Source organism: Homalodisca vitripennis, chromosome 1, assembly GCF_021130785.1.
Source record: "Homalodisca vitripennis isolate AUS2020 chromosome 1, UT_GWSS_2.1, whole genome shotgun sequence".
NCBI classification, from domain to species: Eukaryota; Metazoa; Arthropoda; class Insecta; order Hemiptera; family Cicadellidae; genus Homalodisca; species Homalodisca vitripennis.
Genome location: NC_060207.1, coordinates 102,654,412 through 102,713,980, shown reverse-complemented (window position 1 = coordinate 102,713,980; position 59,569 = coordinate 102,654,412). Strand labels below are relative to the sequence as shown.

The 59,569-nt window shown below is 33.6% G+C and overlaps 1 protein-coding gene across 1 annotated transcript; it reads right to left on the bottom strand.

Annotated features, from left to right (window-relative positions):
• Window positions 1-14,782: 14,782 nt before the first annotated feature.
• LOC124368142 (XK-related protein 5-like) lies at window positions 14,783-52,570 on the bottom strand. Its single transcript, XM_046825420.1, is given in 9 exon segments — window positions 14,783-16,883; window positions 24,833-25,035; window positions 27,799-28,091; window positions 29,356-29,551; window positions 35,838-35,950; window positions 38,630-38,896; window positions 48,586-48,840; window positions 51,486-51,845; window positions 51,847-52,570. Coding segments are annotated over 9 exon segments (2,073 nt in total). The 5' UTR covers window positions 52,117-52,570; the 3' UTR covers window positions 14,783-16,767.
• Between the last annotated feature and the right edge of the window lie 6,999 nt (window positions 52,571-59,569).

The following is a 59,569-nucleotide window of genomic DNA, read 5'->3' as shown; positions in this document are numbered from 1 at the left end:
AGTCATTAGTTCTTCCTCGAAGAAAATTAATTCTAAAGAATATGTTGTACTCTTAAAGAACATTATTTTGTAAAGCAAAAATGTACGAGTACTTGCGGATTTTATTTGTCAAAAAATGAATGTGTTTTGACACATTCACATTATGATGTGATTTTTTTAATATACTTGCAGGTATTGAATCGTATCCAAGAGCGAAATTTCCTCTCAAACTGGATACGTAACGTATAACCTCTTGTAACAGTGCGTAAGTTAAAGGTCGAATGAAGCCTACAAGATCTGTCTTCGAAAAAAATTGTTATATTTGAGCGATTAGAGTTCGCCTTGTTCTGACCCACATTAGTAAAGAATTTATTAAAATTCGTTAGCTACTTCAAGCTGAATTTTGTGATTGAATAATTTGGTATTTAGCAAATATTTATTTAGGGAAGAAACTTTGTTAACCCCTCTACCACTCAATTTAATTAAAACCCCCTAAAACATATTTAAATCCCCATTAGCTTGGTCGAATTTATTACAAAAATAATATTTTTTAGTTGCTTTAAATTTCTGCTTAAAATGTTCCTGCAATTGACATAACGGATTTTAAGCTCCACATTAAATGGTTGCTTTTTCACTAATTTACATAATTTATCTCTTTGTCTTATAGCACTTATAGCATAAACTAAATCTGAAGTAATCCATGGTTTTAGCTTTTGGTTGACCTCGTTTTAAATTTATTCGATTGTCTATTGAAATTGTAATAATATTCTGAAGTTGTAATGTAAAAACATTTGACATTAGTGCTGTTAAAAGTTGATTGCCAATTAGCATTTAAAAGGTTATCATATGGTAACACATGGTCGATATAGGTGCGATGTGCAGGGTCGATCTGAGTGGAGGCGTTCTGTGTAGTAGTGTGCGTAATATTATTTTAATGACTCAGCCTGGGTATTATGAAAAGTGTTGGTAACTTAATCGATTAAATGTTAAAAATGTGTTGTTATTTATAAAAATAAATTATTTTCAAACAATGCAATGTGTCTGTTTGATGTTTAGTAATTTATTTAAACATTTGTAGTGAAATAATCTTATGATAAATCAAAGGCATATTAATCAACCAAGTCCATTGCTCTTAAGTATTAACGTTTAAAATATTTAGTAATGCATATAGTAACATACAGTTAATTTTTGTTAATAATTTCTATTAGTAATATATATTTAAATTTACTAGATTCCTGAAACAATACATTTATTGTTATATATCTTTCCATTCACTGTAAAATATGTTGTTTCTTCCTCTATCCGAACACATTTTTTCAAGCAGATCCTTTCGTTCACTTGGTCATTACAACCAGTCGTTCATTCGTTCATTTTGTTCAGTCAACACGACGATGACCGGTAAAACACGCTCTAGCGGGAAGGCTTAGTAACTCTGTACTGACCGGTTCAACTGAACGGGTCGCAGCAGTGAACGATACCGAATGAGCCGGATTAGTCAGCTGATTTTATTAGATTGAAATAGAGTTAGCGCCGAGCAGTGGTGGGGATGCTTGGAGGGGCGGTGGAGGGATATTTACCCCACCCTGCGTGAACTCAAATCAACCAAGGTTTTTTTGTTAGCGGTTTACCTATAGTAATGTACACTCTTATGAAACCAGAGGCAGGGATAATTACCGCACTGCGAGACACAGGACAGTAGTTCCTTCACAGGCAGGCGCTCAATTTGTCAACAGACTGCCAAATTCCATTAAAAGTGCAAATATGCCCAAGGCATTTAAAACTCGTCTGAAATTAGTATTAATCCGTGCTGCATTTTATAATACAGACGAGGTTTTAACACACGATTGGGAGACCGCTGAATTGGCTGGCTGACACTGCGGCTAGAGTGGACAAATTCGAATGAACGAGATTAAGAATGGAAACTATTGTATGTATGAATGAGTCTAATTGTTGTGAATGAATGGTAAATTTTAGTTAACATATAAAACTGATAATTGCAATACATTTTTGTACCTTGTTTACGCAATACAATATTTTTTATTATTATTAAGTACATTTACTATTGCATTAAATGGTCAGAAAGGGTTTATTGTTAACAGCGTGTTTAAATATTTCTTGAAATTTTCTTTATTGTAACACTATTTTCTTGTTAATTATAAAATCAAATATTCGAAATGTAGTTTTTTATGTTTTAACTTATAGATTAATTTTTTCTTTCAACAATGAAGTGCATCTTCTATAAATTAACAATTTGTTTCAGTATTTGCATTTAGATTAAGCTATCTGTTTCTCGCAATAAATGGAGTACTACTTACATTTGTATCCGATAGTTATACACGAACACAATTAATTACTCACTGATTCAGAACGTAGCAAAGTCTAACATTACTTTATCTGTCTTCAGTGCTTCTGAGTAAGCATCATACTCATTACGTGCGTTGGTAATTATTGCCAAAAAAGGAATATAGAACGTACTCTAATCCCAATAAATACTCGTATTTAACTGATCATAATGACACATCGTTTCTGTTATTAATCTTATAGGCATAAGGTAACTAATGTTTATAATGTTCCTAATTCTAAAACTAAAACTCATTTACGTATGTTTTCCTTAATCTAGAGCAAGTTTAAAATAACAAGGATCTTTATAATATAGATGTTTTGATTGGTGTTAAGGTCAAATTTGCGCCTCCATGTAAAAAAACATGACATTGTTAAGTGAAGAAGTGCCAAAGGAACAGACATTCCAAGTCACAGTAATAGTATCCATTATGGTAACTGAAGTTTGCTCTAACAATGGACTACTTTGAAGTAGTATTGTGTGATGGACCATCCCGCAAATTATAAAGGTTGTACTATTTATAAAGCTATAAAAGGAAATTCATTCCTCATCGAGAAAAATCCCATAAAACGAGTTGTCTCACGACTGGATCAACATTGCTCCTCATTACACGGCTGGGTTATATATTAGAGGCCCCAAAATATTCACGTGCATAAACAAGTTGTGATTTGTCTTAACCAGACTATTCATTCGGCCATTCAACAGTTGAGACACTTATAACAATGCAGGAAAGATAGGTTGGTGTTTATTTAACCGGTTAACAACAGTCATTTCGAAACAGAGATGAATCAGTTTATAAAATGTTGGTAACAACTACGGTACCATAAAAATGAAAACAGGATTTTCCATTTATCTACAATCTGCTCACTCACCTATTATTTTAATAATACGTTCTTCTGTAGTCTTAAAAGAAACACCCCCGACTCTTAGGAACATATTCATTAAACGAAACATGTTTTGAGACATTTTATACCAAAACAAAAACAAAATACTTACCTAAAACACCAATAGATATTAATAACTCACTTGAGTCCTTCATTTTATCTCTTCAGGAAGCACCTTGAAAATCAACATTCTTTATTCTACACAAATCAGTAAAAAATAGAATTTACTTTGTACTTATTTGGAATAAAGTGGCAGAACGTTCAAGAAATATTTTCACCTAATCCTTTTCAAGGCAGCTAATACTCTTTATGGGAGGTTTCTAAAAATATAAAGTGGCTAACAGCCCTACTACAAGTTTAAAACTGGATGGCTTTCGATCCAAAACCAATGAAGAAAAGGCTGTAGTTTTACTAAATATTTTCGTGTTACATTCAAACGCATCGGCCATAAGTAATGATATTTTTGAATATCTCAATTCTCCAACTCAATTATATCTACCGATAGATAGTTTTAAGCCATTTGTAGTAAAGAATGTTATACTTAAAGAATTAAGTCCAAATAAAGGTTATGACGATAACATGTATGATTCTCAATGCAATTTATAGAAAAGGTTACATATTGATAACAATGGTATTAATTTAATTTTGAAATAGGAATACTAGCCTTCTGAATGGAAAATGCCAAATATATTTGTGATACGAAAATATGGCAAGCCTGCTCATGGAGGCTGACCAATTAGTTCTCTTCCCATGATGTCTAAAACCTTTTAAAAGCTTTTACTAAAACGGCTAAAATCTGTGTTAATTGAAGATGGCCTTCTCCAACAACAACACTTTCTCTTCCAACAACGTTCCATTCAACGCTATAGAATAGTGGATATGATGTCAAGGCTTTATTTTCATGATAAAATCTGAAATCGCGTTCAAAATAGTGGAAGTGAGAAACCCTTGGAATCCTATTACAATTAAGCCTTATACTGTAAAAAGCTTGAGCTTTCAGAAACAATAAAAGTTGTTGAGACAGTGAATTATGTTGAGTTTCACGCTCTGAAACACAGTCAAGCATTTTCTTTCAGAAATCGTGAAAGTTATTATCCCGACATTTTTCTAACGTTGTAATGTACATTGGCTATTTAGAGGTAAAGTTCTACAAAGATTTAAAAACTATGTTAAGCTATAACAAACCAATCTTTAAGATGATCACTGGATTTGGTAGCTTGAATTTGTAGTAGATCCTTCCTCTCGTTTATTTTTTTATTTATTTATTTTTTTATTGAAACTTCAAAGAGAGAGAAATTTATATTATTCTCCTGTATACAGCTGAAAGATCACGCATGACAATATAGTATATCAATGACAGTCAACATGTAAGGAGCAAAGGTTAAGTCAATCTTAATGTTATCTTCATCATTTACTGGACGAGTGAAGTCTTGCAAATGTCTTTCCAATTCTATATAGTTTGTTTTATTTTTCTCTTCTTTTTCTTGTACTTTCCCTCTAACATTTACACGTCTTTCTTTGCTCCCTGGAACTCATCTGTTATATAGATTTTCTTATTTACCCTTGTTATGAAATGGATTATCAGTTTGAACTAAACTGAAATGGTTCTATTCAACTTAACCGTTTGAGCGCCAAGTGCCGATATACGGGCAAGTGGTACTTTTTGATTTATTAATCGCGTAACAAACTAAATACTATCAATGTTAGTATCAAATAAGAGATTTTGAATGTAGTTGTATGAATATATATTTTACACGCAGTACTGAAGCTGGTTTTATATTAACAAATAAGTGAGAAGTGCGTAATTCAGAAGGTAGTGGCAGCGCTCAGGGCTGATGGTGCCCCGCGTTATATGGTCTTTGTCTAAGGTAACTTCGCGCTATTTTGCTAATATTTTTTAACTGATAAGGTTATAGGAAACTGTCGTGAGTTGTGTCCTTTTCATTCGTGAGTTATAGGAAACATGAGTGCTCCCAATAAAAGAAAACTTTGTCAGTCTCCTGCAGGTGAGGATACTTTAGTAAGTGGCTTACGTGAAAGCTATGCTCCTTTTATTGATATCAGTGATGATAGCTTTCAAGATGACACTAGCAGCATTAGTTCATCTGTGGATACTTGTGACAGTGATAGTGTTGACGATACAGACGCTGATCCGGACTTTAAGCCGTACCCGCCAACATCTGGACAACGGCCATCTAGGCCCAATGGCAATCTCCACCTCCCCCAACTCCTAATTTATATGAATCATCATCGGATTATGATGCGCCAAAAAACCAAAATACTAAAAGTGGTCCAAGACTAAGAATGAGAGGTGGTCGTGGTCCTGTTAGAGAAAGAGGTGGGGGCAGACGTTGGCCCGACTTCGAACCAGAGAGTAGTAGTTGGGATGAGCTAGCGGAAGAAATTGATCGTGGGTTCGACCATCAATTTACTTTTTAAGAATAACCTGGCTCTAAACATTGCCTTCCGATGAATTGCAGGCCGATAGATTACATAAATATGTTTTTACCGCAACATGTATTGCATCATTTGTAACAGAGACTAACCGCTATCCGACTCAGTTTTTGTTGGCAAATCAATTATCTCCTCAAAATCGGATGAAGAGTTGGTTAAGTGTCCCCGTAGATGAAATGAAAGGGATTTTGGCTCTCATTATAAACATGGAAATAGCCTAATGTTAGAAGTTACTGGGCTAAAAATGCGGCACACTCTACACCTTGGTTTCGAAAATTTTTCAGCAGAAACCGATTCAAAATTATTTTGAAATACTTTCGAGTTGTTTTCGGGATCACATTGGCCAAAATTGGTGAACCAGACTATGACTCCTGCAGTAGGTTAAAACTCGTCATTGAACACACCAACCGACTTTTCAAGTTAGATTATACTCCTTATCAAAAATTGCCCGTAGACAAGTCATTAGTTGGCACAAAAAGTACAGCTGTTACTCAGTATCTGCTCAAGAAAAAAAATTGTGGGTATTGTGTGACGCAGTTACACACTATTGTCTGTTTTTTCAAAGGGGCACAATACACTACTAACTATAAACGGAGAGAGATTGAACGTAATGGCCTGAGCTATTTACGTGGTAGTAAAACTGCTGCAAATGGTGAACCTTCTAAACAAAGGTTCACCAAAAATTTCACTGGCCCGAGGTTTATATTCAAAACTGACGTGCATGACTGGTACCATTCGGAAAAATAGAAAGCGAGTAAGGAAACGTATCTCAGTAGTGTATTTTGGTTTCTTCTAAAAGCTTGGCAAGAACGGTTCAGTTCACACGCATGAGACAGGGGAGAGTAATAATAAAAAGAAAGCCAGTAAATAGTTCATGGATACAACATGGGTATGAGTGGTATATACGGTACCGACCAGATGTTATATACGTACTTGGACGAAAGACGTAATATGAAAACATGTAAAAAGGTAAATTTCAACATTTATGGTCGTATGGTACCTATTCAATGCCAATATCTTATACAAGTTGAATACTACAGAAATGTACTAAGTAGGTTTGAATTTACAGTTTCAATTGTCGAGACTTTGGTGCTCTTGTGGCTGATAACAAAGAACAATGTAGTGGCTGAAATGGATGACGCTAATAGACCAAGGACACGTGGTATGCAAAAATGTCCCGATGGAAAAGAAAAAAGATGTAACGTGTGTAATGGCCACAACAATCCCAAAGAACAAGGAATATGTGTCTGAATTATCAAGCCTGTGTTTACTCTGAATGTTTCATGAAACACAAGTGCCCATAAAGAAAAAAAACTTCAAAAAACTGTAAATATTTAAATAAGCTTTTTCATCGTCTTAATCGTTTGTGCGTTTTCTTATATCTTATTTCATGATTCAATGTTTCATTTTACTTGATAGACAAAAATTTGGTTTCACCATAGCAAATATGCCTTATTCTTAGATCGATATCAAATAGCATAATATAAGTTAGAAATGGTTGTAACTGTTTTGAAACGTCGTTATATAGCTACAAATACAAACATTTAGTAGTAAAATATAAATGTTAAACTAAAAAAAAAACAGCAAAAGTAATCAACATATTGAATACCACTTTTAGATTGGTTAGATTACTATCGATAATAGCAATAAAATAAAACTCGTTTATGTCTATTTACACAATAGTTATAGAATTTCTAGTAAAAGTCTGCAAAAACACAGATTTGGCTCGGCTATATTCGTATATACCAGACGTAATCGCGACGTCCGTATCGGGTTCGCTCCGCGCTAACTACCAAAGGGCGCCCAAAGGGTTAAAACAAAGCTACATTTAGATAAATGGATTTACAGAAAGTTAACAATAAACATAAATATTGAGAATTGATAAACAGCTATTTTAAGACAGAAAATATATAATATAATACTACAAAGTATTTCAGTAAATTTCATGTTTTTTTCACCATAATTTTTATTGCTTCTCTACGCCTCTTGTCTAAGTCTCTTTTAAGATTTTCTGTGTGACTTAAATTAATTGGCCAATTTCTTCAAACCTTAAAAAGGACAATACCATGCAAATTTTAAAAATGTAAGGTTTTTTAATATCCATGTTAGGTATGACTTACAATTAAATTTAGTTAATTTGGATAATTTTGGGTTTTGAAGTTAATTTTGCTTGATAATAAGATTTGATTATGTATTTTGTTTGTTTTGTTTTTGTATTTTTTACAATATTCATGTATGCCTAAAACCAGGACATTTAAAAATTAATACTATACAGGAACCTATACAAATTTCAGTATATCTAAAAAAAATGGTATTGCAATTATAAGCTATCATTTAATTTAGGCTTCTCAAATTTTCCTAACAAAGTAGGCTTGAAAGTTATCTGAAACAATACACACCTTTAAGAGGGCGCATTACACCTCGACGGTCGTAAGTTTAGTCCCATACGTCCAATGTTAATTTAAAAACGTCGTCCTGACCTTATTTTTAATCGGATTCGTATGAATTTTGTATCATTTTACTCGTTAGAGCACTGTATAGGGGATCCAGTGATTACTTTTCCAAAATACAAGACTGAAAATTTATTAAATGCAATTTTGTAGTTGAGTTTTAATGAATTTTATTTATAATTATGTAATTAAAAAATCGAAATTTTGATCACTGGATTCACTTGATACATACATTAGCTTCAGGTACTTCTTGTTTTGTCAAATTATCTCGTTTTGGTGCGTCAGGAGTATGTTTTAAATTTTTAATTGATTGTTACTGATCGGAGCGGTGCCTGGGAGCCTAGGTTGAAACTACTTGAGAAAACCACCAATTTATTTACGGCGCTAAAATTAAAATGTATGAATGTTATCTTTTTTAAAATACATTGCATCAACTATGTTTCACTATATTTAGATATTGATATATTCGATAATAATCATAAATACGTCGTGTGGCTTTTGAAAATATTCAATACATTATAATTATATTAAAGTTGAAGTAACCACGAAGTGAAGAGCTTGAAAACAGTGTCGTCGAGGTCGAATAATTAACGATAAGAGGTTGAAGTGTAGTACTCCGCACTCAGTTGCTTTATACACGAGAGGAGCTCGGTAGGTACGCACACATGTTGGGGTCGACAACCATGAGGCGCGGAGCGGCGGCGGTCAGGGTTCTCGCAAAACCACACCCGCCCGCTACTCTGTCACTTTGCTTGAATTACTCATTCTGAACTCTATGATGGTTTAGCACAGGTGTGTTCGTGCTATCACGACAGTCCTAGAGTATTGTTCAAGGACGAACGGTTGCCAGTTGAAAATCACATTGTGGAGAGAGTGTTCTGTGTATACTCATATGTTATTTAGTCTTTGCAAACTGTACAATTAACTTTTTAACTATTTAAATATGGGAAACAAAAGAAATCAATCACAGCGTAAATTAAATACACGGACATAATCTTGTAGAATGAAACGTTTTAAACAAATTTGGACTAGTACAAGCAAAAATAAATAATAATAATAATACTCTTGATAATACCTCAGTTTATGAAAGCTGTGTGTTACAGTAAAAGGTTGTAGGATTATAGATGTCCAATATTTTTTTAAGTGAATTGAAAAAACTATCAGAACATGGAACGAACTTTGGATGTACTTTTTTGAACCTGACTTTGCAAAAAGAAGTACTAATTTTCTCAAATACTGGTCTCAAATCAGGATTTATTTTTTAATTTCATATGTGTAATTTAGAAAAGGCTATCTGGAGTGAATACAAAATACACTGTACAAAGCTTAGAGAAATAGCAACTTCAAGTATTCGACACCCAAACAATGATTTTGACAGAGGAGCCCATGTTGCTGTGAGAAACGTTCTTGGTAGTAGGTTGATGAGGTGTAGGATTGCCGTAACCAAAGCGGTCTCACACAGAAGAGAACAAAATTGTGAAATAACAGAAAAAATTAAATTCCTAAGAAAGGACAAAGTCAATGGACCAAGCCATGTATTTGGCGAACATTGAAATTATGAGCCGTATTGTTGTATCGGAATATTAAAAGAAAGAGAAATAAATCATGTACCTGAGAAGAAATCTGAACGTGACTGTAACAGATAGAGCAAACGACAGAAAGTACTGCAGATATCTGTGTCCACTTCATCAAATGACAAGGATTACGGGTAAAATGCTCAAAAACCGGGCTATTGATCATGAAGTGTACATGATAAAGGTTGAAGAATTTATTATAAAAATCAGAAAAATGAAGATAAAATTAAGGCATTGGAGAGTAATGAGTGGCTAGAAGAAAGAAGAGCCAGACATACTGTTTCAAACTTTGGACTTGTGTGCAGAAGGAAATCTCACGCAAGGTGTACACCAGAAGTGAAACAACTTTTGTACACTAATGTTGACTGTGCGTCAACAAAGCATGGTCAAAAGTACGAGCCTAGAGCAATTGTTGACCTTGAAAAGATTGCTGTATTGAAGATTGAGAATGATTCCCCGATGGATTGGTTGGAGATGAAGGTGCTGTGGAGGTAAAGTGTCCAGCCTCAGCAAGCCACCTCTAGCCAGATGTTATTGTAAAAAAAAGGGTGTAGTTGGGTCTTTCTGGAAACAAAGAGATAATGGTCCAACCATAAAGACATATCACCCGTATTACTACCAAAGTTCAAGGACAGCTTCATATTAAGAGAAGGAAATTTTGTATGTTTATTTTGTGGACTCCTCTGAGTATCAAAGTAGACAAAATCAAGAGAGACGATATATTCTGGGAGGAAGAGATGGTACTAATAATACCATAATAATAATGAAATAATAGATCCACGACACAGGTGAAATATTCCAATAAGAGAATCTTTGCAAACTATTACAGCTCAACAGGCACATCTGAATGATACATGAATAATAGTATATAACCAAATAATTTAAGGTTTAGGATATCAAAAACGTAAAACATTTAATCTTCTGCTGTAGAATTAGTATCAAAAGGATGCTTAAGATGTTGAATGCTCATAATTTTATTCTGTCCGTTCATATTGTTTCGTTTTAAGTTATTATAATAGTTTGGTTGTAGATGCTTGTAATGAATTGTGCAATTATTGAATAATGTTGTTTTTTTATCCTGGATAAATGTACTGGCATATGAGTTAACTGTTTTGTTTCTTTATAGTTTCTTTTTATATTTATTTCATATAATTTTGTAAATAGTAGGAGTTTAAAATTAGATTATATGTTGAATATTGATTATTCTATTCGTTCTTGTTGTTTTATATTAAATAGATTTAATAGGGTCCGCTAGTTGATATTTGTAATGAATTTATATTCATTGAATAATGTTATTTTTTTTATCTAAGCATATGGGTAACTGTGTTTTGTTTCATTTTATTATATCATATGATAATGGTGTGAATATTATTACTTTGGAATTAAGTTATACATATTATTTATTATTAATATATAGTATATTTATACTTTTATATTATGTTATCATAAAAAAACATTTATACTTTCTTCTTTTATTAATTGAAATGTAAATGTGGATATGTACTATTGTTACAAATATTATTTGAAGAAATTACACCGTTTAGACACAATCTGGTTTTATTGAAGCGATGCCTTCTGATAGAAACTCGATGAGGAAGCAGGATTCCATTCTCAAGTCTGGCTAGACCCGACCAAGGGTGTTTGTTGATATTGCTGCCTCATCACATTTGGAACAAAGGGACATTGGCAGGAGCCCTTCCGTATCCTGTTCTTTAAAACAATATACTGTGTTTAGCTTTTGTCTCCTATATGTAGTTCCAATGTTCGCCGCACCTATAGAGCGGGTCAGTCGACAACGAAATCTTTGCTGGATGGAGTGCCCCCTTAAGTTTCCTGGAGAAAATAAATTTATGGAGAATTATAATGATATTAATAAAAAATATGCAGCTTAAGCTATACTTATTTATCTAGTGTATATTTTATGAACCACAGTGATGGAATAATATTTTGTCATTAGCATGGGTTTTAAAATCCATGCTACTGGCAGTTTTAAAATCCATACTACAGACAAAACTGTTGATTTACTGTTTTGAGGCTCAGGAATAGAAACTGATATTTTGTGTAAGTTTTTATACACAATTAAGTGCCAATATAAAAATAGTTCTGTATTATAACTTAATTAGAAATACATCCATACTACTCACTGATAATAAGTATGCTTACCTATTATTGTAGAAAAACTATTCTTCAACCCACAATAAGCTACATCAACAAAGCTGTTTTTCTCACTAAAAATGTAGAGTGGAAAGTCCATGTTAAAAGTCAGTACAAATATTTGATCATCACAGGCTGTTGCATTGTGGTAACTGCTCTAACTTACCAGAAACAAGCGGTTCTAGTTTCCGTCATCTACCACGTGGTGCCAAATTGAAATCCATCAATATTATATTATTGTTCTACTAAACCGTTATCAATTCTGCTGATAGGTGTGTTGGACAAGCTAGGTAGCCGCTTAAATAAATAAATAAATTTTATTTCTCTTAATAAAAAACATGGCAATATATACATATATACATTTGAGAAATTAAACTGGCCACTTTAACAAATTGTGTGGCTATGTGAAGGAAACAAGATTTTTCCGGACATTTGCCATCGTTCAGTGAAACAAGAAATCAGTAACACTACGTTTCGAGATCTGCAATCTGATCTCTTCTTCAGGTGAATAACTAACCTAATAAATCATTACGAACTAGATTAAAATAAAAGGGAACATTAAACATATAAAGGCAGTCACAATATGGTTTTAAGAAGTTCATCTAGCATGAACCAATAATAACAAAAGGGCCCATTCCTGTCCCCCCCTTCCTTTTTATTTCCGCCATCTTGTTTTTGTCTGCTGTGACGATTGCCATTGGCTAGTGCCCTCTGGTCAGTCGTACATGGTTAGTAGACGAATGCAGACGTATTGTGACCTGTATTCTGTAGGTCAGTTTTAATGATTAGTGTTGTGTATAGTTTTTAATTAAGTGCATGTTTTTAGAGTTAGTGAAGTTGACAAACAACATGGTGGTTGTGATTCCTGACAGGCATGCCACAACGCTTTGGTATGATTTGTTTATTTTAACCTAATTTGTAATTATGTATTAGGTTAGTTCTTTACCTGAAGAAGAGATCAGATTGCAGATCTCGAAACGTAGTGTTACTGATTTCTTGTTTCACTGAACGATGGCAAATGTCCAGAAAAATCCTGTTTCCTTCACAATCCTTCCATCATCAAAAATAACCTTCAAACAAAGAATTGTGTGACTAGTGTTGTGAATTGTGTGTAGTAAAAAAACATAAATTACAAAAAAAAAAAAGAATCATTACAGTCTAGCATTATTTGAAAGTCATTGTATCCACCTGCTGTAACACCTGATGGTAAATAATTCTCTTTAAAAAGTATAATATATAATTTAAAGTATAGAAACAAAGTAAAGTACATAGTTGTGAAAAAATGTAAAGAATATATTTATATGTATAGCATAAAAATATAAACTGCTATACTAAGAAGTTTGTGAGGCTTTTTAAGGCGGCAGTAAGAAGAAATATTGCAAATATGTGTATAGATTACTGTACTTCCAACAGTTTAAAATAAGATAAAATGGGATTGTGTTACTTTGAAACTTTAATTAGTACAAACATTTGTCACCGTAAAAAATAAGTAACATGTTAAGTTAACTACTCTCTATAAGACAGTATTAATACTGTGGATGGAAGTGGCATTGAACGAATTGCCGCCTCATTGCTATAACACCCCCCTCCCTTTTACTTGTTAAACCTTTACTCATGTCAGTGGATCATCTGCTCATGAGTGTAGTTTTAATGTTTTTTTTTGTCAACACTGTTTAGTTTTTACTACCAGTATTTAAAATAGGTTAATGAATAGGGCTTGGGCCTTATACACAGCCAAGTATACCTATGAAGATTTAAGTGAAATCGTGTCATCTTTAACTAATATGAAAGTGCAAAAATTAAATAATAGATCAATTGAATGTGAACTCTTGGATATAACATCATTCCTATTTAACTACAAGAGTATTGTTTTTATTTATATTTGGAATAAAACAGTAACATAAAATATTGTGTTGTATCAGATTATAGACATTACTCTCAAATGGTCTATTGATTTTAATTACGCTTTCATTCATTGCCATACAATATACTATCTATCAGTAAGATAAGAGAACTGCAGCCAATAATTTGTGTAAAACAAACTTATGGTTTACAATATATTAAATAATATTTGAACAGTTATGGCAATGTAAATAAATAGCGTTAAAACTGATAATAACGCATCATTTAATTTATGTTCTAGTTGTGTTCATTATGTTCTCCATGTTTATTTGTTTAATTTTTTACATTTAGGTTTAGTTGATTATTTTATTTATAGTTAAGATTTTTGTATTAATTTAGTAGTGTATTTCACGAAGTAGTAATTACTGTACTGTTTGTAAAGCTGCTAGTTTTCTGTTAATTTTATGATATTTATTACTCCAAACAGGCTTTGCCTTGGAGTTTTTTCTCTTTATTTCTCATAGTGATATATAGTGTAATAGTAGTTGTAGTTGCATATGTATGTATTGTTTATGTGTAAGTAAATGTAATGTTTTTTTGGTTAGTCTGTACAATTTAAAAAAAATCGTATCTGTAATGTTTATTTGTGAGAAATAAAGTTTCTTTCTTTCTTTCTAGTTTTATAATGAAAACAAGGTAAGACGAAGATTGAAATATTAATTTATTTCTCTCAGCTGATACTTTGACATTAAGAGTGTAAAATTATCAGTCAATAAAAAACTAGGTACCTGGACAAATACTTCTTTCGGTGTAGTACCCAACTAACATACCATAGCCAAAGAACAAATGAACCATGGATAAGTCAACATATGTCAGTTAACATCAAAGTTTTGTCTCTTTGAATGAAGTACACTATAAAAGAGTTTTTAACTACTCTTTAGATTACAATTCTGTACTTTCAAGGGAGCCAGAGAGTGAATGTTCCCAGCTTGGTTTGGAACTAAAATCTTCAAATAAAACTTTAAACACTCATTCTCTGTGATTTCTTCCCCATGGAATGGCAGATTAAATCAATCATGAAAGGGAGATATATATATATATGTATTATTTATACATTAAAAAATATTCTGTTTATTTATTATTTGCAATTAAGATACAGACTCTTTACAAAACTGCAAAAAATACACTTCTACAAATTTTTACAAAAATACAAAAGTAGTTACTTTACTTAAATCTACCTAAAAAAACTACTCATATAAGAAAGTATCAAAATATAATTCTTTTAAAATATCACAGAATGTAATTTAATAATTTATTGATATAATATATTCTAATAATGCTAGCTGTTCGCTAATCATCAGTCATGAAGGCCTCAAAAAGGCACTTAGTAATTAAAAAATAATATTGCAATGACTAAATAAAAGCACATTATCTTTCAATTATTGTTAGCTGTTTAATGTTGTTTAACTAATTGTGAATGTTTGTTTCTCAAATGGTATCTCAGTCAGAAATAAAAACGATCAATGAGTAAATAAAACTCGGCCAGGATGGTACTATTGATTATTACAAATCCTCAATAAGTTCTCCCCTGTATTTTTATCTTACAATCTGATTGTTTAAATAGAACTTGAAGTGTTAAATTAGTCTCAAATGAATGAAAAAGCACTCTATTGATATTAAAGTTCAGGAGTTTTTTTAGAGCTCCTAGGTCCTACGTTTTACCATTTTATTATTGGGAACTAAATATTCTAAAATGCCAGTTTAGCAATCTCAAGTCGATTTCTCTAAGCCACTCTCGATAAAGAAAGAATTAAATAGTAAATCATTCAATCTGTAACTCATTACAGATAAAAATGTCATGTTCTTTACAACAATTAATCTTAAAATGCAATTTTGAAAATAATGGATTTTTGGTGTTGTTGTTTTAGTATTTTGATATTACTAAAACAAGTGGGTCTAACTTAGAGGTGGGCTCTAAGATTTTCTGTTTGATTTTGTTCCTAGCAATGACTTGACATTTTGTTGAAGTTAGTCATAGGTAGAGGAGGAAGGCGTTAAAATGTATACACTTTATTCTTATGTGTTCTTATTTCTACACTTGAAAAATTACCTTGTAACTTTGACTTATGCCCAATAGTGAAGTTCAAGTTCAACACTGTTTGGAGCCAGTTTGGTTTAAACTAGATATTCAAGGAAATTTCACTAAATAATGGAACAGATTTTCAGTACCACAGGAATAATTTGAATCGTGGTTACATTGAAAAAGTTGTCAGGAAATAGAAAAATAAACCTGACAACTGTTTAAAAACTATCTTTTTGACATGTTACATATTACTAGCATATTATCCTAAAGTAACCATATGGCAAATGTCCAACTGCAGTTAGCAACTTGAAATTCTCTTTATAATTTTAATGATAAAATATTTTAATATATAATACCCTACAGAGCTGAAACCAAATATTTTTCATAGACAATTTTATTTAATAATAGTGTTGGAATACATAATCTAAAATATCAATACGTGATATCACTTATTGTCTTTTTTAATAATTTTTATGCAACAGCAAAAATTTGGACAAAAATACTTTTAAATGGCAAGTTAGTGTGATTCATGTAAATGAATGTACATTTTTTATTTAAATCCTCATTAAAATTATCCCTTTTTCCAAAATACTTCAGGAAAAACATAAAAACGTGGAAGTTTAATACAACAAAATTTCGAAACTATTGTACAGGCTGAATTAAAAAAAAATTGATGAGTATGATTAAAACATGACTTATTACGATTTAAGGTAAAAACATAAAAGATTGTACAAAGTTTAAAATAAAATTGTAAATAAATAACATCAAAAACTCATTCTAAAATGAATGATTTCAAATTATATTGTAAAATTAAAAACACTAAAATAAATATAAGTTACAAGTATGGTTACAAAATAATCACATAACTACACAATCAACAAGATTAGTTTTTAAGTAAATATTATACTTAAAATAAGAATAAATAGTCAATACTGTACAAAATATTACAATTATAGGCACAATTTAACAACAAAACTACATTTTTATGAATAGGAACAGGAGGTGGTCATAGTTTAGTTTCGTGTTTACGTCGATAGAGGGGTTGAGCGAGGCGTATAGGCCTAGGTTGCGAGGCTGTATGTGACGACTCTGAATCATTGTCGTCTGCTGAGTCCACATCCCCTACAAAACACCAAACATTAAATCACTACAAGATATTAATTGAACAACAGTATTAATTTAGACAAATTGAACAACAGTATTAATTTAGACAATTTACAAGTATATGGAAATGATAACTATTTAAAATCATAATTACTAGCCAATTTTAACCTTGACCTAAAGTTTCTTTTTGATGAATTTAGCTTACTTAATTTTTAGCATTATGCAGCTGGTGTCATGACTATCATTTAAGTTTTCAGTTTAATCGTGACAAAACAATTGTGTTCGTCCAGTGAGAACTAGAACATGTAGTTTAGTAAATGTTGACTTTTTCAATGTCTCAGATGGTCATAAGAAAGAAGCTCCTTCATCATTTAAAGGATAGAAGGAATTCTTTACCCTAAATATTCAGTACAGACGTGGTGTGTTTACTCGTCTATTATCTCTCATATAATAGTTGTTTATCTATGTCCATCTGTTCAGTGTAAACTTAAATTATAGTGTGAGCCTTTATTTGGCAGTTTTACAAGGAGTTTCGGTAGTTTCCCTGCACTCTTTGAATAAATTTTATACAAAGAGTGATAACATAACCTGGATACCTTTAGGCATTAAAAAAAAGAGACAAATAAACAAAATTTCAAAACAAACTTCTAATCCATTATTTCTACAAAATTTTAAAACTATAGAAAAATATTTAGATGTATTTGTAATAAAGCTAACAAACTAGTAGTACGGTGTTATTAACCTAAAAAAAGGCCTAACCTTGACATCCAAAGTAAAAGTTTTATTCCAACTCCAAATTGTTCTATATAACCCTCTTATTGTTTGGTAAAAAGTTACACCATTTTGAGCGTCGGGTTTGGGGGGGAGGGGGAGAAAAAGTAGGAAATTTAGTAGTTTTTTTAGTTTTTTGGAAATTGGTTGAAAACTAAGCTGTTTAGCACAAAGAGTGTTATATACAAAAATATTCTACATGAAATTTTAAACAAAAAATGTCCTATGCATATTCCTTGTAAAATTTACGGTTCATGAGTTGCAGACGGTGTAAAAATAAAAATTATATAATTTTTAGGTTTTTTTCCAAATAAAGCTATATAGAAATAAGTAAATGATTTAATTAAAGAGTAATAACATACAACAGTATTATAGTCAAAAAGAGGCTAAGAGGCACCATAGAAGGTTGAAAAAGTAAAAATAATTGTTAGGAGAAACGTGGTAGTACAAGCAGGCGTGGCCGCCATCATAGTGACCTTGGACCGCGGGCCGCAACCAATGGCGGTTCTGTCTTCTGCACCTGTTGTCTGCCCCCTCCATTCCACCCCTCCCTCACGCACTGTCACAGATCGATCGATATTCTTCTTCAGTCGTCTTAGGAGACAAGTTGAGTACGTTTGTGCGTGGTACTTCTAGTGCAGTTTTGCTGTAAATTTTTTATGGTTGGTGTTTATAGTAACGTGCGAATTATGTGAAAATCACTTGAGATAGTGTGTTAGTTATGGCGGAGTGTGTGTTAAAACCTTGTAAGGACAAGGGTGGTGAACTAATTACTCTGACTAGAAAGGCGGTGGACAAAATAATTCAGTGCAGTGAAATACGTAAAGATGGCGTCAAAGCCAAGTTCCTGCAGAATGATTCGCTTCAAGTACATAGTAAGTGTCGACAAACCTATATATTACGTCCAAAACCACCTGAAATGGAAAAAGAACCTCCAGCAAAGATACCACGTGAATCATTTGATTTTAAAGCCTTATGTTTTCTTTGTAGTCGCAAGTGTGTAGATGTATCTAAATGCAGGAATCCTGCTCAAGAAAAGTGGAGTTTAGTGCAGAAACTTGAACTGATTGAAAGCATCAGAACGGAAGCAAATAACAGGCATGACAAGTGGGGAGATGAGGTAAGTGTGAGGCTCTCTCAGGTCATAGATCTCGTAAGTTCTGATGGGAGGTACCACTGGCATTGTTATCAGACATTTCAAAAGCCAGGATCATCACGGCCCGAAAAAGGAGTAGCAACCAGTAAAGGTGGGTCTAGTGCTGATGCCAAAAGAGAAAACGCTTTTGAAAAGCTATGTGATTATTTGGAGGAAAACAATGAATGTCAATACGACTTTGAAGAACTACCAAATATATTCCTTCGTCTGAGCCCTGAAGTTGAGCCATATACTGTCACACATTTCAAAAGAAAACTTATCCAGCGTTATGGTAATAGTTTAAAGTTTGCAGTTTTACCAGGAAAAAGAAGTGTGATTTGTTTTTCTGGAGCATCAACTAATATTTTATCAGACAACTGGTATAAAATATTTTAGCATTGTAGACATTTTAGAAAACCAGCTTAGGCGTTCAAATGAATCTGGACGAACACAAAAACTGTGGATCCAGTTCATAGAAATGGTTGAAATCGTTCGAATGTTTATAAGAGCAGAGAGGAGTGGGGATTTTCTCCTTCACCTTCATTGTGTCCATCAAATGCTTCCCATTTTCCATGCATCTGGTCACTTTAACTACGCTAAATCTGCACACGTTTACCTACAAGACTCGCTGGAACTTCTCAACACATTGCACCAAGAAAACGATTTATTTGTTAATTGTGGTTATTTCACCATCCGACGAACTGAAAAGTTTTGGTCTGGAGTATGGAGTGATATGACCATAGAACAGGTTGTGATGAGGTCCTTAAAAAGCATTGGTGGATTGACTGGAGGTAGAGGAATCACAGCGACAACTATTGCCACTTGGATCAATTCCATGCCGACTTGTTTTTGGGGTGTGCGAAGCAATGGAAGAGTTTGCAGGTGTTCACAGCCTCTCTTCAGAGCAGCACGTGGAGCTACGAGATGCAAGGCAAAAAAGAAACAGTAAGGACTTGCAAACCTTCATTTCTTGGATTGAAGAACATAATCCGTTCTCTAAATCACCTGAACTCTCTTCCTTGTCAACAGGGGTTATAGGTGATGAAACTGTAAACTGCGATAAAGCATTTGAAATAGGAGCCATATCCATCAAAGCTATTGAAAACAAAACATTTAAAGAAATACACATGAAAAGAAAGTTTGCTGTCAAGTCTCTAGCCTCTATAACGAAGTTGGTGAAAATTAACAACGACATGGTATGTGTAAATCCTAACACTCTCTTACATCGGATGGTGTGAACAGTAAGGAGTGATGAGAGATTAGAGAAAATTTTTCAGTTTGAACTCTGTGCATATCCTCCATCACTGTTTGACGAATCTGGCTTGATGAGGAAGGGAAAAAAATCATTAATGGTGACGGTTTTGGTTTCAGATTCAAAAGAATCATCAAACATCGATGACCCAGTGAAAGTGTCCTATATAATTGACGGAGGCCACCTCCTACATCGTGTTGTCTGGCAACAGCCTGCTACATTTAAACAGATTTGCGAGCAATATAGTGATTACGTATGTACTCATTATGGAAAAGCGACTGTTGTTTTTGATGGTTACGAACGAAGTAACACAAAGGATCAAGAACACCTACGAATATCACGTTCCAACATTGTGGTCAAAGTAGAAGACTCAATCCATGTCAACATAAATCAAAATGAATTTTTAGCTAGTGCTAAAAACAAGATGGGTCTAATAACCCTCCTTTCATCGCACTTGCAACAATGTGGTTGCACAGTTCTTCAAGCATCGGGTGATGCTGACCTATTAGTAGTCTTAACAGCTATTGATGAAGCGAAGAAAGATGTTCAAACGTGTGTTATTGGTGATGACACGGACTTATTAGTACTGTTGACTGTCCACGCACCTTCAGGGAATAAACTGAAAATGGTCGTACCTAAAAAAGGAAATCACCAGGAAAAAGAGTACATTATTTCTGACATTCAGCAAGGCATTGGGGATATGAAAGATGTACTTCTGGTTACATACGCCTTCACAGGATGTGACACTGTGTCTGCTGTCTATAAGAAGGGAAAAATTGCACCTTATAGGAAAGTTCAAGCCAACAACGTTCTTCGTGAAAAACTTCTGGTCTTCAACAACCCCAAAGCCGACCCCAGTGCAGTGGCTGATGCAGGAAATTACTTCCTACTTGCAATGTTTGGAGCCAAGAACACTGAAGATCTAGATTGTCTCCGCTACCAGTCCTACTTGAAAGCGATTGCAAAGCAGCCTATACATGCATTACTGAAGTTGGATGCACTACCCCCCACTTCAGGAGCGTCCAGACAGCATTCATTTAGGACCTACCACCAGGTACAACAGTGGCTGAATGAAGATAAGGATCCACTCGAGTGGGGTTGGAAGAAGATTGGCGACCACCTGACACCAATTACAACAGCACGTCCTGCAGCCCCCCAGGAATTACTGTCCCTTATAATGTGTACTTGCAAAGATGAATGCGTTCATAATTGTGAATACAGAAGGAGTGGTCTAAACTGCACTAGCATATGCAGCAATTGCTCAGGCCCAGCATGTGATAACATGGACAATAATAACATCTTAGACGACGAGCTAGAGGAGGAGGATAATGTGCTGGAGGATGAGTAAAGTTAATAAAGACATTGAACATTCCAAATTTGAAAGATATTTATGCTTAAGAAGTGAATTTATGTTGCAATGTTCGTAGAAAGTTCAGGGTGGGTTTCTCCGTACCACAGGTTTATATGGCCTAGGCCTGTGGAAGCCTCTTTTCCCTTAAAAAAGAGTGCCCCTTGATAAGGTGGTGAGGTTGTCGTTCCTTCAAGGGCTTATCACTAACATACCACCGGCCACTGAAATAGCAACACTCTTTTACGAAACTTATTTTTTAAAAAAATTATCAAAATTACGAAAAAGTTAACATTTACACCGTCTGTAACTCTTGAACCGTACAATTTAGAGTGATTATGAAAAGGACCATTCTTATTTAAAATTTAATGTAGAACATTTTTGTATATAACAATGTTTAGGATAAACCGCTTAGTTTTTGAAATATTTACGAAAAAACTAAAAAAACTAGTGATTTTTCAAATTCCCCCCCTCACCCCCAAACCCGACGCTCAAAATGGTGTAACTTTTTACCATAGAATAAGGGGACTATGTAGAGCAATTTGGTGTTGGAGGAAAACTTTTACTTTGGAGGTTGAGGTTTAGGTCTAATTACACCGTACTATAGTTAATACTATAGTTAATTGTAAGTTTATTGAATCCTCAGAATTAAAGTAAGGCAGCATGGTCAATTTTTAAATCTGAACTAGGTAGCCATAAGCTAACAGAAACATTCTCTTAACTTAATTGTAATAATGACATAATATTTCTGAATATTTTAATAACAATAACAAGTTCGTCAATAGTTCTAGAAAGATTAATCTGAACCCAGATGTAAAACAATCACTGAAGTATTTGTCTACTTTAAAAATTCTAACCCCAGTCCAATTTAACATGAAAGCTGTTTTAGTTATGAATATAAATACATACATTTATATATTTTATTATTATTATGACTGTTTTATAATTTAATAACATTATACATGTTTAAATGTATAACATCATACTTCATTAATTAAACATTGGACTTTGACGATGGTTCATGACTAATAGTACTATTAAATTCTATTTTTATACCTTGCCAATGACACCTGGTCTTCCAGCTGTGCTGGATTAAAAGAATGTATATTATGTAAACTGTGACAATAAAGAATTTGAATTGAATCAATAATTGAAGAAGTGAGGGAAGAAATTTAAATTTAAAAAACATCAATTAAGTATTAACTGCATATTTGCTTAAATATTGCTTTTTTAGTACTGTATTGTGATACAATTGGAAATAGTATTTATTTGTGAGAGTATATAAAATCTATAACTTGCAGTTTTCAGGCTCTTGCAAAACTTGACCAGCCATGTACAAAGTCTGGCCGTAAATATATTAATCAGTAAAGTGAAGTTAATTATTGTTATATATTAACGTTTTATTGGTATTGCAATATCATTGACTGATTATAATTTATATTGCAAGTTTGAAGAATTTAAGTTTTATAAATATATATATATATATATATATATATATATATATATATATATAAAGGATAGAAGGAATTCTTTACCCTAAATATACAGTACAGACGTGGTGTGTTTACTGGTCTATTATCTCTCATATAATAGTTGTTTATCTATGTCCATCTGTTCAGTGTAAACTTAAATTATAGTGTGAGCCTGTATTTGGCAGTTTTACAAGGAGTTTCGGTAGTTTCCCTGCAATATATATAATATATATATATATATATATATATATATATATATATATGGTTTTCACTTATTTTTTAGAAGATTCAAAATTTTATTTTGTCATTTCAAAAATTTATTTTTGTTCATGTAGACTTATAAATAATACCAGTATTTGTAACATTCTTGGGAAGTTTGATGATACAATTTTTACTGAGTTAAATTGGTTTGATTTTTAAATGTTTCTGAAATGTTGATTCAATTAGTAATGTTTCACAAACATATGTGAGTTTTGAATAAAAAAAAAAAAAAAAAAAAAAAAAAAAAAAAAAAAAAAAAAAAAAAAAAAAAACGTATAGTTTCATCAATTTTTTATTTTATTTGAACTATTTCCCAGTGTTTTTGGATCTAATAATTAAGCAGAGTGATATTGGTTGTTTACAGCTCTGGATGAATATTTCATTTAGGCCATTGAAATAATAGATCAGGTAGATTACTGCTTTTGGAACAGTTTATGCAATGGATAAAAAAAACTTACAATAAGTGATGTTGAAAAAGGAAAAATATTATATAAATTCAACTAGTTAAAATGGTTAATGTTAATGGTTTATCATTTTTAGAAAAAACAAAAATATTTTGACATAGTTACTTCCAACAAATGTAATGTATTGACTATGGGAGGTTGGTACAGATGAGGCCAGCCATGCATGCACAATTTAGAATTAATTGCTTAGATGTTATTTAACATAAAAACCTGAGTGCAGTAAACATAGGTCTTGCCTTTTTTTTGTCAATGAGTGATTCCGTGAAATGTTTTAGTCAATTTTACGAGTTTCTTGAGTTAGTGCAAATAATGATAGTACAGTAGAACTCAAATTATCCGGATTAATGGGGACCAGACTCGATCCAGATAATAGGATTTTTTTTAAAAAAGGACTGTTTTCAGGAAAAAAACATAAACAAAACATATAAGAGAACATTTAAATCTAATATCAATGACAATGTTTACATTACTTAATATTGACAAACATACTACAATGAACTTTCATATTCATTCTCTTGGACAGATATAAAGTTTACAAGGGAGGGTTTATTTTTTTTAGTGTCCGATATTGTTGATGTTCCCATTTTCACACCTCGGCTAAATGTTAACCGGAGACACCCTTGTCCAACAGTTAGATCATTTTAAATTTTATCGGCCAACAATTAATAGCACTACACGTTTCCTCTTCTTAACTCATCATAGTACTGCACATGATAATAATTAAAACACCAAGGAACACTAAAAACTCAACATATCAATTCACCCTACTGCAGGTTGAAGAAGCAGTGGCCTATTAATTGCTCACTATTAATAGACTGTAGTGACAGTAGCAGAGTCATCACTCCCCCTCCACCCATGCACTCCGCTATTGCTACACTATGTTCGCAGTTAGATGGGTCAACTATTGAACGTGATTCCTTCATATTCATTGCTCGCAAGATGTCCCTTTAAAACCCAATTTAAAAATGTTTGGCATAATTGGTGATCAGGATAATTGGAGTTCTACTGTACACCTTAAAAGGCCAACACCATCAGGTCACTGACAGGCAAAAATAAGCTCATTAATTACATTTGACATAACAAATCACTGATGGCAGATTTGAATTTGGATCACTCGATGGCTCAACGACCATTTAAAAAGTAAGAAGAAACATGGATCTTGTTAGCAAAATTCTACTGAAGAATTTGGTTATAGTGTCTTCCGCAACACCACTTTTTTCTTTAATCAAATGGTTACGCATAGCTCACAATTGTCAAAACTTACCATCACTAGAGTTGGTGGAGGCGACAAAATGCTCAGACCGAAGAGCCTTGCGTGCACGTGCACGTCTGTAATACTTGAACTGTGTGGGCAGCGTGTACGAACGTGGCAGCGACACTTGTGAGTCCAGGTCTGAGGAGACCCGATATGTCTTGTACATCAGCACCAACATCTGCTGGTTGGTCTCGCTGTCCTCCTGACAAAACCTGTGACACAATTGATAGTACATTTAATATTAATAAGTATCTGTTAATTTTGTAATTAATAAATTAAGATTATTTTATCTACAAAACAAAATTTAAATGGCAGAAAACCACCTACACATAAAATTCTATCTTAGGAAAATTTCAACTTTGATTATGTATAAAACGAATTGACAAAATTGGTTGTCTCAAAAATGTTACATGTTGTCTCTATAGTAGTATGTACTAAAAATTGTACTTCATTTCTTCCACATCATCTATAAATTTCTGAAAGTAATAGTTAAAGAAAATGTGTGTGAAATCCTAACATATAAGCGCGCATTTTGCCACCAGCTGTAAGGCAATCCTTCTGCAGAATCTGCTACGTTACTAAACAATATTAATTTGATGTATTGTTCCTTTAGTTATAACCGTTTGTCTAAACACATATTGGATTAATTTAAAAATATCATAGAACTACTTTTGCGTAGTTTTGGTTAGTCTCAATAATAGAGTTTAGTGGCTTTTTTCTGTTTCTTTTATAGAGTACAGATAATTAATTATAAATATAATTTCTTCCTGATTCACTGTGAATATTACTTGTATACATGTTTTTAACCATCTTCCAGGGAATCACCACGAATCGCCATGGCGGGGAGCATGGCACTAACTTCCAATTGTCACAGATCGCCATCAACTGCTTTATCATTTCTAACTGCTTTGTGTTGCCATCATACAGCTACTTATAGAATATCTATCGGGGTACTGTTGTCTTTGTTCATTACATGTTTTTATTTTCTAATGGTTCTATCAAGGAATAATATATGAAACATTTTATTAATTTCTTCATTAACATTGATTTAACCATTTTCATCAAAATTCTTTACAACTTCTTTTGATATTTTATAGAATTACTAGACCGGTTTGTAACTTCCTGCAGCTACTGTTTTACTGACATACTGTTGTGATTATTTAACAGTTTTTAGTACAAAATATGTAGTTTTATTTTAATTTGACTATACAAACAAACATTTCTTGTACAAATGAGTATTCATTTAGATTTAGTTTACCTTATAAGCTTAATAATATTTCAAATACCACCAAATTAAAGAGAATTTAATAACATTTACAATGATGTATAAGACTATATAGAGTGTATATATATTGAAAATTTTACCATTTTGCTTCCTGTAATTCATTTCTTAAATTACCTAATTTGATTACTGTGTTATAGTTTTAAAGAACAGCTGTTTAATAATGCTCATTGTTGAAAACAGCTGTTTGATTGAAGAATATTGCTTGTGCTATAAAAACATAACCTAACCTCCTCCGTTACAGTTTTACTGATATTAAAGTTCAAGAAATGGCTTTTAATGTTGAACAAAAAGTGATATGTTGTGCGTAGGCTATTGCTTTTGGCAACATTACAGAAGCAATTAAACAATTTCAGGTTGCCTACCCAGGATTTCAACCATCTAGCAATCCAACGATAACTACGTGAAAAAATCTTTTGTTAGAAACTGTAGAAAGTGTAAAAAAGTACTCTAGAGGATCAAATGAGGAAAGAGAAGTACTAGTATGCGCATCAATGTTCCGAGGTATAGGTAAACCGGTAATCACTAAGGAAGGTTGAACTTGAAAGTGGTGTTCCACAGTCTTCAATACAGAGAATAATTCAGAAAAACAAAATTAAATTTTACAAAAGTCACCTAGTCCATAATCTTGCCTCATTTTATGGTTCCAGAAATGGATCAAGCAATCTTCCAACAAGATAATGCTCCTCCTCATTTCGCAAATCCATGGCCATTGGATTGGTTGTGGAAGTGATTTTTTAGATTGGCCACCCCAATCCCCAGATATAACTGCTTGTGATTTCTTTATATGGGGTTACTTAAAGTTTATACTCAGCTTCTATAATGATGAGGGATTAAAACAATCAATTGAAGTGGGAACTTCTCCGAGTACCGCATAATTTCTTTGTAAGAGCTTACGATTCATTTGTTAAGCAGTGACGCTGAACATGGATTACAGTTCGAATAATTAAGGACTGTAATTGAAGGTTTTTTAATAGGCAATGTTCGAATTTTCTGAATGAAATGCTTTATTTCTCTAGAATATGACAATAATTTTACAAAACCAAAAATACTGTTTTTAAAGTATAGTTTTTAAAAATCCCATTTTGTTTCAACAATTGCTAGAGAGCTGAAATGTTCACAGAATATTTTTAAAACCTATTTAATGAATTGTGTAGAGTTTGAAAATGTTTGGTGCATAAATGGGCAAGTAATTTAAAATCAAACGTTTAAACCTCTTCGTGGGACACCCGGTATATGTATGTAGATAATATATTTATGTAGTACAATATAGAGTTATTAAAATAATAAAAACACAAAAGTAACTTTTATTACAAAAAAATTGTGATAAAATTTGGTGACGGAGCTGCCCAATCAATTCAGCCTGGTAGTGCCTGAGGTGTGTTACGGTAATTTGACCGGGAGAGGATTACGTTTTGTAATAATAAAAAAATGTTTCATTTGAAAAAATTAACATTACATTTTCCTTTTTACATTTTGTTTTAGTAAATTAAATTTAAAACCAAATTTTTAAAAATCACTTTTTGGGGCAATGTTACAGTAAAAGAAAAGCCCACCAGTCAAAGGGTTAAAAAATTGTGATCTAATTTAAAAAATACTGTTTATGCCAAATACTATGTTTTATGTTGGGTAGGAAATACAAACAATTATAATAAACTTTGTTGCCCAACTAAACTGATTGGTAGAAAATTACCTGTAAATTGGATCTGTCTCTGAGGGAGCCCACTCATAACTATCAAGATAGTGGGGGGCGAGTAGTATTTCAGGTGTATTAGGGCGAGGGCGGGGAGGCTGTTTGTCTCGGGGTGGTGGTGGAGGAGGGGGCTCTGGTCCTACACTAGCAGGGCTTGGATGCAGCTTTCCCTGCTTTATCTCCTCTTCAATCACTCTCAGTTCTGCCAACTGTTTCTGTTTCTTCTCTTGCAATTTCTGTTGGATGTTCACCCTGGAGCCGACACTGCTGCCTTCATTCTCACTCGATCCCCCCTGAAAGCAGGTATTCTCATAACTAAAACTAAAATTTGCAAAAAAGGTACTATGAAAATGCAGATTTTGTACAAGAACGGCTCAGCAAATTGTATGTTTTGGCCAACAGAAATGTGTAGGAATAAAAAAATTATCAGCCTAACAAAGAGCTATAATTTTGCTTAGAGTGTTTTCTTGGTAAAAACAGACCTTTCCTAAGATAATACCCAAAATAAAACTTATCTTTTTGGTGACCATTTTTAATTTTGGACATATTACCAAGGTACTATTGATGGTTATTTTTGAGATATCATTAAACTGGATCTACCATGCATCCTCTTATTAGTCACAGCCAAAATTTTTTTAAAATGATTTTTCTGCAATATATTTTTGCTATATATAACACTACAGTTGGTAGCATTGGCAAGGTTACCTTCAATTAGTACATTATTTGAGTTGTTTTCATTCAGATGTAATAGAATTCTAATTAGATTGCCAAACATTATTACTTTATGTGCAAATTTAGTAATTTGTAGACATTAGGTTATTTGCCATATTTATTGCTTATTGTTTTATTTTATAATACAATTTCGGTGATTCTACCACTAATTTGAAATATATATTTCACTGAATCTAGTAGAGTACTTAGGCACATGATGTTCTCTTACTCTACAGCAGTGAAACTTGGAATGGTACTGATGAAACATTACAGGTAATGTGCAGCTGTACTGTTGTATATATTCACATATAAAAATATTTGTCACTGAACTCAATCCAAGAAATTATGGTTGTATTACAATTATTCACCCTTACTGCCTAGTTTAAGTTTGTTCTGGAAACAGTTTAGTCATAAATGAAATGAAATGAAATTAAATGAAATAACCAAACAACAAACATGTAGCCTACTTATTTCAAAATCATCATTTTATATTTCAAAAAGTCATATATGATATTAGTATGTGATATTAACATGATCCTTTTCTAAAATCTAAAGGGTTTAACTTGTTTTATAAAACTATTTATGTAAAATGTACTAGAATTTATATATTATTTTGAAGGCAACTAATTACTAAATAAAAGATCTTCATAAAACTCATTTTTTTCAGTTATCTAAAACAAAATGAAAGTAAGGACTAACTACAAATAGTGCTGTTATTACATAAAAATTCTGATTTTAATCAACTTAAATTAAAAAAAGACCCAATGGTCTAAACTTTGTTAATAGAAATAAATGGGTTTCTATTCAATATGGAGAAAGAGAGTGAAGAAGACAGCAAAATGTAACCTGATGACTGTGTCTAGTGGGGAGGGGACGGCACCAGAAAGGGAGGGGGTTGTGGTTCTCCCCCACAGAGGGTGGTGGTACAAATGACGTTGGTTTCTTCTTCTTGCGCTTGGTCATGGCTGCTGTGTAGGGATTGGTAAAGCGACAGTTGAACACACCAGGAATACCTCCATGATGGTGGCCTGCACAATGATATCTGCCAAAAAGATCAATACATTAACATTTCAAAATATACCAGCAATCTACTGGAACAACTCATCTATATGAATCCGTTCTCTGATACAAATAAACTAAGTTTAAATACAAGTATAGTAGCATAATCAAGCACTCTTCAGATCAGCAACAAATCAAAAAATGCATAAAAATAATTTGTTACTATCGTAACATTTATAGCAAATAAATAATTGATAATTAAATATAAATAATAAAAGCAAATAAAGCTTTAGGTCCTTAAGTAATTTTGTATTATATTTTATTCATTTTTTCTTTGCTTCAAAGGATTCACCTTTTAACCCTTCCCACGTCGTAGACGGATATATCAGAATGGCAGATTTTGACCAAAATGCAAATACAGCTATATGTGTGTGATATTATAGATTATGTCTCTTGGAAAGTTTTTTAGTTCACTAAAGGCCTCCGAAATGCCCAGTGCACACTCCGTGTTTAGCACGGTTGCCAAGGAAGTATTTATAAACGACCTTCACTCAGCGGTAGGGGGACGGAAGCTAATTCTGCGTCTCCTACAGAGCCATAACCAAACATATCCGTGGCTTGTATTACTGCTTTCTCGGTTGTCATGACTGCGCGTGAGCACGCACATCTAATACGTATCTTATTATTCTGCATTGTGTGGTAGTGTTGTGATATGTTTGAAATATTTATCTTGTGTTAAACTTTTCAGTTTAGTAACATTTTACAATGAAGTTGAAATTTATTTGAAATAAACAGTTTTTTTAATAGATATTTGTTATTTTTATCAATAAATATGCTAATTTTAAGTAAAATGCCCTGTTTTATACTTTTTTGTTTATACTTTTTATAATTTAGTTATAATAAAAATTAGCTTTAAAAAGAAACAAAATTTTTTAATTGACTTGGCATTATAGGAAAGTTAATGGAATTAGTGGCTTGCGAAGGGTTAAATTTATTAAAATTTTTGAAGATTGCAGTAAGATTTACCTCCCATTGATATCTGAGATAAGTTTATCACCACTGAAAGAGAGATTGTTCTATGAGTTACCAAAACAAATAACAATTAAAAATTAGTAAGGAAAAAACAGAGCCTTGAGTAACCAAGCTTTAATCTTAATTATTCTCTTACTTTTTTATGTGCATCATCAGGGTGGACACTCAAAAAGTCTTTTCAAATTCCCGGTTTTTCCGGTCGAAACTTTCTGATTATCTAGTCTATTTTCAAACCAAATAGGCACCTGTAGTACTGTATTTAACCCTTATGCCAAATGCAACAATGACGTTTTATCGTCACTAGCATTTACAAGAAATGCCACAAAGCTGCTGTGCTCTAGCATTTCGTCACTAGCGATACGTGAGAAATTCGGTGACGATTTATCACTATCACCTAATTTAAGTTCCTCGGTTTTTATCTCTGTGTCTTCGATGTGTCAACATAACATTGTGTATACCTAATAACTTTCCTTTCTGTGATGTTTAGAAAATACATGTATCCAATTCGGAAATACAAAGATAACAAATAAATACCAACACAGCGCTACCGTGGGACAGACTGCAGCCCAGTATTACGGGTCAGAGGTCTAGCAGTGAAAAAACTTTCGGTGCAAGACAATGATTTAGCCGGTACACAAGGTAGGTTCAGTACAATCAACAAATAAACCAAATACTTTCATCAGAACTCTACTTAATTAATTTATCTTTTGTGGGGGAGGGCGAAGCCTAAGAATACGTTACTTCAAAAGAATGTTCAGAGATGCAGGAAAATGAATATATTTAAAATTCCAAGTCACTTTTCCTTTTTGTCATAGAAATGGTAGGTTATAAAATGAGCTTCCAGAATATATTTAATTTATGTAAAAATGTATGTATGTATATTTATAGAGAATATATTTATTTACAATTACGTAAAGTACAATGTACGGATAAAATACAAATTAGCAATTGTCTGTTTACGACCGAGGAGCTGAAGTACGCGCATACAACCAGCCGACACGCTAGTATTGAAAAATATACACACAAAAAAAAAACAAATTTTAACTGTAATATTATTTATAAATTACGTTATTCTGTTGTTATATATTTCTAAATAGTTTTATACACAAAGAACTTCAAAAACATGTTTCACCAATCGGTAATTTGAGTACTGCTGATCGATTTTGTCCATGAATAGACAGTGCAGACTGTCAGATTACAGTCAAGGACTATGAAACAACAAGACAAAGATCCTCATGCACGTTGGACTATCTGGTTTGAACAGTTTGAATCGCCCGAACGAACGATCGTCAAGTGTGCGTAGAGGTCGTTCCTGTAAATAGTTGACCGGAGAACTGACGGGATTTCTAGCCGTCGTCCAACTAATGCCGGTCTGAAGACGAAAACTGATGAGCGTTGCTGATTCAATCGGCTGGCTGTCTGCCATCTCAGACCCCACTTCGGCGACTGAATAATACCTAAGTACAAAAAACCCTGTTTGTATCACGGTTACAACAGCTCTGCTGCGTTACCGCTTAAAGCGTACCACTCATTTAGTGTGGAAGTCAGAAGCGATCGGTCGGCAGATTTTAATTGTCCAATGCATTGTTATGTTTTTGGGGAAGGGGGCGGAGGCTTGCCACAGCAAGGAGTAGAACTAACCAAGATAAACTCACTACACTAGTGGAGGTAACATTAGATCAACCGGCATCAGATGTAGCTCACGAACATATGTCGATCTTCATTTACAATTTCACGAGCCACGTCACGTGAAATACGATGTTTCGTGATTAATCAGTTCTTGATTCAAAGACGCTTTCAAATTATGTCTTGGTTTCATAAGTTTTTAAAGATGGAAAGATTATTTTTGAAATTTTCCCAGTTCTCAGAAAAATTCCCAGCTTATTCCCAGTCCGTTAAATTCCCGGCTTTCCCGGTCAGGTGGCCACCCTGATCATTTCTACGTATCATTTATAAAAGACCTTAGCCATAACCCTCTTAGTGATAGAAGCCGCTCTAGCGACGTTCATTTGTTTAATATGAATGATAGAGGTCGATGCGTCAACGTTCAAACATGCCTTAGAATTCGTCATCGCTGCCCGGCTATCTTCGGTTAAATTCGGCCGTTATTTACTGCATTGTGTACAGACACGTCTCCTCTTTCCTCTAGATCTGTCTCCAGATGAATTGTTAAAAGAATTAACAAATAGCTGGTATTTGTTACGACGTTGTGTTTTACTCGCGGCCGCTAACCTATGAGTTGTGTCGGCGTGTTTTATCGGTGTTATTTAGTTTATTCCGATCGTAATACGTTCGAAATGGCGGATGATTTACGTTCACAAGATATTAGAAATGTTTTAGAAGAACAAATGAGTGATGTGAGTGACAGTGATATCAGTGCAGACAATTCTCCCGATGATTATAATTCAAATCCTGGTGCAGGCCATTCCCTCCAACACTTACCAGGAAGACAAGAGCGGCTATGTATTGTATGCGCCATACGTCCGATCTAAAAAAGCTTTACGATATGAAGCTGAAACAACTCAGAAAAGATGCAAATGCTAAGCTCATTCAAGAAGCAGAAAATAAAGCGATTTGGAAATCTATAAATTTAGAAAGGACCCAGAAAGATTCAGGACACAAAACACAAAGGCTCAGAATTGATGGTACAGTTGTTACAGAATCCGAAGCGCTTGCAAATCATTTCAATGAGTATTTTTCTACAATAGCTGACAAAACATTGAATGAAAAGCAAACAGGACATCTATACAAAGTGCATGTACAACCCCCTGATGTAGAGTTTCCACTGACCGTTTTATCCCCAACTAGTAAAAGAGATGAGTGAGATTATTCGACAGCTAAAACCAAAAAGATCTGCTGGGCTTGATGAGATCTCCTCACAAATATTGAAAAACTGCAGTGACGAGCTAGTAGCTCCGTTAGTCCATATCACAAACTTATCCTTCAGGCTCGGTGAATTTCCAAGCAAGTTGAAAGTTTCCAGAGTGGTTCCTCTGCATAAAAAGGGTCCTAAAGAAGATGTCGGCAATTTCAGGCCTATATCCCTAATCTCAACTTTCTCAAAAGTTATTGAGAAGATAGTCCTCATGCGAATGTTTGATCACACGTCTCGAAATCACCTTCAAACCGATCGACAACATGGATTTTTAAGGAGGAGGTCGACTTTAACTGCACTGACGGACATGGTTGAGCATATCATCGATAAAATTGAAGAAAGGGATACGGTCACTGGCATCTTTCTTGACATGACCAAGGCATTCGACTGCCTTGGCCATGATCTGATTCTGGAGAAGCTTAGTTTATTGGGCTTCAAGAACACTGCGCTGAGATGGATTTCCAACTATCTTCAAGGTAGAGAGCAGTTGGTGGAGCTGGACGATGTGCGGAATAATTGCAAGTCGAAAATCAGATCCGATCTTCTCCCGATGTCACGGGGAGTGCCCCAGGGATCGGTCCTTGGACCGGTTCTTTTCATCCTCTTTACTAACGACCTTCCAGGATTTCTCAACAACCATTGCTACACAGTCATGTACGCAGACGACTCTGTTCTCTTGACATCTGGAAGCTCAGCAGAATCTCTTGAGATCGATTCATTGGTGGCGCTTGGTTACGCGGAAGATTACTGCAGCAGCAACGACTTAATTTTTAATGAGTCAAAAACTAAGCAGCTTACCTTTGGAAGCATAAAGGATGAAATTGCTCCACTACCAGATCTGCTTGCTGTGAATAACACAAAACATCTTGGAGTTGTGCTGGATGATCGTCTCTCCTGCCAAAACCATTTAGACCATCTCTGTCGAAAGCTTAGCAGTTCTCTTTTTGCATTGAGAAGAGTCAAGTCTACAAGCACTCAAGACGCTGTACTGGTGGCTTATCACGCCCTATTTGAAAGTCATCTGAGATATGGAGTTGCTGTTTGGGGGTCTGCTGCCCACACTCATCTGGAGCGAGTATTGATAATACAGAAGAAAGCTATGAAGATCATGTTTGGTGTGGGATGGCGTGATAGCTGTAGAGAAGTATTCAGAGCACATAATCTGTTAACGGTTATTAGTCTCTACATAGTCGAATCCATTGTTCTGGCCTCTACCAAAGCTTTGAAACGCAATGAGCAAGTCCACCAATATGAAACCAGAAATGGGTTAAACTATAACCTTCCTGCTCATCGCCTGACTCTGTATGAACGTAAGCCATCATACGCCGGGGCGAGATTTTTCAACAATCTTCCTCAAGAACTGAAGGATGACAACCCAATGACTCTGAAGAAGAAACTAGTTAGCTGGTTCTCGAAGAGGCCGTTTTATAGTGTCAAAGAGTACATGGACTGGCAAAATTTTAACCTAGACTGAAGACTTTGCAATTTAATTGTATTGACACCATTCCGATCTCCAAGACTGTGAATAAAGAAAAAAAAGAAAAAAGAAAAAAAAAAAATATGTGGCCACACAAAAAAAGGGGAAGATCACGATTCTAGTGTCCAAGATGCAATTCTGGTGTTCATAGAGAGTGTTTCCATAAATTGGATCATTTTTGGAGACCAAAGTATCAAGAGAGGAAGAGAAAGCATGATAGTAGTTGTGTTTAAGAGTGAATGGAAGGGTTTCTTCCATGTACATACTGCATATATTTCCATCATAACAGGTTTTTCAAGTAAAATATTGTACGAAAACTGTATATATTATTTATCTTCATGAAATTTAGAAAAAATTGGCTATCTTCGAATTTTTGTCTAGTAAGTTTTATACTATGTGGTTTTTGTAGTAAAAAATTTTTTTTTTCAAAAAACAGTTTTTTTTAATTTTTGAGCAAGATTTAAGGGATATGTACAAAGGTAAGTAGTTTTATTTATTGCAAAATCATTCTTTATGTTTTTATGAATATTTTGGTATATAATATGTTGTATTTTCAATAAAATTAATAATTTTTATTATTTTTTAAGAAACCCCCAGCGAAACACTCCAAATGCACCTATCATTCATAATAAACATATTCATCACTAGGAGGGTGATCTTCATTTACAATTTCACGAGCCACGTCGCGTGAAATACGATGTTTCGTGATTAATCAGTTCTTGATTCAAAGAAGCTTTCAAATTATGTCTTGGTTTCATAAGTTTTTAAAGATGGAAAGATTATTTTTGAAATTTTCCCAGTTCTCAGAAAAATTCCCAGCTTATTACCGGTCCGTTAAATTCCCGGTCAGGTGGCCACCCTGATCATTTCTACGTATCATTTATAAAAGACCTTAGCCATAATACACTTAACCGTGTTTATAAAGTATATAGATTAGAGACTTGCCTGTACTTCACGGCTGGTTGAGTTGTTTCTTGTATGTCAGCGGGAACTGTAACTCCGATAACTGTTCCGTTATTGTTGTAAGCTCCACTGAAACTGTGGCGTCGCACCAATTCCTGTAACATTTACTTTAATTTGAATAAAATACTTCAAAATAAATTTTACTATCATGCCTTTTCTATATAAGAAATAACTAATATTATAGATTTTGCTTTCAAGTGAATAATGAAGTGCTGTATTACTTGGGTAAGCAGATGTATCAATCATGCCATTATGTAGCATTGTCTGTGATTAGACCAAGACTTCATTGTTGTTAAACAATCATTTATTATTGTGATTTTTTTTAAGTCAGTGTATACATACATTGTCCAAAATATGTATATTTTAAAATTTGGTGCAATTATATAAAATTTTTGATAATAGGTGTAAAAACTGTAAAGCATAAATGTGCATTTCTGTATTAAAGTAAAATCCATTTACAAAAACTGTAGGCACTAATTTATTAACCCTTTGAGTGCCACGGGTATTTTCCGAAGGCATATGCATAAAGTGCCACGCTGTTTTTCGCATATTTGTAAGTTGTTGGGAAAAAAGCTGTTGTAAAATAACTACCAAACAGATTTCCATCATTTTGTTGTTGTTATTTTTCTTATTAAATGCAGAATATGATACATATCGCTACAAATAAAATTTGATTTATAAAAATATAAAAACTTCAGTATTTATAAAAAAAGTTTTTTACTTTTCTATAAAAAGTTAAGTTTCGACCTAATTTGTGTGTATACGGTATTTTTAAGATTTTTTTCTTTATACCATGATAAAGGCCATATGATTCTAAATAAAACCCATGTGTAATATCTTATTCTAGAATTTTAAAAACAAGGCATTATATGTATTAACAAAATGCTGCCCGGTACCGACATTTTATAAACTGTACTTCATTTGTCAGAGTTTAGAAATTACTTAGTAATGATGTAGTTTTCCCAATAAATCTAATAAAACATTAATACAACACAAATAAATATAATTAGTAAATTTAGAAACAAATACTTGCTAACATATTTACATCAAAGTTTACATTTACTAAATAATAACCCTAATAATATTTACATTGAAAATTCACGTTTTTCGCTTGAACACAACTCAAATCATACATTACTTTTGTAAAGAAATACAGTAAAATACTGTATAAGTTACTATTTTATTTTGTATTTACTCAAATGCTTGGTTATCGGCACATAAACAACAAGAAAGGCCGTTACGCAACACGGTACTCGTCCGCTACGTCGCGTGACTGGAAGACAGAATCATCGTACAGGTACTTATCACAGGCCACTATTTTTGGACGAGTTTTCCTTATCAGAGATCAAAATAAACTTCATTATACGTTCCTTCTTCCATAATGAATCGAAAAATACTCGATGAGTCATACTTCCTATCTCCAAATCGTCTCCAAATAGACACACGAATGACCTGACATTTTCGAATAATGAAATGTTGTTCTTATAGTTTTTGATTTAATTGATTGTCGTAATAACTTGTAAATTCCAAAATAGGTTAAATAAAGTCAGTTGTTTTTAATACTGTAATTTATTTTGTCCCCGATAAGGAAAACTCGTCCAAAAATAGTGGCTTCTTGATAAGTACCCAGGTAATTCTAAGCAATATATGGGTCAACCTCGATTTTTCTCATATTACAATATAATGTTCCAATAGTCAATTAGAAAAGGAAATGACTAGAATTTCTTGCCGGAAAGCAGTTATAGGGAGCAGGCAACCGCCAGACGGTCATATATTGCTTAGAGTTACCTATTAGTGATCAGGGGCACTGACGTGATCTGGGCTTCAAATTTGGAACTACTCGAGTTAATTTTTTTTTTAAAGAGCAAGCAGCGCGAAGCGCTGCGCAGCGGGCAGGCGTCGTGCGTGATCCTTTTTTTTTATTAAAAATTTCTGATAAATTGTTATTACATATTACAATATAATGTAGGTAATGTATGTAAAACAATTTTAAACACATAATTACATGCTGGAAAGCAAAGTAAACCAATATAATCCGCCCAATACAAAATCTCCGTAAAAATCTGGTAAAGGAATCTGTGTCATTCCTTTGGCCTGAATCAATTCAGTATATACGAAGATCACGCACGATGCTTGCCCGCTGCGCAGCGCTCCGCGCTGCTTGCTCTTTTAGAAAAAAAATTAACTCGAGTAGTTCCAAATTTGAAGCCCAGATCACGTCAGTGCCCCTGATCACTAATAGGTAATTCTCGCGGTTGCCTGCTCCCTATAACTGATTTCCAGCAAGAAATTCTAGTCATTTCCTTTTCTAATTGACTATTGGAACATTATATTGTAATATGAGTTGCCTGCTCCCTATAACTGCTTTCCGGCAAGAAATTCTAGTCATTTCATTTTCTAATTGACTATTGGAACATTATATTGTAATATTAGAAAAATCGAGGTTGACCCATATATTGCTTAGAATTACCAGTACCCAAACAACATAAGTTTTACAGATAAAATAGTAGAGAAACAACATAAAACTCGTATTTATTGATAGTTTGGAACCTATTGAATACAGCCATCTGATTATTTGGCCAAAATAATCTTGTACTATATAAAATATTATCGAAATACGAAACGTCAAAATTGGAGACGCTGGCACTTTATGCACTTTTCTTACCGTCAAAATTAGCGACGCTGTGGCACTCAAAGGGTTAAAACACATTAAAGGATTAGAATATGTTTGAACATCTCATAGTTAAACTCTCATAAATGTGATCTCATTGCACCTTTGTGCCATTTGTAGTATCTTTCCTGGCAGGTGCGAGTCGTGCCGTCGAGTTGTTACTGCTGAGTCTTCCACCTGCCTCATAGTTGAGTCGTCGGACATGGAAGTAGCGGTAGTACAAGGCCTGAAACAGCATGCCAGCCGCAAACAGACACCCCACCAACAGTGGGAGAGACTCTGAGTACCATGGAGGACTGCGTGACACACCAATACGCCACGCCACCAGTAGCAACGCGTTCTCCAACCCCATCACGACATAGAAGGTCAACTGTTACCAAACAATTTTCATAAATCAAAATGCCAAATTATCAAATATATAACTATGGCAAGCTTCATTATAAATGGTTGACTATGTAGTAACAAAACTCTATTTGAAAACATGTATTATTGAAAATGTTGGTTTAATTAATAAAAAAAAACAGAAGTTAAAAATTTAAAGTGGTCAACATCTTTAAATATATGTTTTACTGATGAATCTAAACCTATATTCACAGTAGAAATATTTTTTACACTTTGTATAATTAAAAATTGATTTAAAATGGTGTTTTTAAAGCAATTAAATCTCTGAGATTTTAACCCTGACATTTGAAGTTAAATAGGAAACATTTAAAATTAACAAAGGCTGTCTTGGTTAAGCACTATTTTATTATGTATAAGCCAGTTATGATACAACTACACTCATTCAACTCACTGTAAAGGCAGATCTGCATAAATGGTTCTATCAGTTTTAATGTAACATCCGTTGACTGAAGACACAATATCATAAGATTTTAATTGTATGATTTTAATCCTATGGCAATAACTTACTAGCATTAAGCTTTTTAGGACAAGCTGTCATTATATCACCAGTAAAGTAGAACAGCATTAAGAACCAGCTGGAGATATTGTGATGGTGAGTACTTTTTACACTATACCGGCCACAGGCATATAACCGGTTCAGTATTTTTAATTTTCTATTATCATTTTGGGGAATATATCAGTGATAACTTATTGGTAATCAAATTTACAACTACACAACTTCATATTCCTCTTTGTTTGCTTTGAATATATTCATAAACAGACGTCAAACAAACAACATTACTTACACTGTCACTAATGTAGTATCAGCTCAAGGTAGAGTCAAGGTAAAGTATCAAAACCTGCTCATTAAAATCAGTGTTAAAAGTTTAACTTTTATAAATAGTTTAGAAAATTGCACGACCAAGATTCTCTTACTCTTAAGATCTCCTTAACAAGACCAATGCTGAATTTTTTAATCACTAAGAATAAAAACTAAGATGGTAATATAACAGCAACTTTTTTTAACAAAATTCTAAAATGTTATGATTAAAAACATTACTTTTGTAATTTTTTTGAATAACGTTTCAACATTGCTATACATTCAAGATTAGTCAATATTGTATTAGAAGTGTTTTCATTTTATTTAAAATTATGAGTAGAAAGTGTGGTGTATGTAATAAAGTTACAACAAATAGAGCGTCTAAACTTAAGGTTCAATGCTTTGAATACAACAGTGAGTGTGTCAATGTAACGTAACAGGACATCTATTTCTATGTATCAGTAAATGAACCCTGGAGATTTCCCCCTTGTCAAAAAGTTCGAATACGTGCAATGAAGTCATATTAGAAGTGAAATGAAGGGAAAATTATACAGCCACGCTGATAAGCAATTGTATTTTGTAGTCCAGTTAGGAAAATCAATTGATAACTGTCATTAAAGTATTTTAGAGTTGGTAGAAACATTGAAAAGGTAATTTGCGATCTTGAGCGAGTATGAAAAACTGATTGACTCTTTAAGGCAAGAAAACTGCTCTCTGAGCTAAAGTGAAAGGTTTGGAGCAAAAATTCCAAGACACAACCAATACTCAAGAATCAAATGCGAAATCATCAAGGCCTTTCAAACTGTGCGAGGAGTCCAAATCAATGCGGATGATACTGATGCTTGGCCTCGCCTGAGTCTGAAGAATGAAGGTAGGAGAGAAATTATTGTTGAGTTTGTCAGATGCAAGATAAAAGAAAATATACAGCGTAAAGGAATAGTCAAGAGGACCTTAATACTTCAATATCAGTATGGCAAGTCGTCTGGCAGAAATCATCTAGATGAACAGTATTGAAAGGTGTTGAATATGGCACACCTAATTAAGAAAGAGCATAACTACACATACATAGGAAAGTTTTTCGCTGATAGTATAAGGAAATCAAGGGCCATCATGCTTACAAACATAGATCAAGTAACCTAACTCAAGAAGTAAGGTAGTGTGCTGTCATTGTAGAATCATTCTAGCATTAAAGTTATCAAAGTTATCTTAGTTAAGTCTTATCAAAGTTTAAAATTCTTTTACAAATAATACTAATAAGAAGAATATGTTTGTTGCCATAAAGCTTATACACTAGTATCAACACAATACATGCATAAAGAACACGAGATAATGAGTTTGGCTTGTAGCAGTGCTTAATTTCTAAAATTTTAGGTGTGGGAACTCTTAAAGCGGGAAGCTCAGACCGGTGGGTATGGAATACACCCCAGGAAGGAGGGGGGCCCTCACCCAGGAAAACTTTTGAAAATTATAACTGTAAACCTTTGTTTTTAGGCCACCCAGACATAATAATACATTCATTTTTTATAAAATACCAAGTGATATTTTAATGCTGTTTATTTTCTTTAAGGTGCTTGATTAGGATGTAAGAAAATAAAAACATGAATTTAAATTATTGAGTTTACTCTCTACTCTACTCTACTCCATTAACACCTTGTTGCCTACTTTAAATTTCCCAGAAATATTTGGTGTTGATTTCATTGACCATTTTGTTTGAATCAATGAAGCTCGCCAATATTAATTTTTTAATGAATGGTAAAATAAAAACAAATTGAGCCTTATTCACAGTTTTATTTATACACATTACAGTAGTAATAATAATACATATTAATATGTAAATGGATGTTTGTTAATATAACAGCTTTTTTTTACAAGTTTGCATATTTTACAAAAAAATTGCATACCTTATGGGTTACAAAACAATATTAATACATTCAAAATAAACCAACATCTTCTTGGAAAGGAAAAGGAAGCGTTTAAATTACACACAAAATAAATGACACACAGAGTGGGAGTAACACGGTTTCATTTTTTAAAATTTAGTGTAGTTTTAAAAAGTTAAGGTTGATTATTTTATTTGCTTATTAGTTATTATAACAAATATGTACGGATTTGTAGTATAATATTGTAAGGCAATGCCAAGACCTGTTGGTAAACTTAGTTTTAGTTGTTTGTTAATATTTTAAAGTGAAAACTACAAAAGAAACAAAACAACAATACACAAAACTAACTGTAAGTACAAAAAAGAACTCAGAAACTTGAGTTCAGAACACAACTATAAGTTAGGCATAGGCTTAGTTTATTTTAATAAAAACTTAATGTTCTGAAATTCTAAAAGATATTTAAAAAACAGATTTAGGAAAAAAGTTCCCACAATGCAATGCTGTCTTCATGGTAAGTTTTCTGCCCTCGTTGTTTTGACTTGGTGTCAAGTGCAGAATGGTGTCCCTTCGCCAGCCAGGTTTTGACGTGTCGCTCGGGATTGTATCTAGCCACAGGAGGTTCCTAGGAGCCTGATCCGCAATAAATCGCAAACAGTGCTAATGTAGAGTGAAGATCTAAGAGGAGACATAATTAGATTCATTGCAGAAAACCCACGTTCACATTCAGCACTAGACACTTCAATACTATTTATGATGGAAATCAGTTTCTTAAAACGACGGCGGTTGCTCTAGAATAGTAGGTTTCTCTCCACTTAACATAGGCTTCAGTCCCTGCTTGAAGTGTCTGAAGTCTCTAATTATATCCTGAGAGCTGCTAATCTTAAATCTATCGCAGATTCGCTGGATCTCACATTCTCCGTAGGTGATGGATAAGTCTTTTGGCCAATACATGGGTGGATCACTTTGATGTCATTCATGATTTTGGTGTAGTGTTCAGCCGCATTTGAAGATGATGATAGCAACCTTGAAGTCAAGTTGTTAGCGAGGCTCCGATAGAAACTGTTTTTCCTGGAATACTGGGTATCTTGGATCTTACACAAAGTTTAACATCTTGGAAACATCAAATCGTCAATATCAATTTTTAGCTTCCACTGAACGTCTACCCATGTTTTCAACTCGGTTTTCAAACACTTTGATTAACAGTGTTACATCACTGTGGGCTTGGATAAGGTTGAGGCTTGATTTTTGAAGCTGTAAGGACAAATCCGATAACTCTTCTAGAGCATCGAACATCAATGCCAGGTTGTGTACAAAAGTTGTAGAAGATAATGTACTACAGAGCCCTTTGTAAGTTGAACGTTGCTTCGAGTCCCTTTGTTTGTCTTCAGATGCTTCAATGAAATGATTTTAAAATCTGTCCAAACTGCTTTCACCGCCATTAAGCTGGAGGCTACCCAACGAGTATCTAAAACACGGCCGATTTTCAACATTTGCTCCTCTAGTCCCTTTAGCAACTTCTGCCAACTCCCTGCTGTTTTTTCGGTGAACAACTAAACATGTTTCTAATTTTATCCATGAATATCTTAAAATGATTGATCCCAGCTACTTCTTCTATGGAATCCGTGCACGGCAAGCTCTAAACGATGGTTCAAACAATGCCAAATGAACAAGTTGGGGAACGTTTTCAGTAAGCTGTATAGCAAGGCCAGATTTCTTGCCTAGTAGCACTGAAGCACCATCACAAGTTAGAGCAATCATATGGTCTTTCATGAATTCAAAGCTTAGACCTAATGCTAGTAACTGATTTAAAAGTTCTTGTAATATACCAGCTGATGTTGTGCTATTTAGCTCAAAAAGTGTTAAGAACACTGTCATAGGGTTTTGCATTCCCTTTAGAACAGTTCTGATATAAACCACCAAAGCATTTTTGTTTGAAACTGAAGTGGCTTCATCCAAAAGCAGGGAAAATTTAGAGTCTGACTTGATTAGGCCCATTTATCAAGTCTGATTTCATTTCATCAGAAATATGATGAATTATATTGGAGCAAGCAACATTTGAATGTAGGATTCGCCACCATATCTAAGCCATTCATTATTTGAAGATCAATTTCAGTTTCAAACTCAAAAAATGGCCTATTTAGTTTAGCTTGCTTATAAGCCGTGCGGAAAATGCGCTCAGTTACAATCTGCTGCTCTTTATGCATAGAAGCAACAGCTTTTTTTCATTGTATCTTTCTTAGCTTCAATGAGTATTTTTTCAGCTAAAGAATGAGCTCGAGACCCACGGTGTAAAAATATCTTTTTCCTAAGAGAGGATTGCTGGTCTTTTTTATTGTTTCCATAAGCGGTAACAGTTCCTAAAACCCACTCTTCGCTAATCTTTTAGGCCCTTCGTTTTCTCTGCACCTAGAGTACTCACACTACGGCAAACGTTGCAACCCTAGTTCTCTCTGTTCACAATTAACCATGGATTTTTAGCTTTAAAATTCAACAATTTGTTCTTCAGACCAACAAACTGGCTGTTCACCCCTATTAACAAAATCATTATTTTCATTACTAACCTTAGCTTCGTCTGCATCAGATCCCAAACCCACCAACCTGGATACTATTTTGACCGACGAGGAAGTCGAAGGGGAATGGTAATCGCAATTATCCTCATTGATCCCGATTGCGTCTTCTTTTTTATCTTGATCAACAATTGAAGTTGTAGTCAATGCTTCCGAACTGCAGTTCTCATTATTGCATCACCTTTTTGTTTCTTAGGGTTAGGTTTAAAGAAATCAACAATTTTTCTGGTTTAGTCATAGTCAATTAGGAAACTATTTAGCTGCACCAGCACTAATAAGCATAAACACGAACACACAATCAACGACCTGCACCTCAAAAACGAACTTAAGCGTGATGGGATGCGATGCAACTTGTAACTTAAAACGCGAAACACACCAAGGTCAAGTCAACTAGTCAACACACTTGTGATCACTGGGGCGGTGGCGCGGTGAAGGAATGGAGGGGGAAAAGGAAGGGGGTGGGGTGGGTATTGCTTTGTTATTGAGAGGCGCAGCCGCGCATGCGCGCGAACTAGGATGACTCGCCCGTCACCTTCCTCCTGCCTGATTCCGTGCAAGACTTATCACAGCACAGCTCACAACTGCTTGTACGGGCGCTTACTATCTGCTTACGAGTCACTCGCAAACAAAGCATAGCATAATATTGATCCTACCTACAATTTTTTTTTAACTAAAACTTGTACTCGTAGTTTTTAAAAAGCGTTCCCTTGCGTTCCGGCACTCTTGGGAGGTAAGGGAACGCCGTTTCCCTTGCGTTCCCACTGAAATTAACCACTGGCTTGTAGTAGTTTCATATAATTTCTTGTAGGTTTTGGCTACAAATGTAATTTGTATTACAATAGTGTTAGAATATGGTGCTCAGTATTATTTGTTTTTAATAATTAACTATAGGTCTATTAATTTTTTATATTATAATTTCTGATACTACATACAAATTTTAGATAATTTCACATTTAGTAGATTTGGTAACCATATAGTAATAATTCAGTAAAATATACGAGTCTGCAAGAAATCTGACGTATTTGCTCTTAAATTACAAATTCTTAATATATTAGTCCAAATAATTATTCTGAAAGAAATTTGGATTGATGATAGTGAAACATATTTATACAAGCATGTTTATTTATAAGCTGCCAGGATACACATTAAACTTCAAATTGTAATCTTTCTCAAAGATCAGGAGGATTTCTTATTTTTGGGACTGATATTTATTCAGTCTTGTGTAGACAAGATGAATTTAATAGTTGATTATGTCCATTTAAAAGATAACATGCTGATTTTATCTCGTTCAATATTTTGGGAATTTCCAGATTCCATGAAATAGTCCAATTCACTTTTGATAAAAAACTGGACATCTAAAATTAATTTAAAATAAAAATGTTGTAATATGTAGCAATATGAACATAAATTTTCAAATTGTATGAAGAATTACTTAATGATACAGCTAACCGTAAATATAACAATCCTACAAGAGTCAAAAACACTTTGTATTCTTTGATTTATCACGTTTTTGTTATGTGTAATGTAAATGTACAAACTGATTTAAAGGCTTGATTCCCAGGTCACAGATAATTTCATGACTGGCCCCTTGGTATATAACAAACACAAGCTCCTGTTAAACCTGTAAAAATTCTAACAATTTAACTAATTGCTTTCAATATTTCAAGGTTAAAACCGATACTGATTGAAGGTTGTCTTTACTTCTTGTTCAGTGTCAAATGTCTTTTCTCAAATTCTAATCTTTTAATATCTTTCATAAAGTTAGTATATAGGCAAAAAACATAGTATTTCTCTATTATGATGTTGGCATATACCACCATATACCTTGTATTGTTAACACGTTCACTACCACCATGCTATAAAAATGTCTATATCTGTAGCCCACCGCTGCTAATTTGCATTGCATAGGATCTTATCCACAGACTGCCACTGCATATTTGCGGCATTTTACCTATGTTACTAAATAGCATATTATTATTCAAAGGTCTATTTTATAGGTAATTTATTTATTGTGGGCTACGGAAAAACTTGCCGCAACATTGAGGCACTAGGTCTGTGGGTGGAACAACTTCTCAGGGCACAAAACAGTTGGCAATACTGCAAGAATTACTTCAACGCAGTTGCATCACTGCTCAGTCCTGTCCACATGGTCAGTGACTCCCTGCCCTGCATAGTAAGTTGTCACGTTTTGTACGTTATGACGTGTAGAAATGGTGGGCAATAATAGAGATTACGTAACTGGGAGTGAATTGGAAAGAATTATTCCTAAGCTAAGTGATTACGAGTTAGACACAAGTTCTTTGTTTTCGTCAGATGGTGCTAGTGAATATGACCCTGCAAACGATGCTGATGAGGGTGATATTGATGACAGCATTCGTGAGGACATGTATAACATGGAAGTTTATGGTGATCTTAATGGTTCTACTGAGTAAAATCAACTCGAAGCAGCTGACAATGTCACAAGTCTTATTTACCAGAAATGGATCCAAATGTCCAATATATTTTTATTGACAATGCTATCCATGACAAATACCAAACTACAGAAGCTTTATGGACTGATACTCAAAATGTCCCTAATGTAATAGACTTCACGAGACAAAAGCAAGTCCACATAGATGCAAATGACCCAGTGACAGTTTTCTCTAATTTCTTTGATGACGGCTTATTAGATCAACTTGTAATTTGGATAAACAAAAGAGCTTCAGTTCTAAAGGGTCTTCTATACCAAATAATTCGTCGTTTAACAAATGGACAGACGAAACTAAAAATAAACTCAGAAAATTCTCTTGACTTTCCATGCTCATGGGTAACTTAGGCTTCCTTTCGTTGAAACACCATTGATCCCAAAGCTCTCTGTATTCATAAACAATATTTGGAATGACAATGTCCAGGAATCATTTTGAAACCATAGGTTCCTTGATCATAGGTTGCAAAAAATTTATCAAGTTCTTTACTGTATCTTGGAAAATTACTTTCAGCCCTGAAAAATGTTTATCTTTAGATGAGGCTATGGCTATTATTTTATGTTGAGGTTCGTGGACGACTGTTAATTCGACAGTATATTAAAAGCCAGGCACACAAACATGGAATAAAGTTGTACGAGCTGTGTACAACAGATGGTTTTATTCTAAAAATAATAATCTATGGTGGTAAAGGAACTGTTCAAGATGACGAGCATGGCCATACATATCAGGTTGTCATGGAACTGATGGACCAATTCTTGAACTAATGTCATACAGTATTTTTATAAAACTACTACAATAGTGTTGTTCTTGCAGAAAGACTATTACAGAAAGACACAGGCCTTTTCAATACCTTAAGATCAGATATAATGGGCAATCGAAATGCAGTGGTCCAGCTTAAATAGAAAAAAGTTGAAACAATTAGCCGCCAAAAGGGTGATGTTACTATAATAAAGTGGAGAGATAAGAGGTATGCACTGACCATTTCAACTACTCATGGGCCTAAAATTGAAGATGTTACAAACAAAAGAGGGGGAGTTGTACAAAAACCATTAATGGTTGCTGAATACAACAAAGGAATGAGTAGAATTGATCATGCAGATCAAATGATGTCTTATTATTCATTCAACACCACGGAAGTTCCTTAGATGGTACATCAAGATCTTTTTTCATGTCTTAGCACTATGGAATGCTGCCTATTTACATCCAAAATTTACCAGGAAAATCACTTATCTTGACTTTAGGGATGTTATTATTGAACATTACATCGGAGTAAAACCTGTAGCTAGGCCTCTTCAAAGTGTTGAGCCGCTATGTGTGCAGATCATTTTATAAGAAGAGAACTGATTCTCACTATACATGTTCTGATCGAAAGGACCCAAAAGGACATTAGGTTGGACTTTGTATGCCAAAATACTTCAACGAATATCACCAGAAATAGAGTAAAACAGTTCAATAACAAACAAATTAATATTGCGTGAGGTTGCTTTATTTAGTAATTTGTATGTGTAAGCAATGAAAAGGACACTTTTGTGTGAGTTTTACCCTTTGTTATATGCTATAAAGATAGTTTAATTTGTGTTCAATTATACTAATTTGTAAATGTAATTAGTTTTATTTATTACTCAATCGTAGAGTTATGCAGATGTACTTGAATGGTAAAATATATAGATAAGACCCTACTTTGTATGGTACAGACTGAGCGCGAATTAGGATACATAATTTCTATTAAAAGAAGAAAAAAACATTCAAATCAGGTTGTATGAAATGGCAGTTCATTATTCATAGTGTCACCTCATTCTGTAGAGTACTATTAACACACAATAGCTGTTGAATGTTGGTCTATTGCAAAATTATCATGGTTACTAAACAATATACTGCCTACTTGAGATCTAGTTTAAAACATTTATGTCTAATTTCATTACAACTGTTAACTAGATGTCACTCACCATTTTCTGGCGATGATTGACTTCTTGAAGGTTAATGTAGGCAAATACATAAACAAAAGCTATGAGAGTTGAGAAAGCAGCTTTTCTTTGTCTGGAAATTCTCTCCCCATGGAAAACATTCTTTGGCGAGACAAGCCAGAGAAACATGGAAACCCAGTGCAAGACAACAACGAGGAACACCCACCGACCATAAACTGTGGCATACACAGTCAGTGATATAACTCGACAGGACACTGTCCCTAGTCGCCACAGAAACTGAAACATATGAAAAAAATTATCCAACTACTGTCCTAACTTTGCTAAATACAAAATTCATGCCAACTTATAATGTTATTAGGCCAAACCAAAAAATAGATGGTCTGTCCTTTGACCTTTTGACACCAAATTTAATATACTTCTTCCTTGGACCAAGAGCAACATTTGGACCAACTTTAAAGACAGACATACAGACTGCCCTTAGACCATATATCCTAAAATGAATAGGTTTCGTCCTTGAACTAAGAGGAAGCTAAATATCAAGTTTCAAGTCTAATATTTTTCTATCACGAGTTATGGCATAGACAGATGGACAATGACAAGACTTTATTAAGGCCCTGTTGGATACTTAATAATGTAGTGCTAATTACAACTCAATAACCAAACATTTGGAGGCTGCAGTATAGTAAGAGGCCACCACTGCAATCGTATCAGGGTAGTAAATTATCAATTAGAAATACTTCAACTATCAAATACAAAAACATTTTAATTACAGTTATTTATAATTAATGTTTATCAGCTCTTTTTAATGTATTAAATAAAAATATTGTTAATTCAAGCAAATTATCAATCACTTATATGGTATTTGAGTAATGACCGCTAGTATATGTGTCACTAGCTGTCACACACATTTATCCTTAAAAACAGTAAAAAGTAACTAAATGTTAAACAGTATTGTTTGTTACATTTTAATACATACACATAACATAGATAGTTTTTTATTCATCAATAAATTATTAATATTTTAGGTATAAAACAGAAGATTTATCTATAACGTAATTTGTGTAAATATTTTTGTTTCTATAGTTTAGATAATCATAAATATGATTCTATTGTGGCGGTGGCATTTTATTATACTGCAGCCCATTTGGCTAACATTGGCATTGATATAGAAGCAAGTAACATTTTTAAAGAGTGACTTAAGATTTGTTACATTTTTGCTCATTTTTGTTGATAGGAAAATTAACAATACCCTACCTATAATATTAAACATATAGACTAGTTGAAACATAGATGTCATTCTTATTGCTTATTTTACATATTCATGATAATTGTATTCTCAATCGAATTGCACCTTTGTACTGTTATTAAATTGGCTGACCACTAGCGAATTACCATAACACCACAATAAACAATTAGAACAATTTAGTTTAGTTTTCTATAGAAGGGGACTTTAATAAACAGCCCTCATCTTTTATTACTGAAGAATTTGATATATCATACAACTTCATTATTATGTAACAATAATAATTAAAATGTTTAGTAAAATAAATTTAACAATAATGTTTAAAAATAAGAAAACCAACTTTGACCTAGATCTACATATCAGAGAACTTGAACAATATTTTTTACAGCTTGCCCAGGTGACAGTGAGCAACTGGTTTTGTGAAATGGAAGAAAGGATTTTCCCAGATTACTAGCAGTCTACTTTCTAAGTTTGGAACATTATTTATTTTGACATCACATCTGAAGCAAACTGAAAAATGTGGTGTATTTTATTTTGTATTGAACTGAAGTAAGTTTAATTAATTTTACAAATCTATGTACTATGAATGATTTTGAAAACGGGTTTTTTCTCATTATATACCTACGTATATTAAATCAAATCAAGAAAGAATATCCATCCTGACAATTTCATACAGTTGGTAAAAGCTATTTGTTAAATATAAGAGTCGGCTTCTATAAGGGTGTAGATTTTAGACAATGCGCACTCACTAACAAGAAAGAAAATTCAAAACTCAGTTTTACAGGTAGGCCAACCTACTTTTTTTTAATTTGATATATTTGTTCCTATTTTGATAAATAAAACAAAATAAATAGACACCATAACATTACAATTTTTGTACTTCAAAATTGACAAAATTTGTTTACATTACAAATTTATAAAATTATTTTTGGTACCTATATAAGAATCTTTACATGTGTTTTTATTTAAAAAGATAATTTAATTTTTGGCCCAGTTTTCTCCCTACATAATACAACAACAATCATCGTGTTATGTTTAATTTTGATAAAGATATAATTTATTTAGCAGAACACTATGTACAAAAACCAAAAGATTGCTTGGCACTGAGACAAGTGAACTGTCAGAAATGCTTGGCACAGAGACAAGTGAACTGTCAAATGCTTGGCACTGGCAGTGCCCCCCAATTAAAAGCGATGGGTTTAATAGAATAATAGATTTTTCTGAGCTTCTCTGGGCCATGTCCTTCTTGATTCCTGCAAGAATTAGATCCAGTTAGTCTTTTTCCAATTGGCCATCACTTGAAAAACTACAGCTATCATGGTCCTATTGTTCGTCTTCACAGATTTGGCAATGTTGTTCCTGAAGATGTAGACTTCTTTTGTGATAATATAAACCAGCTGAAGATAAATTGTGCCACTGATGCATGTTTAGTTTAATAACAATCTATATAACAATCAATGTTTGTTATTTGTTCGTAGTTAATTAATTCTTAGTTTGTTATTTACTGTTAATTATTTCATAGCTTGTTATTTAATGTTGTTATTCTAGAGTTATGTTTAATATTATTTATTTTTGTTCCTCATATTATCATTGTTATTACATTTGAATAATTGTGGATGCCGTTGGTAGAAAATAAGATAAAAATTAACCCTATAATTAGTGAATAAGAAATACTTACTTGGAATATTACACCTAGCCAGGTTAGAACAAGTCGGTGAACATTTTGCATTCTAACATTCTTGCTAAATGAAGCTAGGGCCCAACAAACACTAAATAGAGACAGTATCATCGACACAATGTTCAAGTCAGTAAATTCCTTGGTTGCTGTTTCATGCCATAACAGATATACCTGGACTAATAACATTGGCGCAGCTTCACAAAATGCATGCAATAATCTTAGCATACACAAATCTCTCACTTCATATTTCACAAATCTGAGATCCACTGGAATAAAAAGTTTGAAGTATCTCCACAATACTCCAAATTGAATGACGTGAAGCATAATAACAGACCATCTTGCAAACTTTTTAACAGCCGAAATGGGTTTTTTTTACTTCACCTTCAACTGATTTCTCTTTGCTACGATCATGACTTTCAACAGCATGTAAGTACCATCTCAATGAGACGATTTGACTGACTATGAGTGATACCAACACAAATGTTAGTGTGACAGAAAACCATAAAAATCTGCCTTTCTCAAACAGTGCGTAGCCCATCACAACATCAAATACAATATCACAGAAGTAAGAAGCAAGAGATATTATGTTGAATAACACATCACATAGTGGTAAAAACTCGTACTGAGCCATATCCCAGATTTGAAACAGTTTTTAATCTAACCAAATTATCACAGAACATTGTCATTTTTACCACACATAATAGCATTGAAGAAACACACAATATAAACTAATATAACCATAAAATACACAAAAATAATTGCTCATTTCTTTCAAGACCTAGTCTTCAGGCCATAATCTTGGAACACAATTTTAACTTTGATTCTAAAATCAACATGAATTTGTCATTTTATACACTGCTATCTCACATGAATTTGTACTAATAAAGAGATGTCTTTAATATGTATGCACATGAACACTAATTATACACTATAAACTTAACAGACAGTTTTATTCATTCACTCGTAAATAACCCAAAATAACAATCATCATCCAGGTGCAGACGCTAGTTGCCTGAATTGAATGCTGTGCCATTGCTGGCATGCGAAAGCTTAGCATATTTCTAAGTAGAGTGCTCTGCTGTCTGCATACCGCTGCATACCATTTTTCTTTCTTTCTTTCTTTCTTAGCTACCAAAATGTAGCTGGTTCTGCTACCATATGGGCATGGAACCACAATAGTCTTTATTATTTATTTCACTTTCCCACTGTTTTTATCGCACTTTGAATGTTTTTGAATAACCCTTACTATTTATTTCACTTTTTCACTGTATGTATTGCATTTAAACTGATTTGTGGTGAGGGTTTGTTAATTTTTTTTTTTTTTTATTTCACTTTCACACTTGTTTCTTTTCATGGGAAGGGGAAGTTAATTACAATTCCACATAAATGTTAGTATTTGCCTATAACCTGACTTTGTTATCAATCAATTGTTCCTGTAGTGTTCAGTTATTTTACACACAGAGGGGGACAAGCTATAGGAAAGGCTTTTAGGTTACAGGATCAATGGAAATGGTTGGGGCCCACTGATCAACTTCTTCACGCCTCGAGGTCCTCCAGGCGACCTTCTACTCCGAAAAGGATTCAGACCCTGGAGATAAATACAAATTGTTAGAAACCTGGAGTAGGTAACAAATATGACTCCAAGATAGTGTGGAAGAGTTCTATACTTGAATGTTAGTAACACCCATTGCCTTTATCAAATTGACCTATTTATACTATTTAGGTACCTTACTATTTCTAACAATACGCCTAAGTCAAAACTTACCAACAGCTCTTTGAGATAGAATGGTGGCCTTACTTTCTTTTCCTTTAAATGTTTGTATTAATGGTTCTCTGAAGCTATCATATGTTGGGCATTCAAAGATTAGGTTGCTGAAGACTTTCTTTCACATTCAATGTACACTTGAGACATTTTTCAGTAAAGTAGCAGTTTATTCTGAATAAAGTTTCATTTACCTGTGCATGACCCCAGTCTTAGCCTAATTATTGTGACTAGTTTACTTCTTCCTATCTTAGCATTCTTAAACCATGGGACCATAGGAAGGTCCCGCAGCACATCCCTATACCATCTTGCCTTTATTGCTTTGTTCTACTACTTCAGCTTTGTATAAGGATGTCATTTCACATTTTAAATGGCTGACAAAGTCACCCATCGGAAGGACCAGATCTTTGATTACTTTTCCTGTCTGAATTGCCTCTTTCGCCAGCTTATCTACTATTTCATTTGGTGTAATACCCACAAGACCAGGAACCCACTGAAGTGTTATTTTCTTTTCTGAAGAAAGGACCTCCTCCACGATTTGGGATGTAATGTTATCAATATAATCAAGTTTACAGGCTGTTTTGACTGCATGGATGGCTGCTTTTGAGTCAGAAACAAATTAGTACATTTGTTACCTGGTTGAAGATTCGCTATCTCGATTGCTTTCTTTATGGCGTAAAGTTCGGCTGTGTAGCTGGAAGCTATTTTGGGTAAACAGAATTTATAACTAAGATGATTAGGCTACCTTGTAATAATACAGCTGCTCCAGAACCCTCTGCGTTTCGCTTCTCGATCCATCTGTGTAAATTTTTATGTAGTCTGAAAATTCCTCATTTATTTTGTTCTATTCTATAAATAATTTTTTGAGTGTTTCAAGGAGGAATTTCGGATTTTGGATTTTCCATCCCGATAATATCTACCCTGCAACATAAGTTTAAATCCAGCATAGTAATTGGCTTCTCCAGACTGTCAATTAGTCTAGTTTCTTTGACACAGGTTTGGATTACTATCCTTTCTACAGTACTTACTGATTTTATATACAGTGGTGTGTGTCTTCTTGGCCAGTATTCGTGATGATTTGCTGGCCATACTTAAATACTTTAAATTTACATAAACTGGATGGTTAGGTTCAGACAGTACTTTGAAAAACTAGTCTTTCAGTTAACATTTTCCTTCTGGTCTGCAAGTTGGGTACTGCTGCTTCCATTTGAAGAGCTAAAATTGGGGTTGACTTCATAGCACCCAATATGCACCTGAGAGCCTGATTTTGAATAATGTCTTAGTTTATTCAAAACACTATTTGGTAAATGCCCAAACAAAAAGCCACCATAATCTAGTTTAGCTCTGATTATACTGCAGTATACCTTTAAAAGTAGCTGAGGGTGTACACCATTCCTTCCGCAGGCCAGTGACTTAAGAATGTCTAGGTCCTTAAGGAGTTTTACTCACCAAACAGCTTACATGTTGTTTAAAAATTCAAGTTTTTGTCAAAAATGATACCCAAAATTTTGAGGCAATCTCCAACTGGGATACTTACATTATTTACAGTCCAATTTGGGTTTTGTTGTCTGCCTCATTTCCTGCTAAAGATTATTATTTTGTGCACTTATTTACATTGATTGCCAGGGACAGCAGTTGACAGTACTGGGTAAGACTAGACAGGGCTTCTCGCATCCGAGCATCAACAACCGTCAAACCGTGTACCACTACAGACTAATGTGAGATCATCTGCATATAAAAAGGGTTGGATCTCTTTTGGTAACTGAATTCCCACATCAGATATATAAAGTGAGAACAAGATTGGGCTGAGCACACAACCTTGGGGTAGTCCTTTGACAGTAGACCTGGTGAGGGTATGCTGGCTTCCGACAAAAGTCAATTGTCTATAGCTTAACCATTTATGTACATGAGTTATAAATCTGTGGGGAATACCCAGGACAAACCATCTTACTCACCAGAGCGGGCAGAGAAACCGTATCATAGGCACTGCTCAGGTCCAGCGAGACAGCAGCTGCAATCCTATTTTGCATTAAATTCACATGAATATCAGCCATGAATGCTAACAGGAAATCATTACAACCTCTCTTTTTTTGGTAGGCAAATTGGTAGTCTGGTATTAGTTTGTTTTTAATGATAAACCATTCCAATCTGTGTTTTAACCATTAAATTGAAGATTTTTATCATGCATGACATTAGAGAGATGGGTCTATATGAGCTTTCCTTACCTTTTTTTCTTTGTTTGGTTTTAGAATGCCTATACCTTGATGGTTTTCCATTGCATCGGGAATCTCGGCTCCGGACCAGATGTTGTTAAAAACATTAAGCAGTAGAGTTTTAGCTGAAAAGGGTAACATTTTTAAGATTAAATAGCTTACCCCGTCCAAACCAGGAGCTGTTAGCTTAGTTCTAGATTTTATCGCCATATCTAATTCCTCTAGACTAAATTTTTCTTCCAATGGAAGTTGGTTTGTAGCCTTTTGTAAAGATCGGTTGATTGATTTCAGATTTCATAGGAACATAGTCTGGAGTGGTAAGTTTTAAAAAGCTATAACCTTAAGTTTTTATCATTGAGCAAAAACATCTTGTTATAAGTATCTTTGGTTCCACTTTCTAATACCATCTAATTGTGCTCCAAATTTGTGTATTATTTTTATTTTCTATGTTCTCTCACAGAAACTTACCCAAGCTTGTCTTTTTGCTTTACGGATCACCTCCACAGCCTCATAGTGTGTAGTTTCTGTATTGCCTGTATGCTAGGGGAGTCATCTTCATTGTGAAGAGTTTGAAGTTTCTTCTTCTTATAGCGACTGCCTTAGAGCAGTCCGGTGTCCACCAAGATTTTGCGTTAAAAAACTTGCCATCTCCCTTATTTTGGTGACGGTCAAGGCAGTGGCACACTGGCACTTGGTAGGTGCACACATCAACATCAAAGCCGTATAAGACCACGAGCAACAGAACAGCGTGATAAAAATAACCGAATGAATAATAGAGTTATCAAAAAATTGAGCTGACGATAAAATGTAACAAAATATATAGTAACTGTTCTTAATGGTGCCAGTTAACCAAAGAGTTTTACACACACACACACACATCACATTTTCCCAGTAAGCAAAATTTAATACATATTGAATATTAAAGAAAAAAGTAGATGCTGGAATGAGTTATGTTTTATTTTGTGAAATAGATAAAAACGTGATAGTATAAAAAGGATTTTTTGTGATAAAATATGCACTTAACTTATTACAACTAGTAAATAAAGTTATTGTTGCCTTTTTTGAAGTAAACTTTCTTTATTGCTATATACAACTATACAATAGTCCAGTTTCCCCAGATGTTATTGCAAAGTCTAAACTATTACTGATTGACAATATACTTGTACTAAAAATATTACATTTTTCAGGTGTCCGTAATAGTACGGTCTAAATACTCCTGAATGTTGCAGGGACAACTGTTTTAAATAAAAATATTCTAGACTTTCAGCCTTGATGGGATCAGGCAGTGCAAGTCACATAGTGATACCTCCAGCTCTTCCAAAACTAATTTTGCTTATCCGACCGTTTGAATATATTGGTTATACGAAAATCTAGTACTTGAGTGTTTGCTTCATTTTACAGTAAAAGACTTCTTTGAAACAAGTACTTAATTAGTAGTTTTTTTTTAAACACAAATCTTAAGATCCTTTCGACTCAGACCCTTTACAATATTGCGATAAAAGAGGCATCTGGTATTGTATGTAGTATACATTTATGAAATTAAAATCGTGGAAATTATGTTTACAATATAGAACATGCAATAAATTACGATGCAAATGACCATCTGCACATAGTCTGTGCACTTTTTATAATCAAAAGAAGTTTTTCACTGAAAGTGCTTCCAGAGAGTTAGTTCTATATGACTCTGGAACAAACCAAAATAGATATTTCTGAGATAGTTGTCAGTCACACACTGTTTTAATTTCCAAAACAAAACTTTTATTCTAGAGACTGTTTTACAAAAGTAGTAAAACTGAAAATTCCAATAAGAGCCACAGCTACACAATTTTCTAGGAGGAACAAGCTCTACATTTGCCGCCCTTTTTCTACTCAACCCAAGCAGTTAAAAAATTTCCTTCTATGCTGCTTCTAAATCAGCTTTAAAATTATCCAGAAGTAATTAATAATTATTACTATATTTGCTACTAGCTGTTATTCCTGGTATCACGCGCTATTTTCAAGATCTAAGTGCGTTCTTCTTAGTGAAAGCATTTATGATGAAATCTTGACATTTTTCGTGCACGCTTACTAATATGGTAGTATTATTTCAGTGCACATGATTAAGAAATTCAATGCCATAATCGTCAGCCGAATCGCGTGGTTTGAAAGACATCATTATAGAACTCAATGTTCATAATATTAAAATGAAACTTCTTGCAAAATTTCAAGTGTATAGGTCAGTTCGTTTTCAAGATATCGTGAGAAAAGACAGACAGAGAGAAATACAAATATCCAGCCCCTCGAATGATAGGCTTCAGACAGTAAATATTTTTTTATTTAAAATTATTTTAAAGATGTTATTCTTTAATTATAAATATGTGTAAAATATTTTAAATTTGTCAAAACATCAACATGATGATATTTTACGATAACAATTACTAACAAAAATTTGTATGGATTTTGAAGACAGGAGTATAACCTTTTAAACTCAAGACAACATAAAGAATCAGTGTTGAACTTGAAAAGGCATTTTTGTTGTCTTATTGTCACTGCCCTGGACGGTGTTGCCTCGGTATTCTGATGGTTTGTGCCTTCAAATGAGCAGGCGCCGGCCGCGGTAAATTAACAAATTTGAGTAATGAAACCTATGTTAAAAATTAAACAAATAGTGATTAACAAAAAGTACAAGCCCAAGATAATCACTTTAAGAGCTCCAATTAATGGCGACCTTTTTAAACCGAACGGTCAAGATTAAATGTTAAGATGGCAATTTAATAACAAACGTTTTTATACCATGTCTAAAATGAAGTACTAAAAACAGTACACTTGTACTTATCTTGTATTAAAATTTGATGTTGTTCGGATATTAAGTTTCTGAGTTATGATTCTTTAAAGTTACAGTTTGTTCGAAACCACAAAAAAATATTACCTTTTCGTTCTTACCGACATAACTGAAATTTATTCATTGTAAATCATTTGTTTTATATTTATAAATGTAAAAATAAACAACTAAAATTAATTCCCGTAATTGTAATTCTACTAGTTATTTTGTGATTAACGGTCAGACACGGTTATCTGTACTTATTGAACCGATAGTTATGACTTTATCGCCCGGGTCAAACGACCCCTGATCCTCTCTAGCTGCGGCCATGATTCCAATAACAGTTGAATGCAGATTTTAGACTAATAGTTTTACAGAAGGATTAGAGTCCAGAAGAATAATTTAATATTAATCGTAGTGTTGCATTAGGATTACAGAATTTAGTAGATGATAACCACTGCCGAGCCAGCTCTTGTGCACTGCACTATTGATGACAGTTGCATAAGATTTGCATGACTACTCACCATTGTAGTGTCATCTGCACACACACACACACACACACACACACACACACACACACACACACACACACACACACACACACACACACACACACACACACACACACACACACACACACACACACACACACACACACACACACACACACACACAAGAGTATGAAATTGTTATAATGTTTTTCTTTTTGATAAGAAAAAGAATGAAGGCTTTAGAACCAGATACATAAACCTTAGGCTAAAGCAATGGTAGTTTATGAAAAGTTATGACATGAAGTTATAGTTAAGTTATGATATTATTTACTCTTGAAATACTATTTTAAACAAAATCCTAAATGAGTTTGTAAAGGATGTGTTAAGACGTTTGTGACACCTGTTAAGATGTTAATGGTAGATTATTGTTTCCTCCCAACTGCCAAAACTAATTAGATAAGACTATTAATTCAAGTGAATTATCAGAAACTCCATAATAATAAAATCTTTGTAAAACATTTTATAAGGAACAAAGTAGAAAGCCTTGCTTAAATCAGGTAGGGAAAGGGCAACTGATTAATATTGTTTCAAAGGCATTAAACGCTGAATTAACTATCTCCATAACTCTAGCAGCAGTGATGGAAATTTGCAACTGCTACCTTCTTTAAAACCAAATTGTTTGTTATGAAATAGTTTATTAGAATTAAAAATGTATTCATTTAGTTATAAATGCATGTTTCAACAACGTTGGAAAATGGTAAAAAAATAACAAATCATTAGTGAGCTTTTCGTTTGTCTTCTTTATATAAATTGGAAAG